Source organism: Cryptomeria japonica, chromosome 1 (genome assembly GCF_030272615.1).
Source record: "Cryptomeria japonica chromosome 1, Sugi_1.0, whole genome shotgun sequence".
Taxonomy (NCBI): Eukaryota; Viridiplantae; Streptophyta; class Pinopsida; order Cupressales; family Cupressaceae; genus Cryptomeria; species Cryptomeria japonica.
In genome coordinates, this window is record NC_081405.1 from 424,746,484 (window position 1) to 424,818,572 (window position 72,089).

A 72,089-nucleotide genomic window follows, 5' to 3' on the forward strand; every position below is an offset into this window, starting at 1 on the left:
ATTCTCACCAATGAAATGGTGACAATTGTCAACATAAGATTGCTTGAGAGGAGATATAAAAAGCATTAAATTCTTGAGAAGACCTCATGGTTACCTTAGGAGGTAAGGGTTGAGGTTAGGTTAGGGTTATCCATTGAATAAAGTTTTTACCCAAAGGATAAACTCTTGTGCAAGGGTTAAAGGAATAACCATGGTCAAAGCAATGAATGCTCGATGAGACCCATGGGTTAGATGAAGGTTGAGTTAGAGAGAAAGTCTATAATCATGTAAGAGGGTTGAGTTAACCAGTAATGGTTTGGAAGACTTTCAAGGTTAACTTGTTGAAGACATAAAACCTTTAATGGTTTTCAAAGACTTTGAGGGTTTGAGAAGTGAATTCCCTTTGTTTAGGGATGTGACAATATTTAGGAAATGGATTAGGCTAAATTAAAAGTGTTTAGAATAAACTAGAAGGGGGTTTAGAGAGGTAAGTGGGAGATGTAGGCTAATGAAAGTGGATGGAGGGTAATTTTAATTAAAATAAATTACTTTATTTCAACAAAATAGAAGCAACTTGCATAAATACAAGTGGGGGATAAATAAATTAGATTTATTTACTTGCAATGATCAATTTAATTAAATGTAAATTTAATTCAAAAGGGAGAACGGAGAATTAATTAAATAAAGTAATTTATTTAATTAAAGGTTAGGAAAGGATTAGGTGAACTTAATTAAATAAATTGAGTAACTTATTTAATCAAATAGATGAATGCTGAGAAATTAATTAAATAGAATTTAATTAATAAGGGGAATGAGGTTTAAAATGAATATTAAATATTCACTTAGGAAAGTGGTCATTTTATATGTCTATATTTTGCCCCTCTTTGAAGTGATGTGTGTGCACATGTTGATTGAAAGAAAATTTTGTCGGATATAATTTTTGTGTCGAGATGTCGATATGACGATATCGTGCCCCAGATTCGATAGACGATATTGATGATGCCCTCTCGGGAGATGAATCAAGGATTTTGAAAATTTTGATGATTTGATGAGTGTTTTTAAATTGATTGCATTTTTAATTGTTGACTGTGTTGAATGCATTGGAATTGATTCATCTCCTGAAAATGATGTTTGATAGGGTTAAAAGTGAGAAAACGAGCAAAATACATGCCTCGCCTACTAACCCTAGTTGACTTTTACCCTATAAAAAGGTAAGAAGTGATTTTATTTGTATCATTTGCACCTTTTGACTTTTTGTGAGAGTGACACGTGGAGAGTGACAAAATGTCGATTCCCTATGCTTCTCACCATTTCGAGCGCATTCGTCGATACCGGAGGCCTACCGTGTATGGTCCATCGGTAAGTCATCTTAATTTTGCCCTGTGTGTTTTTTATTTTGTCGATTTTAGTCACATTTTTTATTTTTTGTTTCCAATTTTTTTAGTTTAGCGCGTTGGGTTCCTTTACTAGCGCACATGATAGGAACAGTAGCGCGTAGGGTTTTTTAGATAGGTTAGTGTCTTGGAGTCAATTTACAGCACGTCACAAGTTTAGGATAGCGCGTAGGGTGTTTTGGTGCATAGGGCTAACAAGGAAGCACACAAAATATGTAGGATAGCGCGTAGGGTTAACCTAGCGCATAGGGTTCTTAGGGTAGCGCAGTGGAAACCCCAGTTAACGCGTAGGTTTAGTTTAGCGTGTTTAGTAAAGATTTTGGTGCGTAGCAAGGTTTGGGTAGCGCATGGTTAGCAGCTTAGCGCATAGGAGGGATGCTTTGGTGCATGGGCAAGAAAAATGGGTATTTAGGACTTGGAAGAATGCGTCGCTTGGGGAAATAAATGAGGGAGATGGCTTAGGGATGGATAGGTGTCTGTCAAGTGTTTTCAAGGTCGTGCCTGCTGTCTTAGTGTCAGATTTTGGCATCTGATATGGATTGCCAGATTGAGTGTTTTTTTTTTATGAGGATCCTGATTTTCTTTCGATATGGATCTATGATAGTGTGCCTTGCAATAGATTTTGATGTCCGAGTCTTGATATGATGATTGAGAGTCCACTGAAATTGCTTTCGTTTATGAAGCACCAAGCTGATTGTTTGTTTTGAATGAGGATCTTGATTTTCTATTGATGTGGATCTTTGATTTTTTTTGCCTTGCAATTGAATTGATGTCCAATATGAGTTTCGATTCCTAATTTTTGATATGGTTCTTGATATGATTCTTGCGATATGGATTTTTGAGTTGCTTGTGTTATGGATCTTTGATGTGATTTATCGATACAAGTCTTGTGTTATGGGTCTTTAATATAATTTCTTGATATGGGTCTTTGATTTTATTTCTCGATATGGTGCTTGTGTTATGAGTCTTTGAGTGTCGATATGGATCTTGATTGATTTCGATATGGGGTTTGATTTTCAATATGGAACTTGATTTGATGCTTCGTTGTTTCAAGTTGATTTTGTTTTGATTGGATATATCGGATAGATGTGGGAACTGATGTTGGACATTTGTTGTTTTGCAGGCACAACTTGGAGTACTCCAGTCACGAGAGTGATTTCTGAGACCATGGTCCTTGATTCCGCATTTGACACAGGCCGATAGAGATATTATTGAGAGGTGTGGTTTATCCTCTTTGTTGGACATGCCTCGGTATATTATTAATCGGGGTTTGCTGACAACTTTGACAAAGATGTGGCACAGTGATATAAACACCTTTCATTTGGCGATTGGTGAGATGACAGTCACTCTAAAGGCCTGTTATCAGATTCTGCGGATTCTAGTGTTTGGGGCATTATTGCCATATGAGCAGACTGAGGAGGGTGGGACAGAGGCTCTTTGCTGGATATTCCATGATGATCAGATTAGCGGATATGAGATCCCTTGGCACGAGTTTTTGGATTTTGATTATGCTCCACTACCCTTTGTTTTGGCAGGTTTCATAGGTGAATTCTTATGTCCCGACCGTAGGTCGAAGGGACTGGCAGTGGGCTGGGGATTGGTTTTGGAGGATATGGTGATGCAGGGACGCATGTTCGCTTGGGGATCCCATATGTTACTGCACTTATATAAGGAGCTACACCAGGTAGTGTATCTAGGATACGCGAGTTTATCAGCCAGGGTTACATTATTATAGGTGTGGGCTTGGGAACACATTCCTGTAGCGAGGCCACTTGCAAAAAGGGATAGGCCAGTTGGTCGAGCTTATGTGTATGGGTATACAGGTATGGTTGTCCAGTATAAGCTGGGCAAGCTAGAGCATTGGAGGAGGGTGCTGGATGATATTGATACGATTATTTGGAGATCGTATATGGATTGCGAGGTATGGGTTGAGGACGAGCTAGAGATGCCCTATGTATACATGTCAAGATACCTAATTGGGAGGATGCCTTTTATCATTGAGAGATTTTTGCATAGCTGTGTTCAGCAAAAATTTGGTCGACAATAGGGTATACCACAGGGAGCATGCTTATATGTTCATCGGAGACAGGATGTGCCAGAGTGGGGTCTGACTGTTGATAGTGTAACAACTATGGAGGAGTACATGCTCTTGGCCAGACAAATATGGGATTACGGGGCTGGAGTGGTGGATGTTAGGATGACGGAGGAGTTCTCCACATACTTTGTGGCACATATCATGGCATGGATATTAGATCCGATAGAGATGCTTCTTGCCTTTGACGATGATGAGGATGAGCAGCCAGAGAGGCTAGTGAGATGAAGAGAGGAGGGAGAGGAGATGGAGGAGGGATATGGAGATGATGGCGGAGATGACTAGGGAGATGGGAGGGGAGGTGGTAGAGGGAGACGGGGAGATAGAGGAGGGGATGGAGGGAGATAGGGAGATAGAGGAGGGGATGGAGGGAGACAGGGAGATAAAGGAGGGGATAGAGGGAGGAAGGAGATGAGATAGAGGGGGAGATGGAGGTATGAGAGGAGATAGAGGAGGTGATGGGAGGGGAGGTGGAGGAGACAGAGGGAGGATCGAATTAGTCAGATGACCAGGTGGTGATGGAGGTAGAGGAGGTTTGGTTCTTGGAGCTTGTGGGATTGGTAGACCGGGTGAGGTGTTGGCGGCTGTGGGTGAGGTAGAGGAGTTCAGGCGGCCATCTCAGCGGAGGAGATCAAATGTGTTACCTCCACTGACGCTTAGGACAGGGACAGGTTGTGTCACCACCCAGATACCGATGCAGATCAGGGTACCTATGCATTGATAGGATTCACAGATCTGAGCGTTGTATGTTACAGTGCAGGAGTTGCAGGCACAGGTATTAGCTCAGCAACGCCAGATTGCGCAGATTACCGCAGAGCAAGATATAGTGATAGAGCGCCTAGGTCGAGCAGAGAATCTTGCAGAGAGATTACTGAGAGCGACGATCGATGCCCCTATGAGACACACACTGAGGGAGATACAATACACGACCAAGGAGGCTGAGTACTACAGGCATTTATATGAGGAGCTATTCCCTAGAGAGCATAGAGCTCCTAGCTATGCAGCCAGTCGATCAGCTCAGAGTCAGATGGGGACAAAGCGCAAAGGTGTTACAGGGCATTCTCAATGTGATCCACCCGGAGATCCAGGAGCTGCGACATCTACTGCAAGACCGTCAACCTCAAGAGATAGTCATACCTAAGAGACTTGTCTCTATTGTATTTTGATCATTTTGTTGCATTTTTGACAAACATGACATCCCTTGTATATTTTGACCATTTTTGAGATATATACGACACTGATTTTATGATCCACATGTGATGTGTTTATGGATGATGATTTATGCATTGATATGATGTTTCTATGATGATGATGCTTAGAAAAATGCTCTCGATTTGATATTGATTGATATGATTTATGATGAAGATGTGATGATATAATGATAGGTTGTATTGATTTGATTTGTGAGATGTATCTTGAAAATGAGATGTATGATAATGATATTATGTGAGATGTATCTTGAAAATGAGATGTATGATAATGATATGATGCTAATGCAAGATTAAAATGATATGCAACCTAATGCAAGATTAAGATGACAATTATGTGCATCTAAATGCAAGATTAAAATGATATGAAACCTAATTGCAAGTGTAAAACGATATGCAGCTAATTGATCACCCTCTTTTCCTCGTTGTCATTCCTATGTAGTCACATGTTTTTGCTTTGTTTTTGTTTATCATCATTCAACTTTTGATATGCTAGGTGTTTATACAAGCATAATGGTATAATTGAACCATAATGACCTAAGTAAAACGTACATGGATTTTGATATTGCAAGACGACACAAGTGTTGAGGTATAATTAAACCAAGACAACCTGAGTGTTGCTTGTGTATAAACAGACAAGATTTAACCCTTTGTATGCGCAAAGTGGAACAATGTCTTCAATGATATGTTTCCAATCATGTCTCAAGACAAAATTTGCATAGTACAAGTGATTGCCTCACAGATAGAAAACCAAAAAAAGTATTAGACTCCGCAATTTTCTCTGGCTCGATGCATTGTCGAGAAATTTAGGAGATCTAATGTTTCAACAATTTGAAGTGCAAAATAGTCAAAAATTCATGCGAGATATAAAAAAATTATAATTTAGAAAATCATCCATCATGTGTGTGTTGAAGTTGTTAATTGGATCAGGGTTTTGTTTTCTCGGCTGCTGAGCTATTGTTGACAAGGTTTGCTTAGCGTTTTGTGATTCTTGTTTGCTTGTTGTTGGAATGTTTGGAGTTAGAGGAACGCTACCTCTAGCTATAGATACTGATCAATGTGGATATTTACAGTGATTACCAAGCCATGGTGGGATATAATGAACTGATCTTCAGATAAGAAAGGACAATGACTATGCTAAGTGTGTCCAGGATAATGCTACGTATAAAGTGTTGGGTGATGGCCATTATCTTTGACTTCGAATGCAAAAAGATATGAGTAAGGATAGATAGAGGAGTTGTTCCCTCACAAATAGCGCCTGTTGCCAGGTTTTCACCACTTGTTTTTATTGCACTTTTTTGTTGTTTTTCTGAATTTTTTGTATTTTTCTGATTTTTCAATTTTTTTGTATTTTTCACTTTTTCTGTGCATTAGACCACTCAAGTATAGAATTTCTTCAGATGGATGCTTTTGGTTGGTTCATCGAGCACATCGCCCTATGAAGTTGTTAGTTGATATGCGCTTGATCCATAGGCCGATATGATAACATAGGGACCTAACTAGTTAGGTTCAAACTTCCCCTTCTTTTCTCGATCTCGTTGATTTTTGGGATTTTCTTTGAGTACAAGATCACGGACTTTAAAAATCCTAGGGATGACTCTATGATTGTAACTTCTGCACATATGTTGTTGGTATGCTTTGAGATGATCATAGGCATGTTTTCATTTTTCATCCAGAAGTTCTAGTTCTTGTAATCTGTTTACCCGATACTCCTCATCTGGTATGAGGCCTTTTAAAGATACTCTGAGTGATGAAATTTCTACCTCAAGAGGTAAAATTGCTTTTGATCCATACACCAATGAATATGGAATAACTCCTGAAGGTGTCCTGATGCTAGTCTTGTATGCCCAGAGTGTTGGATTGAGTTGCACATGCCAATCCTTACCTGCATTATTTACTGTCTTCTTTAGGATTTTCAATATTGTTTTATTTGATGCCTCTGCTTGACCATTCCCCTGTGGGTAGTAAGGTGTAGAGAAATGATGTTGGATTTTGAATTGTTCACATAGTTCTCGCACATCCTGATTTTTGAAGGGATGCCCGTTGGTTGTGATAATAGAACTGGGAATGCCATATCTGCAAATTAGATAATTGAGATTAAAAGAGACAATTTACTTTCCAGTTACTATGGTCATTGGGATTGCTTAAATCTATTTTGTGAAATACTCCATTGCAGTGATAATGAACTTGTGTCCATTTGAAGATGAAGGATGGATTTTCCCTACTAAATCAAGTCCCCATTGACAGAAAGGCCATGATGTTGTAAATGGCTGCAACTCCTGTGCTGGTTCATGGATAAAATTTCCATGGATTTGGTACTTAGGACATTTCTTTTAAAATTGATAAGAGTCTTTCTCCATTGTCGGCCAGTAATATCCCATTCTTAGAAGTTTTTTAGCGAGAGTAGGACCACTTGAATGCGTGCCACATATACCCTCATGAAGCTCGTGCAAAGTATAGTCATATTCATTACAATCAAGACAATAAAGAAGAGTATCATCTAGACCTTGACGATAAAGGGTATTAGCGGCTAAAGTATAACAAGCGGCTTGCTGGATAAAATTGTGTTTTGATTACGAGTTAAGTCAATGGGTAGGGTATTGGTTCTAAGATATTCATAGATTGTCCCGTATAAAGGAGAGTCTGAGCCAGTTAAGGCATAGATAACATGGGATGCAGAATTGTCATAGGCTGGGGAAAACAGTTGCTCTACCAGGAACTCATAACGACTCTGTTACTCTAGAATTTGTAGCAGTGAAGTGATAGTAGCCATTGCATCGGCCACTCTGTTGTCCAACCTTGGTATTTTCTCGAAGGTGATATGTACAAAATACCGTTTGAAGTCATCTACCATTCTTTTGTATGGCAGCAACTTGTCATCTTTTATCTGATATTCATTGTTGATCTGATTTATAACTAGTTCGGAATCTCCATAGACTTTTAGTTCCGTAATTCTCCATTCCACAACCATTTTGATTCATGTGACCAAGGCTTCATACTCGGTGATGTTATTGGTGCATGGAAACATGAGTCTATATGATCTTGGAATGGTGTGTCCTTCAGGGGTGATGAACAAGATGCCGACACCTGAGCCATGTTGAGTATAGGAACCGTCAAAGTACAGGGTCCATTGCTTGAGTGTAACAGTAAGGACATCCCTGTCTGGGAATTTTGCATTCATTGGTTGCTTATCCAGTAGTGGTGCTTCAGCTAATTGATCTACAATTACTTGTCCCTTGATAGATCGATACTCTGTGTATTGGATATCAAACTCACTGAGAATCATGACCCATTTAGCCAGTCGACCTGTGAGAGCTGCTTTGCTGAGTAAATACTTGAGTGGATCAATTTTTGCTACTAGCTTGATTGCGTGAGCTAGCATGTAATGTCAAAACTTTTGAGAGGCGAAGACTACAGCTAAACAAGGCTTCTCAACGAATATGTAATTTAGCTCATTATCCATTTAATGTTTTGCTGATGTAATATATAGCTTGTTCCTTGCCTTCTTGATCTTCTTGTGCTAATAGTGCCCCCAATGATATGTTCATTTTTGATATGTAGAGAATGAGTGGCTTTCCTGTTATTGGTGGTACCAGAACTGGTGGGTTCATTAGATATTGCTTGATTTGATAGAATGATTCTGCACACTTGGTTTCCCATCTGAATGGTATGTTCTTATGTAGCAGATGATTGAATGGTAAACTTTTATCTGCTAGTTGGGCTATGAATCGCCTGATTGACTATATCTGCCCTTTTAGAGATCTTAGTTGACTAATGTTCTTAGGAGGTGGCATCTCCATGATGGCATGTACCTTTGCTAGATCTACTTCAATGCCCTTTGCTGACACAATGTAGCCTAATAATTTGCCTGATGTCACCCCGAAGACACACTTCCTAGGGTTTAGCGTGACTTGTAATTTCTCCAATCTTTGAAAGATTTTATCTAATATGCCCAGATGTTCTGCCCGGGTGAATGACTCAGCCAGTAAATCATCCACATAGTCCTCCATGAATGTATGCATCATATCATGAAAGATTGTCGTCATTGCTCTTTGATAAGTTGCCCCAACATTCTTCAAGCCAAAAGGAATGACATTCCAACAATACGTTCCCCAAGTACAGGTGAACGCTATTTTATCTAGATCCTCTGGAGCTATCTTGATTTGATTATAGCCAAAGAAACCATCCATTAATGATAGCATTGCATGGCCTGCTATGTTGTCTATAATTATGTCTATGCTGGGCAAAGAAAAGTCATCCTTTGGATAGGCTTTGTTAACATCTCTAAAATCTGTGCATATTCTAATGCTTCCATCTGGTTTTGAAATTGGTACAATGTTTGAAATCCATTCAGCATAGTCTATAGGTCGAATGAATCCGACGTCTAATAACTTCTTTAGTTCAACCTTGACCATTAATGCTACATACAGATTCATCTTTCTTAACTTTTGTTTTACTGGCTTAGCTCCTGGAGCAATAGATAAATGATGCATGATTAAGTTTGGATCTATTCCTGGCATATCAGCATAGGACCAAGAAAAATTGATTTGCTTTTCTTTGAAGAATCTAATAAGCTCTAGTTTTTCTTCTTCTGTCAGAGATTCTGCTAGGTGTATGTTTTTAGCTACTTCTTTTGTACCAATGTTGATTGATTGAGTGACCTCAATCAATATGGGTGATCCCTCTTAATAGTGTTTAGGAAGAGTGTCAAGTCTCCCATCCTTAGGTGCCTTAAAAAGGTTTTCACCCTCAGATACATCCTTTATTTTGACTTTTTTGTGATCTAGTTCTGCCATTGACTGGTTTTCAGCATTAGATTCTTTATTTCTTTTATTTTTGCGATTGAGAGACTTGGCACCCTCCTGATTGCAGATATCATTATTTTGTTCGCTGGTAGAGTCCATTTCCGGGTTGATAGTACATAGGTAATGGACAATGGAACATCATCTGGGAAAATAGATATGTCATGGTGTTCAGTCTCATCCCAGTTTATTAGATCAGGAAATACAAGCGGTAAAGAGTCATTTGGTGGGTCGAGGTCAGCTGCGGTAAGTGTCATGATAGAGGTATCATTAAGGTTGTTTGGGATATTGCTTAAGTTAATGATATTGTCAAGGTCTTCGATGGTATCATCTTATGTGTAGACTTGCTCGTAGTGCCGGTGCTTGTTTTCCTTAGCTTTGTAGATATATCATGGACCAAATTCAAGTAATCTAGCCTATCTACCTTGTCCTTCCTAAGAAAGGGGTGTATGTATATCATCTTCAGGGACATCTTCAATAACATTTGAACAACTGCCCCATTCATAGTCATTAGAATCAGTTTCAGAAGGATTATCCTAGAGTCTTTCAGTGCTACTGACAGGTATGTTGTAGGGTGAAAAGAGCTCCCTGATAATTGATACCAGTCTAGTAGTTTTCTCTCATTCCAAATCAGAACCTGCTTGTACTATTTGTATTTGTTCATACATTGTTTGTCCTTGGGGAGTAGTGATTTCTTCATGAGGTGACTTTGCCTTGTTTTGAATAGGTTCCTAAACATGGTGCACTTCCTCATAAGAGGTTTCTTCTCTTTGAATGATTATCTCCTCTTGTCGTTTCTCTTTTTCTTGGTGTTCTCGCTCTTTCCTTATTGTTTCTGCTGCTTGGTGTAGTGCCTCTTTCCATGAGTCCTCGTTGCATTTCTTCTTTGCTTTCCACTAAGTTTTTTGATATTTATTTTGTTTCTACCTTGGGGGTATGTTGTGTCCATATCCCAGTCTTGTTTTGTCTCGAGAAAATTATGAAGGAGGGTCCAATGGTTCTGTAATGCCTTCTTGTCGCTTTCGTATAGGTCCTTTGTCGTTGTATCTCATCTGTTGCATGATCATGAATCCTTTTCTATATTGTTGTGTTGGTATGGCTACCTCCATAGTAGCAACTTTGTCTCCTCCCTCATCCTTGTATAGCCAACTAAGGATGTCTTTCTCTTTTGATTCATGTGCTAGTGTACCCAATTGAATAAACTTGTCATCAAACTTGGTGATGGGTTGTGTTGCTTGATGTGTCGATGCAGAAGGTTGTCCATGAGATTTTGGTGATGTTGGCAATTTGGATAGACACATGGGTTCTAAAGAGTATTCTCCCATGCCTTGCTCTTTGATTTTCATCTTTTGTTTGAAATCCATGGATAAAGATTTGAGCTTTTCTTGATGATGATCTAATGCTGAGGAAGTTTGAGCTTCCCTATTGTATGGAACCAAGCTATCTTGAGCTGTCCCCATAACATTGCAATGTTGAAAGGGGTTATTGTCAACCGATATGGAAATCTCCTGCCTATTATATGGGAATTTTACACACTGATGGTAAGTTGATGACACTTCTTGCATTTCATGTATCCAAGGATGAACCAATAAAATATTGTATGTTAAGTCTATATCTAAGACTTGGCACATAGTGTCCCTTTGTATCGGTTTGATCTGAATAGGTAGTATCATTGTTCCCTTGGATGATCTTTCTTCATCATCATATGCCTTGATGGTGATCCTTTTGTGTGGATCAATAGACTGCTCAGAGAAGCCTAATGCATGGATAATTTTTAAGGTACAAATATTGAGACCAACTCCTCCATCTATTAATACTCTTTTAACTCGATGTTTGTAGACTAAGACTTCAATTTGAAGGGGAGTATTATGTGGATGACTCAAAGAGATATTATCATGTTCGGAAAATGTGAGATTATGAGGCCCTGTCATGTGAGCCACCATGGCTTGAAATTTGTCGATATCCAGATCTTGAGGCACATTTGTTTCAACGAGCGCTTGTTCTAAGATGTCCTTATGTTTTGGCGAGAGTTTGAGTAACTTGAGTATGGATATCTGAGCAGGAGTTCTCTGCAGTTGACTTACCAAATCATATTGAGTCTTGGGTACAGTGGTCGATGTTGATGTATGTTCTTTCAAAACATATTTTTGAGCTCTAGTTGTCATGTTGATTGATGTATGGTCTTGTTTGTCTTTGATCTTTATGACATTTATCTGATTATCCTCTGTCAATATGTGATTGATAGTGTTGTTGTATAGATGATTTATGTGAGCTCCCCGTGCATCGTTTGATGATGAAACTCCTTCCTTGTTGTAATTTGGAAGAGGATTTTTAAAGGCGTCATGATCACCATTTGTTTTGAGACCATCAACCGTTAAATCACCTCTATCGATCATATCTTGAACAATGTTTTTAAGCCTCATGCAATCATTTGTGTGATGTCCTTTGTTGGGATGAAAATCAAACAAATGCGAGTCATTCCACCAAGGTGGTTTGATCTGGGGTTTGAAATTGTTTATGGCTGGCAATGTGATAATCTTGTTTGCCAGGAGTTCCCGAAATGCTGATTCTAAGGATTGCCCCAATGGTGTGTAGATGCGTCTATTTGGGAAATTGTTTGTATTACCTCTTTGATTTGTATTATTCCCTCGATTGGTGTTGTTGCCCTAGGTATTGTTGTTATATGGGTATTGTTGTTGGTGTTTACATTTGAAGGTCCCTAATTGGTACTTTGCGGATAAGTGTTAGTGCCTTGGTTAACACCCTTTTGATTCTTGTTAGCTTGTGGATTACCTGATAAAGCCAATACTGGTTTTTTGGACTTCATATCATTAGCATCAGTTCCTCCCTCATTAACAATGTTTTTGTTTCTGGTCCAGAACTTGGATTTGTCTAAAGTGTTGTTGTTGTTTTGGTTGTTAAAGTGAGTGTTGGATGGATTAGTTCCTTCTTTAAAGAACTTCAATGTCCCTTTTTTGATGCATGCTTCCTCTACTTGGATTTCATTTTTGATCAACTTGGCAAAAGATGGTATGCACTAGAGCTTGAGTAGATAACTCATCTCATTATTTAGATTGTCAATAAAGATTTCCATCTTTTCCTTTTCAGGCACATCTCGAGGATATCTCGAAACCATATGTCTCCAACGTTGAAGAAACACCATGAATGTTTCATTGTTTTTTTGTTTGGTATTACATACATCCAACATGGTGATCGCATGTTGAATATTATAGGAGTATTACGTGATAAATTTATTTACCAACTCATCAAAGGATCTGATGGGAGGTGTAAGTTTAGACAACCACTCCATTGTTTTCCCTCCCAAACTTCTTGGGAATAGTCTCATCAAATAACTATCATCGTGAGAAAATTCAAGGCTTATGGTACGAAATTCCCGAACATGATCATGGGGATCACTCTTACCATCATATTTATCGTATTTGGGTATATCTGAATTCGAGAGAAAAAGTATCATGTTTAATATCCTGTCAAAAGGGTAAGGACAAATTTCGTCCAAGGAGTATCATATGGTGGTTCCATGTTACATGTCTTGCATTTGTCTTTGCAGCATTTGAATTTGTTGCGTAAGAGCGACCATAGGTGCATTTGTTCACTGAGGGAAAGGTTCTTCCCTTTCATTATCCCTAGTTCAGACATGGTTGTGTTCAGGTATGTTATGTTGTTCAGGTTTGTTTTTTTGTTCAGGGTCATGTGTTTCCTCTTCTCTCCGTTGTTCTTGATAAGCATAATTTCAAGACCTTGTCCTAAAGATTTCAGTATCGAAGTCTTAAGGAAGTCTAACTCCTTTGCTTGTTAACATGAGCATATATTCTTCTTTATCGGCTTCTATGAGTCTCTCCATAACTTTTTGGAATGAGGGGTTTTCTTGACATTCTTGGAGAAGTTCCTCAGTGATCTCTGTTTCTCCCAGATCAGTATAATCGAAAGGGTTTGATAATCTACGACCCATACTTGACTCTGGTTGCGGTTCTCTTTGCTTGTTTCGTTGAGAGCGAGTGACAACGGGCATCTAGTAGAAGATTTCTTTGACAAAAGGGACAAACTCTTCTTCTACTTGTTCAGGGGTTGGTGGTTTGGGTCGAGCTACATTATAAGTGATGCAAACTTGTGGGAAGAAAGCGGGGTTGATTCTTCCTCCTCAATTTAGATGTTGAATGAATGCCACTTTCTGAATGTAAGCTCTGCTTCTTAAGGGTTCTTTGTCAAATTCGTTTGATTTGCCTTGAAGATACAACCACATATGACAGAGAAAGGCACGATGTGATTTGAAGAGTTGAGGATTTATGTAGAGAAATTTGTTCCGTTTTGCAAGTGCCTTAGAACTAGGTTGTCGCTTCTTCAACTTAGTTTTGTGATGAAGACTTTTTCTTCTCAAAATATGAGGAGTGGTCATACATGAGTGATCAATGGTTTCCTTCGATTGTTTGAATTAGGATACTTCGTTTGAAAATTTAAGCCTACTTTATCGAATAGAGGTTTAGTTAGATTTGCCTCCACGACAAAGTGCGTCAAATGATATGGATAAGAGTCTCCCAATATGGAGACTCGATTTGACGACTTAAGTTTAAACTAGGTATATTTGTTTGATAGAATCCGTTTAGATGGCGGACCTTTTGATCAATGTGATGGTACTGCCTGATTTTGATAGGATAAAGTCTTATCCCTAGCTAGTTTTGGATTTGAAAAATTGTTGTTCTAAGACTGACTTGTTTGATTTGGAAATGATTTCTCTGATGTTTGGCTTTGATTTCTGATAACTGAGTTCGATACTGGACCTGAAAGGGTACTCAAGAAGTTTGACAATTTTTTTCCAAAAGGTTTGATTTGCTTTCTGTTATTTCCTAGTTTTAACCATGCGCTAAGCCAGAGACCGGATGTGCTAAGATGTGATCTATATGCGCTATAGAAAGATCCTGATGCGCTAAGCTACCTCTGCCATGCGCTAGCTTAGACTGTTTAAATTTGTTTTTGACAGAATGATTAAGTGCTATTATGTTTTGAATACGCACTATTGCTTGGACTCAAAGTGCTAAGGTTTTCCCCCAATGCGCTAGGCTGATGTTTAAAAGTGCTAATAGGGTATCAAAAAGTGCTAATGAAATGTTTATTAATTTTCTGATTGTTATGCACTATTTTGATGGTGAGAGCACTAAGTTTTGGCTTGCATGCGCTAAAAAATGCTCCAGATGCGCTAGGAAGTTGTTCTTACACGCTAAACTGCCCTGTTTGTTCTACTTTTGGCTTTTTCAGAAAATTTTAACACTTGTTTGAGGGATGATTTTTTGAAAATATAACTTGAAAACATAGCATGAAAGAGATAACCGATTTTGTCTATGCTAAACAGATAGTGTATGTTCTGCGAGGATGTGTTCAAATCCCCAATGTTTTCATAGGTTTGGATACAAAGAAAACAAATCAAATAGACTTTTTATTCAAGGGTCATCAACAATACCATAGCCCACTAGTCTCGATACTCCGTCAGCTCAAACAGTCGTGTCACCCCTTAGGGGGCGCCCGTTTTTTGCCTTTTGCCAGAAATTAACTCAAAGTGAATTGCTTCACAAGTGGGTAGTTATCTTGGGAGATATATGGTGAGTAATCTTGGGGGTGGATTCTTCCCCACCCTTGCACTATGATATTGAAGATGTCTAGATACTGACTCAGCTCAAGGTTTCTATTTGTTAAAGTTTGTAATCAGACTTCCTGTTCAGTCTTCAGTGATAAACTCCCTTGGGAGGCTTCCCAACCTTTAGAACAAAGGCTTTACGTATCGTAAAGATACTGGGGGAAGACTAATTGCCGAGCAAAACCGTTGAAGGGACTTTCATCAACCTCCACTTTTGATTATAGTGGGTTGGAACACTTGGCGATAAAGTTGTTTCCCACTTAGGTCGTTCCCCTCTCACCGACCATTTAAATGGCGCTCTAAGAGCAACTCAGGAGGGCAGACCTGATAAATGAATTAAGTGCTTGAAATAAAGAAATCATAAGAGTGGTTTGGCTTTTTGATCACCTAGTTAAGGGGACATCATATATCTTCCACTTTCGAGGCAAAGCAAATAAGATTCTTTTTATCCTTTGAGGAAATGATTTACTAGCTTCTACTTGGAGATTTTTCTCCAAAAAGCATGGTGTTCTTTTTAAATCCTCATAGCAAAGTGTGTATTTCCAACATAAACTCTTGAATCAAACCTGGTCAACAAAGCAAATTGTGATTGGGTCAACAAAATGTAAAGTCAATACGGGAAGGTTTTCCTTCTTTGCTTTGCGTAAAATTAAAAATGAAGTTCTTTTACCTTTGCAAAATAAAGTGGATCCTTTTAGACACCAAAGGATGGCGAGGTTCATTTTAAGCTTTGCAAGAAAGTAAATTTGTCTGTTCTTTTTAGAGCTTTCAAAATGAAGTTTGTTCTCTCTAAGAAAACAAAAAGTGATTTTTGTTCTTTTTTTTAAATTTGCAAATTTTGATTCTTTTTAAACCCAATGAAGAAAAATGTGGTTAGTTTTTAAGCCCAAAAGAAAGATGATGTTCTTTTAGTCCAAAAGAAAAATTAGTTCTTTTTATCCAACCTTTTGAAAAGCTTAAAAAGAAATCATAACTCCTCATTTTAACTCTTATAACCTGCAAGAAACTGTTAAAACCTGCAAGGAAAGAAGTTAGTGAAAAATTAAATTCTTAGGTAGGCTTCCACAAGCCTAAAATAATCTTTCTCGGTTACAATTTTTTTCTTTTTCTCTACTAACCTTATGCGCTAAGTTGTTGCACCAATGCACTACAGAAAGGAACTGATGCACTATAGAACATACCCTATATGCCAAGCTGCTTCCTGGATGCGCTAGACTGATTTCCTAAAGTGCTGTGATTTTACAGTTGCTAGAAGAAGTATTATGCGCTAGACTAACTACTAAATGTGCTAAGGTTTGGGTCCTATGCGCTAAATAGTAGGTCAAATGCGCTAACAAACGACCCTGATGCGCTAAAAGAAGGTACCAACGTGCTAACTCAGCTTTCCCGCGACTTGCAATATCAGTCCTACATTAAAAATGATGTTATTTATGGGGTCGAGCCCCACAATGGGCGCCAAAAATGTGTGTGGGAAAAGTGGTGCAATGAAACGAAAATTACGGTTTCTAGACAAGTCCACACACCAATGGGACTCTTGGTGCAAGTTATGAAGCTATATTGAAATAACTCAACTCCCCAAGGGATGTTCCATTGTTCTCTATCTCACGAGATCCCTCAAGCCAATGCCTTTTCTCTCAGATCACTGAGCAAAGTGACTTAGGAATGACAACTATTAGAACGAGGGATATTGATCAATTTATCATGAGTGCATTCCTAGTTATGCATGATATTGAAACTAGAATGATTTAAATTAGCATGGATATGATGATAAGATGAAAGATTAGTAAAATCTATCCTAACATGATATATTAGTCTAATATAAGAATGCTATGATAATAGAAATGCTTCTAAAAAATGTTTATTTAGATGATTTATAATCAAAGAGAGGCTAAATGCTTGATTAAAATGATTTATATTAGATGCTTAGTAAAATGTCTATAAGTTTGATACTAAAGACTTAGATATGAAAAATGAGAGAAGGAGGGCTCTATTTATAGGAAAAACAGGGCAATGAATGTTCAAGATTGGATAATCATAATAAAGGTCAGGATTGAAAGTTATCAATCCATGTTTACAATTCTCACCAATGAAATGGTGACAATTGTCAGCATAAGATTGCTTGAGAGGAGATGTAAGAAGCATTAAATCGCTTGAGAAGACCTCATGGTTACCTTAGGAGGTAAGGGTTGAGGTTAGGTTAGACTTATCCATTGAATAAAGTTTTTACCCAAATGATAAACTCTTGTGTAAGGGTTAAAGGAATAACCATGGTCAAAACAATGAATGCTTGATGAGACCCTTGGGTTAGATGAAGGTTGAGTTAGAGAGAAAGTCTATAATCATGTAAGAGGTTTGAGTTAACCATTAATGGTTTGGAAGACTTTCAAGGTTAACTTGTTGAAGACATAAAGCCTTTAATGGTTTTCAAAGACTTTGAGGGTTTGATAAGTGACTTCCTTTTGTTTAGGGATGTGACAATATTTAGGAAATGGATTAAGCTAAATTAGAAGTGTTTAGAAGAATCTAGAAGAGGGTTTAGAGAGGTAAGTTGGAGATGTAGGAGAATGCAAGTGGATGGAGGATAATTTTAATTAAAATAAATTACTTTATTTCAACAAAATAGAAGCAACTTGCATAAATACAAGTGGGGGATAAATAAATTAGATTTATTTACTTGCAATGATCAATTTAATTAAATGTAAATTTAATTAAAAATGAAGAAAGGGGAATTAATTAAATAAAGTAATTTATTTAATTAAAGGTTAGAAAAGGCTTAGGTGAACTTAATTAAATAAATTGAGTAACTTATTTAATCAAATAGATGAATGCTGAGAAATTAATTAAATAGAATTTAATTAATAAGGGGAATGAGGTTTAAAATTAATATTAAATATTCACTTAAAAAAGTGGTCATTTTTATACATCTACAAAACCCATGAATGCTTGATGAGACCCTTGGGTTAGATGAGGGTTGAGTTAGAGAGAAAGTCTTTAATCATGCAAGGAGGTTGAGTTAACCATTAATGGTTATTTAAGAGCCTTAAATGGTTTAGAAGACTTTGAGGGTTAACTTGTTGAGGACATAAAGCCTTTAATGGTTTCCAAAGACTTTGGAGGCTTTTGAGAAGTGACTTCTCTTTGCTTAGGATTGTGACAATATTTAGGAGATAGATTAGGCTAAATTGGAAGTGACTAGAAGAATCTAGAAGGGCTTTAGAAGGCAAATGAGAGATGTAGGAAAATGCAAGTGGAGGGAAAATGATTTTAATTAAAATAAAATTTCTTTATTTTAATCAAATAGATGCAACTTGCATAAATATAGGTGGGGGATTTAAATAAATAAATTAGATTTATTTATTTGCAAGAATTAATTTAATTAAATCCAAATTTAATTAAAAAGGGGGAAAAGAGAATTAATGAAATAAAATGATTTATTTAATCAAAGGCTAAAAAAAAGCTTAGGTGAACTTAATTAAATAAATTGAGTAATTCATTTAATCAAATAGATGAATATGGATAAATTAATGAAATAAAATTTAATTAATAAGGAGAATGAGGTTTAAAATGAATATTAAATATTCACTTAGGAAAGTGGTCAGATTAATACGTCTACACTGAGTTTTTAAAATTAGAAGTGCACAAACCATTGTAAGACATGGAACCCAAATTTCCCACTAGAATGTGTGGTCATTCATTTTGGCACCCCAAGAGACACCCTTTCCCTCCTTTACAAGAACCCAACTAAAAGTAGCTTACAATCATATATACGTATACACAAAGTCAATTTTCCCAGCTTTCCCCCCTTTACAAGAACCCAACTAAGAGTAGCTCACAATCATCTTTACGTATATGAAGTCAATTTTCCCATCTTTCCAAGCACCCAACTTGAGGAGATAATTCACTAGCAATTAATTAATGTTGTTGATGGACCCTTCCCATCTTTACAAGCACCCAACTCGAGGAGATGATTAATTTTGTTACAGCATTTAATTATTGTTGTTGATGACCCCTTCACACTTTATTACTGATTTACAAAATATAATTTGAACATAAATACAAATTATTTTCCAGCAACACCCTAAGTACCTAATGATTCCTTGATAAGGATGTTGCAACAAATTGAATACCTTGACAAGGATGTTGCAACAAATTGAATAACATATGATTATAACAGATTGATGAAACCATAGTCCTAACACTTCTTGCACTAGATAACATGGGAGGTGACTATTGGACTAGTCCACCTCCTCAGAGAGTCTCTTGGCTTGGCTTGGAAGATTTTCATTTGTTAATAAGTTTCATTAAAACCTAAATAATTTCTTCTTTATCATTATCTAGTTGGTTTTATTCTAATGTCTCCAAGTTTTCCATAGTAATTTCAATGCTTTTGTTCGTATTTCTTATCGCTTCCACTCTCTAGCCAAGAGAGAAACCAATAAAAGACATATAGCATTTAGCCTATGCCAAAACATTTTCGAATTGAGAAGTTTTATATGCCTTTAGCCCATCTCAAAACATTATTGAATTAAAAATTACTATTTTAGTTCTATCAATCGTTCACCATTAAACCCAAAAATCTCTGATTATAAACCTCCTCAGTTTCGTACATTCTTGTTAAACAAAACAAATGAAACACAAAAATTATTAAATAAAACAAATGAAGCACTATAAAATTAGTTAACCAACATTATCATGACATTGCAATTAATTCAAAAATATTTTCTAAGTAATCGATTCAATCAAACACTGAATAAAAATTCATAATCAATTAAAGATAATTTCTACATTTCAATTTACATTATATCCAATCACATAATATAGAAGTTAGAAATGGTCAAATAGTTGTATTAATCTTTAAGCATGGTGTATTGACTAGCATAAACTTCATTTCGTTAACTGCCCTTAACTAGTATTTTGGCATTCCAGTCAATCATTCTTATCACCTAAATAACTAGGTAAGCTTGGCTGGAAAATTGGAAAAAATAATTCTGAGGCTGCATGAACACTCCACTGAAAGCCCCTTGCAATTCAACTAAAGAAATACCAGCCCCGCTGAAACTATTCCATGCATTCCTTCAGTCTTCTGATAATATATAATCATTTATATCACCTAAATATCAAAGTTAGATTGGTTGGAAAGTTGAACAAATTGATTCCGAGGCCTTAATACAGACCGTTCAGCAAGCATTCAAAGCATCATTGAGCTGGTTTTTATCTTCTAATAAAATACAATATACTCAGTATTAAAAAAGAAGGCATACACCAGATCTATATGCTCCTAAAAAAAATTTCAATGAAAACAAAGCTTGTTCAAAAGCATCATTACAATAATAGCTTGTAAAAAGCATAAATAAATTTGATGTCTCCACATCCTCCTTTCCTTACTTTCAAGCATACATGAAGATGTGAAAACATCACATTCGTTGGAAATTTCAGACCTTGCAACAGTGAAGTCATTGAGCCCAAACATGTGATTTACCTAGGTTATATTATCCTCACATTACCTTTCAACTTTCCAAATACTAGAATCCTTTGCAGTACTTAATGAAATGTCAGCATGCCATTGCAGATACATAGCAAAATAGAAAGCATCATTTGCAGTGTTTAACTCAAAAAAACCTAAAATCATGAAATATGACACCAGTGATTAGAAGTAACTTGTACATGATTGATGTTTTTCAGAGAACCAAAAAAGTCAAAACAACTTGTCACATGGAAGAAGCATTCATCATGGACACCAACCAAAGGATTGTGCACGTTCTAGGAGTATATAGAGTATGCTATTCCAATTTCCTTATTGAAGCAAGATTACTAAGCATTATGTCAATCTTTTCATCATGCAATCCACGCCCCTTATGCTGCAGCATTAAATAAAAAAGGTTGTCAGTATAAAATAAAATAGCTATCATTCAGGGTGCTAGAACCCTGATTTAGACACAACATTTTCTCGATTATTTAGAACACATTAACTATAAAAACGGGCAACTTTTGAACTTACTTTAAGTGATGGAACCATAGCTTTAGCCTCCTCTGCAGTGTCTGGGCAAAGATTGCCAATTAGGCAAAGCTGAGCAAATGACAGGATTTAGCTTCACCTTTAAATGTAAGAAAAGTAAAATAAAACTAAAGGAAAAGAAAATAATACCTCAAATTCGCTCAATGAATTTCTGCTCAGAACGCTGCATTAGGCTGAGTAAAGGGTTCCAGAATCCACAATGCTTTCAAAAACACCAAGACTCAAGTAGCTATTTATCTACTTCTAAATGCCAAAACTATCAAGTATGCAATTCTAAATAATTGTCAGTCATCTAAAAAGACATGGAAAAAGGATACTCTCGAACTTGCTTCACCGCACCTGGATTTTTGTAACGACTGGATTGTGTCGCATACTGCAAAGATCTCTCAAACACTCTGCATTGAGAGGAAACAAGATGCAGCATTCATAACCAAAATAATATATGGCCAAATGCAAAAAAACTTCCCCACATCCAAAGATGAATACCTCTTTCTAAAGCTTCCTGTCGGTCCCATCTCACAAATGGAACCATTATTTAAATAAGAAAAGGCCATCAGAAAGAAAATTAAAATGTTCTTACTGAGACACTTGACATGAAGCATCTTCAGATACTTGCTGAAGCTGATCATATTTTTTCTCCAAAATTAGGGCAACCTCCGCATTCATGAGACATTTAGCTTTCAAGAATTCTGCAAATTAAAAATAATAAAATATGGGCAAGTCTTACAGGATAAAAGCAAATGAAAAATGAATGTTGAGATATTATGTCTAAATTAATTTACAAACAACAGAGTATTTTTAAGAACTTGGCATTTAAATTTGTTTTGATAAGTAAATAATATATCCTTGGTAACCAGACATTGAAATATCCTTTGCCTACAACACAATGTTTGCAAAAACAACAGAATAGTTTTCTCAATGCAGCTAACAATAGGGTAATATTTTACTACTCCTTTTACTGTCCTGTTGAAATTGGAAATATATTTAAGGATACAAAAATCTAGATTTGCACTAACATACATAGTTCTGTGAGGACGTTGGATCATTGGAAAGCTGCTGTTTCAGCATTTGCATGGCCAGAGAGAATCGCAAGATCAACAACTTACTTCAACAGAATTCAGCTCATAAGCAAGGTTCGTACTTCTAAAGTTGATAAGCATTTTGGAGTCAAAAGATGCTTGCCAACCTAAAAAGATATGTCTATTATATTGGCCTCAAATTCATAAGAGGCTGCATGCTTTGTGGTACCAATCAAAACAAGATAAAAGAAAGCTCTGCACTTAATTGCTGATTCCTACTTTACCAAATGTGTGGGAAGATTATGATATAGACCAATATTCTGAGTGTTTACAGACTGAGAATTATTGCAGGAAAAATAACTTCAAATTCATACACAAATAACAAAACACCATTAACTTGAAGGTTTATCAAATTTATTGGAAATTTAGCCTGGAGTTAATACAACACAAATTCAATTTATTGATGCTCTCTGCCTATGCTCTGTGAATCTCCTTCAGTCACTAGTTTTTTACTCCTTGCCAACTCTGGTGCTTTCTTTGGCAACTTCTTAACACTGTGCCCTTTCTCCTCTCTTATAGTCTTTATTTCCTTGTAACTGTGCACTGGAATGTTCTCCATCTCCATTCTCTGTTTTCCACGCCCCATTCTACTCTTCCACATTTTATTCTGGCACAGCAAACTTTCTTTTCTCTTTTTCAAGTTTCCACACTGTATTTTACCTCTTTCTTCTTCGCAAAGTTATCTCTCTCTATGCTCTTTATTTTTTAGCCCAAGGTCTTCCTCTATTCACCAGGCAGCTGTTCTTTTCTCTTTCTCTTCACGGCAGCTTTCCACAGTTTCCTTTTTCTTAAGTGCTTCCTTTCCTTGATAATATCTTTGCAGATTTTTATATTCTTTTATTCCTGCGATCACATAGACTATCTGGCACCCAAGTCATGCGTTCTCATACATTTTCCAACACTTTTCTTTTTTTCTCCACCATGCGTTAGATTTTAGCTCTCCTTGGCTCTTTCTTTCTACGCTATGGAAAATCTCCGTTTTCCCTATCTACCTTGCTGTTGGCGTGTTCCTTTCACTGTGCAGCAAATTCTTTGTTTGGTGGTGGAATTTTTACCTTCCACTCACACACGCCTTCCTCTCCCACACTAAAAATTCCTAGCCAAACTCTCTTGCACAGCAAAATGCTCTCATCTTGTTTATTTTTCAATGCCCTCTTCTGTACTGGCGCCTCTCAGACTTCCATGCAGTGCTGTGTTATTTTAAAAAATATGATTTTAATTTCTTGAAACTCCCTTGATCACTACACCCTTTCTTCTTCAAACAACAAGATTCTTCCTCTTCATAAGGTTTGGCAATTTCATAGGCACCCTAGGAAGTTTTTCTTTTAGTTGTTTTAAAATGGATTTGTCTCATTCACCAATTCACAGCTGTGTAGCCTTTCCTTCTACGGGCTTTGGCTTAGATATAAACTTAGACTTCACATAGACAACATAGATTAATATTGAAAAAGAATCATTCACTAGACACAAAACAGGCTGAGGTATTTTGTCACTGAAATTGATAATAATGCCAATCCATTTCCTCAAAACCAAACTAAAACCAAAATTGAAACCACACAATCCAACAAAAATACTAGAACAAATGAACAAACTTGTTTTTAGTTATACCAATCACTCATTTGCCTAGATTCTCTTGCATTGGACACACCGAATAAGAATTTTGTGAGCATAGCTTACAAAACGGAGTTGAAGCCAATCTTCCAGGTTAAAGACAACCTGCAACGAACTCCACCACTGAAGTAAGTACCCCACAACACTTGTTCCTCTTCTTCCAACACTTAGCCAGAACAACTCCTCTATTCTTCTACCATATTTGCTCCTCAACAATTTCTTTTCTACAAAACACTATCTATCTTCTTTTCCTTTTTCTTGGGGAATTTGATCCACTACAAACCAACCAACTCCACCACATTCCACCTTCATCTTCCTCTGCTGTGAGAATCAACTTACAATAATCCATCCTCCTTTGCCTAAAATAATTTCCTTCCTTTCCCCTCTCTATGGGATTTAACCCACTACAGTCCATCCACCTCCACCAATTTGCATCTGCACTAACCCATACAATTCTTTCTCTCTTGCAAAATACCAATTTGCATACAAATCATTATCACAAATATTTTCCATTTCCTCTCTTGTACTCATTACATCGTGTTCTTCAGTATCTCTATGTCCTTCAAAGGACCAATCACTGCTGAAATTTTTCCCTCTTTAGTGCCATCTACATGACACTTTGTGTAATGCCACGCCAGGAACCCCGAAGGAAAACCCACAACAAGGGTGAAACAATTTTAAAAAAAAAAGTATAAACATAATAAGTGCATAACACACAACATGCACGATAACACAAGCGGAAGACTTACACCAGAATTCCTTAAGGGTTACCAATGAAGAATTAGAACCAGAAGATAAATTCCACGATAAGGTTAATCCAATAATACATCATTAGCTCAAAGATCACAAGAAGCCATAAGCATTATCAGTTTACACCAATGAAAGATTGAAAGGATACAATATAATTCCACTTCAATAAGCATGCACACATAACATAAAGGAAACTGATAAAAACATCCCATACATACAATTACATTGCACTTCCAATACATAGCTTCTCAATATACATATAAAGATACAACTTAACCAATTACAAGGTTACAAAAGATCATGATACAATGACCACATAGGTCTCCAAATAACAATAATCTCCAATACGTGAGATAAGCATGAGCCACGATCCACATAAAACACCTGTGAAGCCAATCCTCGCATGAAGGTATGAACGAGAACATTTGATGGGAAGTGGCACTACCACTCGACCATGTAATTCCCCAAAAATGGAATCACCCCACTGTGCTAGGAGATAGCTGAGGACCCTCAAGCAAGCAAAGGCATGACATGGTCGACAAAACAGTACGACTCCATGACAACACAAAGAGACTCCACAATAATCCAGGTGACTCAACATCACAATTACACCAACGACTCGATATCACAAAACACAAGTCAACCGACATCACACACACAAGTGAACCTAAAGAGAGAGTGTCATCGCATAGCTTGATGGTTACCTTGGTAGGCCCTCATAGGTCCCAGCACCCTTCCTGGGATTTCCTTAGTAACCTTTCCCGAACCTCCGGCTCCAACTAAGTCTCATGCGGACCCTTCTAGCCTTCGTGAGGACAAGATGGTCGGTTTGCCATTCCAGGCCTTCTCACAACATTATGAGCCCTGTACAAGCACTCACCTATGCGCGGGGTACAATTATCTTCTTAATGTTATGAACTACCCACCTAATCAATTCATTAGATTTTCACTTATTATCTGACTTTCGATGGGTTATCCTGCCATCCACTTAGGGTGCGGCCCCCACTCGAAAGCCACTCTCTCAAAGGACACTCAACATAACATGATCACTCCACGAGGACCCTATGGCGAAGCAAAAAGCCATAACTACCACTTTCAGAAACAAGTGGGCAAACAAGGACATATTGACTCTTGGCTAACCATAAGGCGAAGACACTACATAGTTAAGACAACAAAGCCAACATACATCACTTGGTCAAAGGTACCAAATACACCACCACAGGACAACTGAACCACAGACCAAAAATAACACAATATACACTTGCAAGGACAGCTAATTCACAAGTCCGCACTCAGACAATCTTTAAGAAAATTAGCATCATAAGTACTTGCAACATCATTGATTGAAAATTAAATAAAACACTCTTTTACCATTCACATCTATTCAATTTCCAAATCAATATTCCATCAAGGATAAAATTCACATCAAATACTCAACCGAATAAAAACATGAATTCTCAACAGGCATTTAATTCATTTCCAGAATATATCCAAATTAACCAATTTAAATTCCTAATTCATGCTTTGATTTCCATTGATAAATTTATTAAACTACATAATAAAAATCATATGAAAAATCATCATTTCATTTAACACTCAAAACCACTTAAAAATATGTTCCATTTAATAAAAATTAACTTCATTGCATAAACCGGTTTGTACCGGTGAGGGTACAAGGTTACGCAAGGGTCGAAACCAACCTGCAATAGTGTCGCTGCCTAAGCCCCAAGCACTACTTGCCGGTAGTATTGTTGCCGACCGGTAGTGCTGCTGCTGATTGGTAGCAGACGCTACCGTCCGGTAGCACTGGTAGCAGTCCTACTGCCCAGTAGTGTTGCTACCGCCGGTAGCAGCCGCTACCGACCAGTAGCACTGCTACCAACCAGTAGCAATCCTACCGACCGGTAGCACTGCTACCGCATAGCAGTACTGCTGACCGGTAGCATTGCTACCTGCGGGCAGCAGGCACTACCAACCCACGTGGTGGGACTAGCCCGCCACGGGGGTTAGGTAAAGTCCAAATTAAATAAAATTCTTACTCCTTAAGCAATTAAAATAAAAAACCACAAAATTGTTTAGCACCAGAAACAATTCATTCCCAAGTTATTTCACGGGTACACACACACACAGTGCCAAATCCAAAAATCCAAAGTAATATTTACCAGCAAGGTAAATGGTGAAATAAACACACTGGAAGCAATAGCTAACCAATTCTTGGCAAGTTAGATACTAGGATGCACCCAGTGTCATGTCCCCTCCTGTATTGTTATATATATATATATATATATATATATATATATATATATATATATATATATATATACGGAGAGAAAAAGAGAGATCCTAAATGAAGAAATTATTATTATTAATTAATATAATAATTACCAATGAATGATTATTTAAAATTCATTAATTAAATATTATTTATGAACATGACTTGAATATTATATATTATCAACATAGTTTATATATTCAATAATAAATAAGAATACAATTAAAGACTAGTCTAAAGATGGCCAATGACCATTAAGTATGGAAAGATGAGCATAGTCTTTGATGACCACACCGTAATTGACAACAATAACTAAAAGACACAATAGGCAATTAAAAAAAAGTAATTATACAAGGGAAAAGTGACCAATTTATTGAAGTCAAGAAATAGTAATACAATCGTCCAAAGCCAAAGTAATTACAACAACTCATACATCAATGATCATTAGCGGTAGCATTTGATAATTAGGTTGTAACACATTTATTAGCATTCGTATTCAAGACAATCCATGACCAGCAAGTGCGTGGATCAGTCAAAATAAAGATTTATTAAAAGATCAATTATGTTGAAGAACAGAGAATCATTCCTAATACAGAGACTTTGTTTATACAAGAAGACTCTATTATACAGCAAGTCGACTTTAATATTATTAGTGACTAAAGACTAATATACACATACGTATCACTAAGAGATGCGAATTATCATCTATACGTATTACTAAGAGGTGCAACTCTATTTATACGTATTATGATAAAGTTATACGATTTGTTTATACGTATTACGAAGTCAGTGATTTATCAAGGAGAAGATGCAAATTAATTTAAGAGCAATTAGATTATGACGTGGTGCTATTTCTTAAGGAAATGTTTAATCTTTAAAACAAATAATTGTTTAATGAAGAGTCATATCATTTGTAAAAAGCTATACCTTTCTAGGTTAAATGCAAGATATTAGAGTGAGAAAAATCTAGAATGTGGAGGGGGGGGGGGAGAATAATAATACGGAAATTATTTCAGACTGAGAAAATATTAGAGTGAAGTGAGATGTTAGATGCTGAAGAATAATCAGAGAAGAAGGTAATACTATTTCGTGGTGTGCATCAGACTGAACACATACAGATCAGCCACAAGAAGAGTTTATATGGAAATGAACAGCAGATTGGACTGAAAATTGTGAGAAGATTATCTACAAGGGTGTATGGTGTACGGAGTTTGAAAAGAAAGACAGATCAAAGATATACACCAAGTGTGTGTATAATAAAAGAAGATCTTTGTGTGAGAGTGGTGTATGTGTAGAGTGAATAAAGAGATCTTTATTAGAATATCTTTCAGTTTTAGCGAAGAGGATAAGGAGGACTGCTACGTGGTTAGAGAGAAAGGTTTGAAAGCTACGACAGTAGGTCACGCATAGGTAAGTCATGAATGAATATTTTATTATATATGTTAATAAATATAAATAATGAACATGTTATTACATATGTTAATGAATATAAATAATGAATACTTTATTACATATGTTAATGAATATAAATAATGAATACTTTAATACATATGTTAATGAATATAAGTAATGAACAGTTTAACACATATGTTAATGAATGATTTTCAGATGTTAATGAATATGTATAGACATATGTTAATGAATACACATCAATGAATAGTTAGGAATATAAGTTAATAAATGTGAATATTTGATAATGGACATTTTCTGAATATATGTTATTGAATACATGTTAAGTTAGGAATATGTAAATGTGAATGGAAAGTAGTAATCAATTATAAAATGTAATATAAATGTGATTATATGATGGAGGCTATAGGGAGGAAACTCCCTTAGCCTAATGGAGGGATTATGACAATCCCTGGTAGGCAGTATATACTGAATATCTATATGCATATATATGGCTTGGTTGACTAAATTCATCCAAGAAGAGACGGATCTGGCCGGTCCCCTCTGGTAGAGTTGGATGATGAGATTGCAAGGCAAGGAATGGATCATATAGGATGGTCTTCCTTGGTATGGCTTGGGTGTAAGAAATTACATCCAAGACAGGAATCGAGTTAACCTTCGATTTCTTGGATGGCTTGGGTGTAAAAAATTACATCCAAGACAGGAATCGAATTAACCTTCGATTTCCTGGATGGCTTGGAACCAAGATGGGTTCCAAGAAGGCGAGTTTCACAGCTGCCTAAGGATATGTCCCAGTACTGCACTTGTATCCTTTTTATTAAATAAGAATTGAGATTAGCATTAATTAAGTAATTTAAGTTTAATTGCAAATTAGATTAGCTATATATGTATATTTGTTGTATTTCTAACAATCTGTTTTGCAGGACAATGGTCTCTAACTAGTGGGGACATTACACCCAGCAAACCCAATCTAATTCATTCTTCTCCAAAGTAAGAGGTAAAACAGAAATTGATTTTCAAGAACACAACATACAACAATTTAGAGAAATGAACCATTTCTTTCCTATAAGCAACCATATGATTTAGGATTCACAAAACCAACAACCACAGGCATTCTTTCTTTCATTCCTATCATTCCACAAGAATTTACAAGGAATCTTGCATATTTTCAACACACAGGGAGCAACTGAAAGATTCAAATTTAAATTGAAAACAAGAAGAGATTATGCAACCTTGAAGCAAACTGGCAACCAAAATGAAGGAATGATCCCAAACCTTGCAAACCAATTCGAATTCCAGCTCCTCCTTCCAGAATAGTTTTCCAAATTTCTCTCCAGAAATTGTGCCTCCTCATTCTCGTGAATTTCAAGCATATATGGAAAAATAATTTTTAACCTAAACTTTCTAAGTTGAAAGTTATTCCATCCAATCAGATTTAAATATTTTAAAAAGTGAAAAAAGCAATCAGATTTAAATATTTTAAAAAGTGAAAAAAGCAATCAGATTTACCTTTATCCAAAAACAATTCTTTTTCAACAATTAAAATGAAAAAGTGAAATGGAAAGGTAAAAAGAAAAGCTTTTTATTTCATTTCCTATTTTCCAAAATACTTTATTTCAACTTAAGCATATATCATTTAAATGGCTAGGCAATTATTTACCTCCTTCCACAAAATATATAAATGCAACTTTACACGATGAAATAAGCCATTTAACCCAATTAAATTAAATCAATAATCATAGAGCATAATAATCAACTAATTACGCCAACATGAGATAGCATCATCCATTTAATTAAATAACCATTTAAATAAATGGAAGCATGCGAAACAAAGGGATGATCAAATGACGACTCACAAATGACCAAACCAAAGCACTATGACTCGCATACCAACCAGACAGGAAAGACAACCGACTGACAACACTCACAAGAGTAACTGCGGGTCAAGTTAAGGTACAACAACTATCTCCTCCACTCCCATCAGACATATAAGGCATGCTTAGACCTGTGAAACTAGGTGGAGTCGATAACCCGTACCTACCCGATACTAGTACTTGCAATGTTCTGCACCAAAAGAATCCATACGTACATATAGACAAATATTCATATATATACAGACACGACACACACACCAATGAAGGAGAATCGTGATGTTCCCTGTCTCATCGGAGTGAGTGAAGGAAAATCATCCCCTCGCATCCCAATACACTTGCAAACATGCAACATATAAATAACGCATTGCAATGTAAGGTAAAAGTGTCAGTCCATGATAATGATCCATAAAATAACATTAAACATAAGTACTGAGATACTGCATAAAAACATACACCATACATCCAGATAAAGCATGAAATAACATCGCATATAATCTGAATCAATATACAAAAATGTTCCATTGAACAGTCACTGGAGTAAATCAAAACATACAAAAAGAGGCTGATCGAGGAGGGGTACTACACTTTGTTGTCTCCTCAGATTGCTTTTCGAAGAAGCTTTCTATGCTTCTCATCTCCTCTTTCATTAGGAGATCATCTTCTACCTCATCCTATGAGGTACTTTCACCTCCTTCATCTTCACTCTCAGCTACACTTCCATTTTCAAACACCTTCGTGTCCTTCAAAAGACACTCATCTACGGCTGCAACATCATTTCCCTCTTAAATTGCTGCATGTTCTTTTTGACTTTCAACATCTTTTGCAATCTCTTCTTTTTCCTCTTGCACAAGGATTTCTACATCTTCATTTTCATCCTTCTTATCTGCTGCAACTTCTTTTGCCACTTCCACTTGTTTATCCTACAATGGATTCAAAACATATTCTTTCCCATTTTTCATTACGCTATGTGTTTTCAATGCCATTATGTACAACTTCTCTATCACAGAGCCATGGTCGACCCAATAAAACATGACACGTATCCATAAGTACTACATCACATACAATCTTATTCTTGTATCTACGAATTTGAAAATCAACACATTGCTCACTTACCAAAATCTAACGATCTCCACACAACAAAGAGATGTAATACAGACTAGGATGCTTCCTTGTCTTCAATTTCAATTTCTCGACCATTTCCAATGACATCAAATATCTGTGCTACTGTTGTCCACAACCACTCTGCAACACTATCCACCTGACTTGCAAATATCTGAAACACATTGCTCCTTTGAATGGGATCTTGTTTCTCTTTTTGTGGCTTCAAAAACATTTTCTTCATCAAACATTCTCCTTGCCTCCAAGACATTCTATTAAACACTTGTCCAATACTCTCATTGTCCTTGTCACCTCTCACCCCACAGGTCCTGGTGTAAATTCCACACTCTCAAGCTGTTTTGTGCTCTAATTCCATTTGAGACAAACCAATATTTTGAGTCATTACAAACTATAAATAATTGCAGCCATAATAACATCAAAACTCAAACACAAAAAACACAAACACAATTAACTTGAAGGTTTATCAAATTTATTGGAAATTTAGCCTAAAGTTAATACAACACAAATGTAATTTGTTGATGCGCTCTATCTATTATCTGTGAATCTCCTTCAGTCACTAGTATTTTACTCCATGCCAACTCTGGTGCTTTCTTTGGCAACTTCTTAACATTGTGCCCTTTCTCCTCTCTTATAGTCATTATTTCCTTGTCACTACCACTGAAATGTTTCTCCATCTCCATTCTTTGTTTTCCATGCCCCATTCTACTCTTCACATTCTATTTTGGCCCAGCATACTTTCTTTTCTCTTTTTCAAGTTTCTATGTTGTGTTTTACTTGTCTCTTCTCCTTTGAGTGGCTATTTCTCTCTATGCTATGTTTTTTTTTGACCCAAGGTCTTCCTCTACTCACCAGGCAACTGTTCTTTTCTCTTTCCCTTCACAGTAGCTTTCCACAGTTTCCTTTTTCTTATGTGCTTCCTTTTCTCACTCTTTCTTATCAGATTTTAAAATTCTTTATTCCTAAGCTCACATGGACTATCTGGAACCCAAGTCATGCACTCCCCTTCATTTTCCCACGCCTCTCTCTTTTTCTCCACCATCCGTTGGATTTTATCTCTCCTTGGCTCTTTCTTCCATGCTATGGAAAACCTTTGTTTTCCCTTTCTACCTTGCTGTTGGGATGTTCCTTTCACCGTGCAGCAAAATCTTTGTTTGGTGGTGGAATTTTTACCTTCCACTCACCCACGCCTTCCTCTCCCAGACTAAAACTTCCTAGTCAAACTCTCTTGCATAGAAAAATGCTCTCCTCTTGTCCATTTTCCAATGCCCTCTTCTATTCTAGTGCCTCTCAAACTTCCATGCAACAGTATTATTTAAAAAAAAAATGAGACGTTTTTCTTAAAATTCCCTTGATTACTACACCCTTTCCTCTTCAAACAAAAAGACTCTTTCTCTTTATAAGGTTTGGCGCTTTCATAGGTGTTAGGAATGTCAAAATTTTCTTTTGAATGTTAGTAGAATTGCAAAATTTGTTTTTGTGTAAAACCCCTAGGCCCTAACTGGCTTCCCATACCTTTTGTTCTGTTTTTTTGATGACCAGTTTGATAAGTCACCATTGCCTTTTAGTCATAAACTGAGTTCATTGAAACGTTTGGTAACTGACCTATTTGAGTTAGGTCTTAATTCATTTAACAGCAAGTCATGTTTATATCGTCTAATGTATCGAATGATTTAACATTTGCTAAGTCCTAGCGTCACAACCCTATCCCCCCTTCGTTAAGTCAATTTATTTTCCACGTGCTGCATAGGGTCAATTAAGTGGTTTCTTCCCCACACCCCTACGGGTTGAATGACTTTGAGTTAGGAGCAACCGCAGTTACGCAAGGTAACAGTGTGTGTGTGCTTTCTCTCACCCCACACCCCCATGTAGATGAAAATTAAGACAAGGTAATGCCCGTGGGAATGCGGGGTAACATGCAATGAAGAGCAACAATACTAAGGTTCTACACCACACCCTTGCAGGGATAAAAATAAAGACAACTCGAGACCTGTAGGTACGTAGGGTAACATAAAGCAAATGAATAAAAGCATTAGCTTTACCCCGTGCCCCTATGAGAGGCATGAGGTGGTACAGAGATGAGCCACGGGGACACAGGGTGGTCTTTGTGCAAGTATGTGGGCCCGAATGCTGGTGATGTAGCACTGCCATGGTGGTCTAGGTGTAACCAAATGGGCCCGGATACGGATGATGTCGGATTGCCACATGGGAAGGTGATTGCAAACTTGACCAAAGTCAAACAAATGTAACTAATCTGAGCCATCCACAATGTACATGTTGCATCATCTATGACTCAAAATCAAAGGCGCACACGGCTATCTACTTCGAACTATTGGCATGAGTTTAATAAATGAAGACAAGATCTGAATTGAAGTGCAATTTGGCCAAAATAAATTGAAGACTGAGGCGTTTCTCACTTTGCATTCAAGAATTTCAAAAAGAAGAGGAGCTCTGTAGATTTCATGTGAACAAGCTGCTAGTGTTTTCAAAAAAGCGATCTAATCAGTAAGTGCATTACTCCTTTCTGTGTTGTAATTGTGATAAAACTATTGCTGCTTTCCTCGCTTAGTGCCCTATAATTCTTGAGAAGAATAAAATTAAAGTGAAACCCTAGTTCATTCAAACTTCCAAAATGCCCAAGAAAGGAGAGTCTTCTTGTAAAAAGAAAGAAGTCGTGCCCAAGGAAACTAAAATCCCATAGGAACCTAGTGCAAGTCAAGTTGAAGCCAAACCAAAAAAGCCTAGGGTTTCCCATAAGAGAAAAGACCTTGCTTCAACTCACAAGAACAAACACCTAAAAAACCCAAGGCCCCTTGCGAAAAGAAAGAACCAACTCCCACAGAGGAAAAACCCACAACCGGTACAGTGGAGGTTGTTTGCCCTCTCGGGTAAACGGTTAAATGCAGAAAGTAAATGCACAGAACATAATGGAAATATATTAAATAACCAGCCTCTGTATTAATTCCACAGTCCATGTACAATAAGTGCTTATAACATTACATTTGACACGACTAACATGATCCTACTTCGAAGAAAAGGTACACAATATATAATACCCGAAGGGGTGCGACACAACCATCGCGACTCCAACTACCTACCCGTCGGCTAACTAACTGACCGCTGTAACTCATTATTACCGATGACAACATAAACATAATATAACAACATAACATAATGATTATTCCCGTCAACATCATCCCCCCCAAGAAAAGAAGTCGACTTCGACGACTTAATACTAAATAGAGATGAACGGCAGGAACTACTGACGCTAGTCGGGCCCGGATCTTATACACTTGCTGCGTCCTCGCCTGAAAACCCTTTTCTGCTACCATCCGATGCTCAAGTGCGGAATTCACCAATATTGCTTCCTTTGCCATCACAGTCCTCCTGTGCTTAACCCAAACTTGTCTGCAAAACACGTTTTTCAGTCTCAGCTTCCACCAACTGTTACTCAAATGATACTATCTCCCTAGCCAATTTGTCCTCGATAGCCACCCGTGCTGCTCTCCCGGCATCCAACTCCTGGGTACGCTAAACTAAGTCTCGCGCGACTATTGCCTCCAACCTGGTGGTCATCTCCTCCCGAGCCCTCTGTGCATCCACCAAGGCAACCTCACGTCCAACCGAGACATACTCCGAGTTCCTCAAAGTGTACCAGTCATGCCTGGAGGTGGCCACAATCCATTGGCACAAATGCTAGGAGACACCTCAAATCCTCCATCACACTCCCCAAAGGCCAAAAACTGAACTGAATAACTCCCTGGTGTCATACAACTGCGCGGACCTGCAATGCCTTCCCTCAAACTCTGTTTGTTCCCAACCTCCAAATCCGTCTCCCTCTACGGCTTATGGCTTCCCCACCAATGCTTAGCTGCAGGCTTCTTTCTCACAATACGGAAAACCACAACACTTCCCGTGGTCTTCTGTAGCTCAAAATAAACTGGGGGTCTGGGGGCAACGCCCCCAGCGGGGTCGAGGGGCAGCGCCCTTCGCGGGGTCTGGGTCAGCGCCCCAGCGGGGTCGAGGGGCAGCGCCCCCGCCGCCAACACCAATTTACAACCCTCAGAACCATACGAAAGTCCATGGCGCACTGCATTTCTGTGATATTTTAAGATGCCAAAAACCCTTCTTTTCCACTCTGAATTTCCAGTGTCCTGGCTTCAAACTCTAGCGAATCATTTTAAATCTGGTCGTCGTCGTTTTTTTTTTATCTTTTGGCACTGTAATGTCCCCGATGGCACCCCGGCCATACAACCTCCCTGTACAGTCAACAACAGCATTGGCACCTCCGATCGTGCGGCCACCTTCCCATGCCGTCAACACCCCTCCACCGTACGGCGGACCACTGACGATGGAGCGGCTGCGTGGTTGTGCATCTTAATCTTTGTGGCTATGGGCTGTTCTACGCGTGAGTGTGCGGGCGGATGAGTTGTGCGGCTGCGGGCGCCACCGCCGGTGTCCACCGTACGGTGTTACCACTGCCGGTGGCCCACCGCATGGTGTCGGTGTTACCACCGCACGACAGTGGTTACCACCGCCGGTGTCCACCGTACGGTGTTACCATCGCCGGTGGCCCACCGCACGGTGGTACGTTCCTCTTTTTTTTTTTTTTTAAATTTTTTTTTAAAAAAATTTTGACCGTACGGTTTTTTCATTTTTATATTTTGACCGTACGGTCGCCTGTCATACGATCGGGTCCCCTGTCTCTGGGATTGCCCTTCATCCTTCTCGGTTTTCCTCGCCCGAGAGTCGCCTGCTGTGGTCCTGTGCCTCTTGAGTCGCCTGCCTGGCCTCTCGAGTCCCCCTCCATCCTCTCGGGTCCCCCTCCGGGCTCTCAAGTGTCTATCCGGCCTCTTGGGTCCCCTGCGCGCTTTGCGTGGTAAGGTTTCAATTTGTGCCCGTTGGTGGCCAATCTATTTTCAATGGCTATCGGAAGACCTGGAACCACAAATTCTATAGGGACCACGGTCTCCTTCCCGTACATAAGAAGAAGAAGGATAATAAAGATTTTGAAGACTGCGGTCTTCCATACAGGGTTCCAATCGTGGCCAACACTCTTCGGATTATCTACGTCGCCAGGGTTTGGGGCGTCTCCCTTCCAATATTCTTTGTATTCCGGCACGTACACCTCTGTTGGTTGCTCTGGTTCCTCTACTTCAAGCCTTTAGCTTTGGAACATTTCATAATCCTCCATTTGCCAGTGGAAGAGCCCGTTAAGTGAGCATACCTCCTCTTCAAAACATCCCTCCAATTCGAGCACCCCTTCACTGTTCGGCTCCATCGCGTTCTTGCCCTTGCTTTCATCGGGACCCCCTTCCCCTTTATTAGAGTCCTCTGAGTCCGAGTCTGAAGAGGCGAGCTCTTTGCTGACATCTTGGGTGTGTAGGTCAATGGTATATTTCCGCCCTCCCTTCTCCATGGAAAGTGTATTTTTCTTCCAGTTGTGGTTTACCCTCGCGTTGATCAACCACGCTCTCCCCAGGATGGCGTCATAGCCTTTCTTCTTCGAGGGAATAACCACGAAATCTAACAAGAATGGTTGCGTACCAATTGTCACTTGTTGGGCCATCAACAGGCAGAGTGGCTTAATGCCGTGTTGGTCCGCTCCCACCAGGTTGAATGTGGGTGGCCATAGGGTGGGCTTCCCCAGCCGCTTCCATGTTTCTTCTGGTAGTACATTCACCCCAGATCCCCCGTCCACAATGGTGTCCTTCAGAATGGTCCCACGGATACCCATTTCTACCACAACTGGGTGTCTACCACTGCTCAAGGCTAGTAACATCGGGTCAGTCGAAGGGCTAATGGAAACCTCCACCTGTGGTGCACTCTTTGAAGCGGTGGCGGGAACCCTTACCTGTGGTGCACTCGACGATGCGGTGGCGGGAACCCATACCTGTGGTGCACTCGACAACATAAACATAATATAACAACATAACATAATGATTATTCCCGTCAACAGAGGTTACTACAGAAAAGGAAGATAGAAGATCATATTACCAAGATATACTAGATATTCTTCCCGAGTCAAGCATAGATTGAAAGGATAGGAGAGAGTTTAAAGACAATTGTGCACAATGTGGAAACACTAATCTTCCTATCTCTGGATGGGATCTCTTGTCTTATTTCTATAGGAGAAGAAATGAACCCATTCCTCTATCCAATCCATGGTCCCTTGACTTGGCTAAACTAATTGTGCTTAATGTATTCATGGAAGCAGACCTGATTAGATTTATGGCCTAGGAACTATGATTATGCTACCAAAACTGTTAGAAATCAGGATGGCACAATTTTGGTTGATGTAAATAGGATGGCAATTGTTGAGTGCTTTGGTTTGAGTAAGCAAGCTCTAATAGAAATAGACTTGGATAAGTTTAAAGGGGATTATGAAAGGCGAAGGAGGACTCTCAGAGCAGATAAAGTGAATCTCTTAAAAAAGAAAGATCGGGACAACAAAAGAGCAATTATATTTGATTCGGAAAAGGAATCTTTCTTTCTCACAAAGTTCAAAAATTATTTAGTTAAAACATACTATGCCCTGTGCCAAGTCTTGGGAAAGGATCCTGAAAACATCGTGTTTGTTGGAATGATGATGATGGCCATGAGAATTCAGCATAAGTATGTCAACCTTGAATATGATTTTGCTTCTCATCAAGGATTGATTAAGGTGAGAGAGGATGGTAGAATAATTGTTTTCAAATATTACTCTCTCTCGTGTCATTTAATCTTGTATCAGCATAAGTATGAGTGGAGGGATAAGATGAAGTTGAAGTTCTATGATAATAAGGGAAAGGCATTGCCTGTGCAAAGATGGTGCTACATGTGGAACAGTCAATGTGAAACAGGTGAGTATTTAACTTTTCATGAATGTTTTGTTGTCAAGGTGGTCAGATGGTGTGGTTATCTGCCTAAAAGATTCATGCAATTGATGAGGCCTAAAGCAGAAAGGATTGATGAAGCTGGTGAATATAATCATGGTGATTGGTTCTTTTTCTCTGATTATACTATTATTAGGTATATGGGTGCCCTCAAGCACCACATCAATTGCCTGTATATGTTTCTCCCAGATTGGCTTTTCTAGAGTTTATGTGGCAGTTCATGTGGAGAGAAAAGGTGTATATGGAGAAACAGAGGAAAGGTACTTTTCTTCCTCGGTGTGTAAGTTAATTTGATTTCTCTATTGGCATTGACACCCTGGAAGAAGTGCAGAATCATCTATATAGAAGATACTCTTTGAAGCTTGGACAAAGGAGAAATTATGACCCCGAGGGATTTATGAATTGGTTAAAAGAAGTACATTTGAACAGGGGATCTTATTTGCATGAGTTGTGTTATTCAGAGGATGTAATAAGAAATTGTTATGATTCAAGAGAAGTTGTACAAAGAAGGAAGACATGGGTCATTTTATTAAATATAGAAACAGAAAGGAAGAAATGGGATCCAAGCTTCTTAGGCTTTTTATCCTGAGGCAAAGAATGAAGTCAAAAGGATTGAACTTATGATTAGAAATTTTGAGAGAATTTACACTAGAAGTGCTGCATCAAGAGGAAGAGACCAATGGTGGAAGACAAGCTTTTGGAAAAAGCACCAATGCTTGAAAGAATACCAAAAGATGTGCCACATGGGACTGAGGAAGAACCTCCTAATGTACCTTCCCACGAAGAAGAGACTTCAGCATATGTGCCCTTGAGGTTAGAAGAGTTAATGGCTAGAAGAAGAGAGTGTGTTGCTTGATGAGCCAGCAGCACAAGAATTACCACAACAAAGATTGGCTGCACCAATTGTATCATATTAAGTGTCAGAGCAGACAGGTGAAACTGAAGGAGTTGCTCATGTTCTATATGGATTAGCTACTGATGAATAGGTAGATCAACCTCTAAAGACTCCTCCAAGGGGAAATTCTTTCAGATAAGGAGCCACAGGACAAAATAAATGTAGGTGCACCTATTCCATTTGATCAAATAGATGATGAATGGGTAACAACCTCTGCTAAATTCTTGTCAGATGATGAGTTTATTAAAACTTCGGAGTTCAAGGGTCTGTGGTTGAGAATGAAAGGACAGTTAGGCATAGAGCAGAATGAATTGGCAACCCTTGATAAGTTGAACCTTGACCATGTAACACCTGAAGAGGCAAGAAAGATGATCAAGGAAAGTGACATGTTATTGATTCCCTCTTGGAATCTGGAAGAATTTTTTTTGTTAGATCAAATAAAATAACAATAAGATCTTTATTTGTTGCAGAATTTAATAATGGAAGGGGAGTATCCAACTCTTAAAGTGTTTGTCTCAATGGGCCACAGCTCCTAGGACCAAGAAACCACAATTGTTGATTGGAGTTGAAGAGACAACAGGTGATGGTGGTGTAATCAGAACTTTGAAGGATACTACTACTCTAGAAGCAGCAACAATCACCATGCACTCTGCTATGTTTGTTAGGGATGCAGCAGAGCAGCAACAAAAAATGTTGGAGAGATTGGTAGCAGAAAGAGTTGAGATTAATGAAGCATATAATAAATTGTTCAAGGAAAATGCTAGAATGAAACGTGCCTTGGGAATCAAAGCACATCCCCCTCTACCAAAAGACAATAATTGAGGATCAACCTTCTTCTTCAACAAGAGATGTTGTTTCTTCTTCTTCATAAGAACTTGAACAGATAAAATAGCAATTGAGAGTTGTTGAGCAAGATCTGAAAAGGAAAGATGAGCTATTATTAGAGGCCAAGACAATGGCAAAAGATGTAATGAAGAGCACCATTCTACATTTGTTGAGAGCGATTTTGAATAAGATGGATGAGGTCTATAATTCTCATTAGTCTTTCACAGGCTGTGCAGCAATGTAGATGCAATATGAAAATTTTGAAACCATTGTGTGACACATGGTAACCACAAGCCAATATTCTCAAAGATTTAAGTATGGTCACACAAAATCTACCAACAGCTCCTGCCATAATTATGGCAACCAGCAAAATGTTCAATATGTTGGTGAAGGAAATCAATATCTAGAAGAGAAAGAGCAAGCGATCAAGGACAAAGTTGAATTATTGCATGTGCTTCAACACTGGACTATTCCAGAACTGTTAGACAAGGATGGAGAGATCAAACCTCTTGAGAAATGGAAGGAGTTTGATAAGATGATTCATATAGCTATCCAAAAGATTGATGATGGTAATCAGTTGCAGGTGTCAACATATCATACTGTAATTGATAAAATTATTGCAACTAACATTATGTATGGGAAATTCATTGCAAAGGTAAAAAATGTTATAGATAATAAGTGCAGAGAAACTCCTGCCAAAATGCAAGAAATGCAGAGATTCAAATGGCCATCTAATTTTCAGATAGCACAATCACACTGAAAGTATTGCACCATTGAAGAGGAGTGAAAGAAAGACACCATGGAAGGAGGGATAGACTACATTTCAGGTACAACTCAGCTATATATATGAGGACCTCGCCAGATCAACAGATCACGGGTGCCTCATGCAGATTCAGGGGAGGTAGTTGTTCATTCAAATGTAGATCCATCGATCCACCAGATTTCAGTGCCTTGGTCATCACATAAGACCAGTTATCATGTGTCACTTGTTTTCTCTTTGTTTCAGTTTTATGCAATTTCCACTTCAACACAATCCACGTCTGTAGCAACAATTTTGTCATTGGCATTATAATCAGGGATGCAACACCTCAGCATGCTACTACAACAAGCCAAATCAACAACATTTTGAACAAGAATTTGATTATATTTGCATTTCCCTCTTAAGAGTGCAAATATCTTTTGTCCTATATGCAATGTAAAGATGCCTTGGGTATATTAACATTGTAATTAAATCAAATTTTGGAGTGTACAAGTGATCTGAAGCTTGTTTGTTTCCTTCATTTTCTATAAAAGGGAATTCAAGATCACGTGTAAGGGGTTTTGAAATATTGTAATCGGGCAGGTAAAGTAGAGGTTTGAGTTTGAAATAATAGAAGATCATTTTTGCAAGAATTTAGCATTTCATGGATTGTGTTCACCATTTATGAAAGAATTAATGAAAATACATTTCAAATTGTCTCCCATTTGTGTTTTCTAATTCATATGAGTTATTTCTATCAAGGATAGGATAATTTGTCTTTGCAAGTTATTGTGAATGTGGAATATATTTTGCAGGTTCTTTTCAAGGAGAAGATTAAATTCTGTAAGTGTATTTTAGTGAACTAGGAGTGCAATGGTGATCATTAAGTAGAATTTGAAGTGAGATGTAGGCATACATTGTTGGAATCGTTTGCCATTATGCCAAACGCTTAAATTGTCAATGCCCAATACAAACACCAGATTTAACCCGACCCACGAGAGGCAATAAGCCATGTCACGAGTCCCCAAGGAGGTGCTAACCACCAAGTCAACAATCTCCCCCTCAACACTGACTAAGCCTTCAAAAACCACTGAAGGGAGACTCAAACCCGTGACCCAAGGCTCTTATACCAATTGTTTGAATCGTTTGCCGTTGTGCCAAAAGCTTGAACTGTCAACGCTCGATACAAACGCCAGATTTAACCCAACCCACGAGGGGCGGTTAAGCCATGTCACGAGTCCCCAAGGAGGTGCTGACCACCAAGTCAACATACATTTCTGTAATGCATAAATGTTCAAGTCTAGTGGTCGAATCTTTAAATGTCCATAAAAGTTTTAAAGGTTTTGTGTTTTGACTCTGTTACCCAGGATTAGGCATCGATCTTTGATAGTTTGGTTGAATTTTAGATACCAATTCATTCATATCAAATTTATTTTTCCTTTTTTGTTCATAAGAGTAGGATTAGAGTACAAAGCACTCCCAATTGTGCATAACAGTGTTAAATAACCATGGATAGAGCCAATTTAGGGTTAAATATGTGCATTCTAGTTAAGATCTATTAAGACTTATCTACACAATAACAATATTTGTTCATATTTGCACAAAGTCTTTCAATATTGCAAGGTACACCCACCTACATCCTACAGAGCCTGAAGAGCTAGAGATCTTTCAACCTTTTGGTTGAAATCTCATTCGTTGGCCACTGATCTAAGGATCTACAAATTGAAATTGGCTATTTCATAGGAAATCCTTAGGCAATCAGTTGGAAACACCAACAAGAGGCAGCCTGGGAAGTTTTTCTTTTAATTATTTTAAAATGGATTTGTCTTCTTCGCCAATTCACGTTTGCGTAGCCTTTCCTTCTACGGGCTTTGGCTTAGATATAAACTTAGCCTTCACATAGACAACATAGATTAATATTGAAAAACAATTATTCACTAAACACAAAACAGGCTAAGGCATTTTGTCACTGAAATTGACAATAATGCCAATCAATTTCGTCAAAAGCAAAATCGGAACCACACAATCCAACTTAAACTACTAGAACAAACGAACAAACTTGTTTTTGGTGATGCAGATTACTCATTCACCCAGATGCTCCTGGCCCAAATTATAATCAAAGGGGAAGAAATAGCAAATTTATTCCTTCCAAATGTATGGATCTATTTTGATTTGCTGAGAAATTATTTCCAAAATGATGACTACAACATTGAAACGGCTCTTAAAAGAGTTTAACCAAACACATCTTAGACTTGGAATGAGATGTCCCCAAATTTTTATAAAGTGGCTTAATAAATTTAATTGATTAAGTTGTCCAAAAATTAATGTAATTTGAAATTTCTAAAGGATGAGTTTAATTACAAAATAAAGTGAAAATAATAAAATAAGTCACATTATTAAATAAACTTCTCCAACTATGTCGACCTAATCTTCTAGATGTTTCCTAGAGATCTTTATAAGGAGGTTCCCCAGGTTGTAGCAAAGCATTCTTATGGATTTTGTGATTATTTTTGAGAAGCTGAGGACAGAAACCTTTAGTGGATTAGGAAGGGTTGGATGAATGCTTGGCTCTTCCTGAGGAGTGGATTCAGGACAGAGCCCACAGTTGAGCCAAATTTGTATTACAAAGCACATAGAATATGTTAATATGTTAATATTGACATTGTGAATGGTGGGTGGATTAATAATCTTGGCCGCACAGTAGTAATAAAGTTACATCGGCAGTTATATAATATTGACAGTTATTGTGAAATTGTGATTTGTCTAATATTTGCCGGAAATTTTTAAAAGAGCTTACTCAATCAGGTGTTCAATTCTTCTATAGAAAGCCAATATATTAAAGCTAAATATTTATGTGGCTTTTCATTGTTGGGGGTGGTTGATTTCAAGGTGCAATTTATCTATCTTCCGCCAGGATGAAAGATTGTTGCAGGTGCAGTTACCTTGGACAGCTTGATTGTCATTTGGAACGCATTAGTTTGTAGCACAAGAGTTTGGTCTATTCTTAACTTACCATTTCAAGCAGCAAGAGTTCATAGTTTGAGTCGCATTTTCCCACTCCCAGCATGATTTCCTTCATTCCCATTGGGCAAGTGCGATTGATATTCCTTTGCCAGAAGAAAGGATTTGGTGTTGCTATGAAGACAGCTTCTTCTGTTATTGATTTTCTGAGATCGTGGGCACTGGCTGTATTGCATCTTCACATTACCATTGTTGAATTGGAATCTACAGCTGTTCGTGGCATTTAATCTTTCCTGTGAGTGATCTCTATTATTACTGAATATTATATATTTCAATGTTAGCACAATCCCAAACGCTGAACATTAATAACATGTTATAACAATCATATCAGCTGTCATAAATATTTCGGAACATTATTGTTGCTGCTAATAAGAAGGTTGTCTATCTCTGAACATTAATTTCTGCTATTCGTTCATTATTATATCATTGCTATATCTGTGTTTTAGCATTAAACTAAGCAAGTATATCAGACCTGAGACAAACACTAGTGGTGAAAAATACTCATTAAGTTCAGAAATAAGCACTTCATGTTGAGAAAAGTGTAGTTCCAGATTTGGGGTCATCACAGAATGAGAATTCAATAATCATTTATCATCCTAAACAGACATGTCCATTCATCTAAAATTAGATGTCAAACAGAAAATTGTTTTGGGTATTCGCCAGCTTCACCTTTGGATGCTGGCTATGGGTAGCAAAAAATGATTTAAGGGAAAGAATATCAAATGAAACCAGGAGCATTAAAAAGATGATCAACGAGATACAGTGAATTCATCTGCAAGTCCAGTAAAGGTACAGGCTTCCCAAACCAAGTACAAAGCAAGCCATGACCAGCATCATAAGAGTAGTTTCACATTGAAGATAAAGAATTGTTACACCTCAGAAAGTTAAAGGCATTGAGGCATGGACACCCTGTTGTGCTGGTCAAAGTAGGCAACAACGCCTACAAGCTAATCTGCCCTCTTATACACAAAATTACTCAGCCATCAATGCAGAGAACCTCGAACTCCATATGTCATCCATGCTTGATGAAGAAGAAGGGCAAGTATTTACCTTCATATATAATTTATCATTTGGCACTAAAAGCACAGTAAAAAATTGAGGAAGATGTGACTCCGCAACAGAAAACTAAAGTAGAACGCAGGGAGAAAATCTCAAACCCAAACCCAAAGCATGCATTATATTTAATGAAGACAGTGTAGCAAGTGTTACCAGCTGAACAAGCCTAAAAGACAGAATACAGCCACAACATTGTCAATAGGAAGACAAGGCAAGATATTTTTTATGCGATAGTTTTTCCCTTGATTAGCTAACTCTTCACTAAATTTCTCAAAATTAGATTCTCCAACTAGTGACAGCCAGTTTTCCTTCTAAAATGAGCATTGCATTGTTAGATTTTCCTAACCACACACCGACTAGCAGCCAACACTTAACCTTTTCCTTATAATCATCTGCAATACATATATTTTTTATGTTTTAGATGGAAAATATGTGCCTGCCATATGATTTATGTAAAAAAATTCACTCCTTAAATTTTCCAAGGCAGGATAAGTGCCCATAGCCCAAAAATCACTCCGGAGGCACAAAAGCGGGAAAAAACACATACAACACAACAACAACAACAACAACAACAACAAAAAATTGTTCGACGTGGCTCAATATTCTACAATGGCAATGGCATTTATTGGATATAAAAAATCTCCATGCAAATAAAAAAATGGGATCTTGGAGGGCTGCCCAATTTTAAATTCGAAGATTTCATAGCTAGCTTACCAGGTTCGCCTCCACACCCCCCTGGTTCGGGTCCGGGTCCCTGGTTCTGGTCCAGTCCGGCCTTGGTTTGACCAGGGTTCGAATTTCCCAGAGGGAGTTCGACTTGGTTTGAACTTGGGTGGACCAAGATCGAACCAGGTCGAACCCGGGCAGACCCAGGTCGAACCCGAACGGCTGGGCGGCCCAAAATGGATTTTTTTATGCAAAATTTAATTTTTTTAAAAAATCTGCCATGTAAAAAGTCAATTTTATACCCTAAAAGTGACTTCTAAAACATAATCTTGGCTCATTTCTCCTCATTTGTGTTGCAAACAAAAGTTTTTTGACAGCAGGTTGAAGAAAGGGTGAACAAAGTTTGGCTTCCAAAATCAAATAGGAGGAGTTGAAAACTGATTTTTGAAGCTTCAACAAGTGTTGCAGCATCATTTCCATACATTTGCAAGCTCCCATTGGCTACAAGAGGTAAGTTTTTTAACATTTTTTCCAACTATTTTTGTTTCACAAATTGTCAAACATGAAACATTAATTGTTTTTCATTATTTTTTTACTTTTTTTGAATATGTTTATGTTATTTCTTGCCATAGGAACTAGAATGGCATCTACCTCTTCCTCCGTTGGCAATGAACAAACAATTACAAAACAAAGAAATGATCCGAATTCTCCCTTATGGAAGTATAGTGACATTTTAAACCCACTTCCAGGAGGTGGGGGATTCTGTTGGAGATGCCAAGGATGTGGTATTGAATGTAATAGTTCATATTATCAGGTGGTAGGCCATTTGTGTGGAATAAAAGAAAGAGGCATCAAAAAATGCCCTGGAAAAGATGGTAAACCTATACCAGATGAGACAGTGATGAAATATTTTAAGGAGCATGAGGAGGCAGAAGAGAGAGAAGCTCGTAGATTGAATCAAACCGCAGCAAAGAAAACAAGGGGAATGCAAGCCCCATCTAATCCTGATGTTGGAGTACAAGACCACCCCTTCTTTTCCACAAATGAACCTAAAAATGAACCACCCTTGACACGCAAAAAAACAATTAGAAACCGCATTTCAAAATGAGAGTAGAGACATTGCTGACCAAGATATAGAAAGGTGCATTTGTGCAAATGGGTTGGCTTTCAATGTTGTTCGCTTCCCATATTGGAAGTAAATGATAAAAAGTGTTAATGAAGCTCCATGAGGGTATAAGGGCCCAGGTTATGAGAAGGTATGTGGAACATTATTGGACAAAAAGGTGAAAAGGGTTGAAGATGCATTGAAACCCATAAGGGATTCATGGGCTGAGACAGGTGTAACAATTGTTTCAAATGGGTGGAAAGATGCTAAAAATCGCCCATTGATCAATGTCATAGCAGTGTCCCCTAAAGGGGCAATATTTTTGAAAGCTGTGGATTGTGAGGGCCAAGTAAAAGATGACCAATTTATTGCAGAAATTCTTATCTCCGCCATTGAGTCAGTGGGACCCCGCAATGTTGTCCAAGTCATAACGGACAATGCAAGAAATTGTAAAGCTGCTGGTTTGTTGGTTGAGGAGCGCTATGATCACATCTTTTGGACACCTTGTGTGGTCCATTCACTCAATCTTATGCTACAAAGGATTGGGACTAAAATAAAATGGATCAGAGATGTTTATGCAAAGGCTGAGGACATCCAGATGTTCATCACAAACCACCACATGTCTCAAGGGATTTTTAGATCCTTTTTGAATTTGGAGCTATTGAAGGTAAGTGAAATAGTAATTTAATTTTACATTTTCGGATTTTTTTAATTTCAATGTTCATAATATCATTGTGTAAGCTATATTGTGTATTCTTCTTTAAAGTTTGGCTTTATTTTTTAATCATTTTGGCATTAATTTTTGTTATAGGTTGTTGAGACCCGTTTCGCATCAAACATAATCGTCTTAAGACGACTTGTGAAAGTTAGAGTGGCACTATGCAATATGGTGATCAGCAACAATTGGATTGTATGGAAGCAAAGTAGCAGTGAGAGGGCCGAAAAAATTAGGGAGAGAATATTGAATGAGAAATGGTGGGATCTTGTTACATATCTCCTAAGTATCACTGAGCCCATTATGAGTATGATTCGCTATACTGACATGGATAGGCCTTGCATTGGTGAGATTTATGATGGCATTGACTCAATGCTTGAAAATATAAAGTTCACTATAAATGCAAAAGAGAATGACCCCGAGGAGAAATTATTCAAAGAAGTGAAAGCAATTATTGTAGAAAGGTGGAATAAGATGACCACTCCTTTGCATCTTCTTGCCTATGCCTTGACATCAAAGTACTATAACAATCAGTTTCTTGATAAACCAGGAAGGATTCCACCATGGAGAGATCTAGAAGTATCTGATGGGTACAAGGCAACATTTCTTAGACTATATCCTGATGACGATTTGCGAGATATTGTTACAAATGAGTTCATAGAATTCGCAAATGGGAATGGTCTAAGTGTTGAGGCACTTCGTCATAGATCCAAGAAGGATGTTCATAGCTGGTGGTACTTCCATGGTGCATGCTTCCAACACCTACAACCCCTCGCTGTAAAAGTTTTATCACAAGTAAGTTTAAATAATTAAAATTTATCACAATTTTATTTATAGTTTACTTTGTCTTCATAGGTTGCTAGTAATTTTTAATTTTAATTTTATTAATGTATAACTTTAATTGTTTACTTTGTCTTCATAGGTTGCTAAATCATCTGCTTCAGAAAGAAATTGGAGCACATACTCTTTCATCCACTCAATAAAGCGCAATAGGTTGCTATCAAAAAGAGTGAAGAATTTAGTATATGTGCATTCCAACCTATGTCTTCTTTCACACAAACAACATGACTACACATGAGGGGAAATGAAGATGTGGGATATAGAGCCAGAGCATACTAATTTGGACGCTCCCGCTTCTTAGCTTCTTGCATTGACACTTGATGACTTGGAGGGCGAGCAACCTTATAGTACAAGTACAAGTGGCATTAGCTCATCTAATGTCAATGTCAATGATGAGGAGGATGAGGAGGAGGAGGATGAATTAGCTAATCCATTTGATGATTAAACTTTATATTGTTGAAAGTTGAAACAATGATACTTGAATATTTTGTCATTTTGATATTAAACTTGATGTATATGATGCTATTATGGTATGATCATGATGCTATGATTAAAAGTTTATGTTTGTTTCGTTGTTTATATGATGCTATGTGGCATGCTAATCATAGTTGAAAAACTCGGACTTGCCACGGACTCGGCAAACCAAAAATTTGGACTCGGACTCGGACTTGTGAAAGACTCGTGAAAGACCCGGCAAAAAAAAAAACCGTAGTTTTACAAAAAAACATAAAGAAATTAATGCATTTAGAGAACATAAGAGCCATAATTGAAACATTACACATGTCACATACTCATAGTTTCAAACTTTCAACTCTAAAATGTATAATACCAAGATTTCTTCAATGCTAATTATGCTTTTATATGGAGCCTAATCAGACTCGGAGGTTAAATTTTCCCTACTTCCATCGGCGCAATTTCCCCTTGTATTTTTCGACGGGGGTTTGGGGGCAGCGCCCCTAAGTTGGGGTCAAGGGGCATCGCCGAAGGATCCTGAAATTTGACTAAGTTTGGAAAATTGAAGAATCCTCCAAAAACTAGATTTTGCATTATAACTCTTGGAGGTCCGAAACCACTCTCAAACATCCTGACGGTATATATGGAATATAACTTAAAGTATAAGAAATGTTATATTCCATATATGAATCCTAACGGAAAGACCAAATTTTTTCAAATGTTAAACTCAATTTTAAAGCTTGCATGACTTTTTTTCTGGGTCGCACGAGTCCATCTGAAAGACTCGCGAGTCCATGCAAAAGACTCGTGCGAGTCCTTGCAAAAGACTCGCCAGGACTTGCAAGTCCTTGGCGAGTCGACTCGTGACTCCCATGGACTCGCGAGTCCATGGCGAGTCCACGAGTTTTAAAACTATGATGCTAATCTTAATTCATGCTTATAGGCTGCACAAATATTAAAATATATATATATATATATATATATATTAAAAAAAAAAATTACATGTTTTTGTACTAATGAACCCAAACCCCTCTTCAAAATTTTGCCGTACCGGCATACCAGAGTACCAGTTCTTCAAACCCGAACCGGTGCCTGAACCCAAACCGGCAAGCTAGTTTCATAGTAAAGACAGTAGAACCTATCAATCAAAATCAAAATAAAAGATTGTGTACTGCAATACTCAAAATATCCATTTACAGGGAAAAATAATACAATGTAAAGGGTAACTAAACATAAATTCTAGAGTTTCATTCTAAATTTGAAGAACCCAGAATTTGAATTTCTCTGTTGGGTAGCACTAGAATCAATGGGGAATGATTTCGTCACTGTTGAAAAAAATCAAATGGGTATACATAATTGAAGGTAGTGAACATAAGGCCTAACAATAAAAATCAAAATGATTTATGTGTGTTGAAACATTTAAATTTTTTCAGTAATAAGATACTTACACCATAACATTAAAAATCAAAATGATTCCGAGTTCCAATTCAAAGTTCTGCGTTGGAATTTGCATTTCATGACAGATGAGTTTTGAGAAAACGGAAAAAGAAAAGGCCAATCGAAGATTGGAGATTTCATTCAAAGTTTACAGCATCCAGAGCCTAAATAGGAATGGAACATTGTGGAAGTTAAAAAAGATTTAATGGGTATGTAAAATTAGAGATGGTGAAGTGAAAACCAACGTACCTTCACCTATCTTGACCTCTGCAGCATTTTCTTCTGCTTCTCCTGAAGCTGACGCCATTGTCGCTGATAACTAACTTCAGAAGAAGAAAATACTCTGTAGTCTGTACCGCTTTGCCTAGGACCATGAACGAATGTAAGAAATATATAATGCTGTTGTCGGAGCTGGGCAGCGTCTATTCACTTTTAGACTGTATGGATTGACACTTGTTACACCGAAGGTGTTTCTTTATTTGAGATGAACAAGCTGAATTTGCAAATCAACGGTTCATAATATCCCATAGACATGCAAGACGATCCAAGCTTTTGTCACTGTTAGATTCTGTAATTTTTTCTTTCATTCTGACGCTGAGTTTTGAACGACAATCCACTTGCAACTTGCGACCCTGACAGTACTATCAATAGCAGATTCTCTCGTGTCCACCCAGCATTTTACCATTCACAAGCAACCAGGAGCATCCCAATTTTGGAATTCGAGAAATAAATAAATAAAGTGGCCAATTTGTTGTTTGTCCCGCGGACACTTTCATCATCAAATGGACAAATGGTCATCGTTATTAAATCTGTACAGCAAAGAAAAACATGAATACTGATAAAACAAGAAAACTGTGCCACGTATATTAATCATCCACTATGCGTAATAATTGTAACCATCTCAAAAAATGGCACATACACGTTAATTATGACTACCTACAACTATTGTCTAATTCGTGAGACTGCCTTGCTGACCAAATTATTAGTTCCTGCCTCCGCATGGAACTATTGGGGAGGGTTTGCATTAAACAGCTATTATTCATATTTTCCAATGATCAATAGTATTGTCCTAATTTTCTGTTGCTATAGTTTAATTCAATGCTTGCTAGTGAAATGTAATCAGACTTTAATGGTTCGTGTAAAGAATGAGTCGTGGCAGGCTCTCGTTGGCTCATGTAGAGGCATTCGAGACTCCGATGCAAGAGAAGGCATATATTTCAAAACACAAATTTGCAGACTTTGGCATTTGTAAAAAGGTTTTTTATTGTTTTTCTGGCTCAAATTCAAGGTGGTAGTCTACAGAATGGACTTTGGTTTTTGCAGACAGATGGCTATTAGAGTTCCCATATATAGAGCCTAAAAAACTTGAATTCCTCTTAGAGTTCCCATATATTTTCGTTGATTTCTAGAATGTGTTTATATGGAGATTTCTAATTTAATGCAGATATCATGGAATTGACATTCTTTTCACTATGATTATTTAGATGGCTTCTATCCTTGAAAGCAAATAATTTCACAAAGGGAATTAAATCAAGTTCTTCTTTTCTAGAACTAATTGGTGTCATATTTTTTCATTAAATTTAGAGCTATCATAACATTTATGTGCATTACTTTGCCTGTAACTTAATTGTTTTCTGTAAATTGCAGTGTATGAAAGGAGCTTACCATCTGCAAGAAGATTTTGCCTAATCAAATGCTTTCTTAAAGGTAATGCCAACTGTATATGGTGAAAATGGATAACAATAATAACAACATTGAAAGTCTAAATGAATTCAACCACCAAACCCTAGCCTAACAACAACAAAGATCCACCATAACATATGAAGATTACTTAAGACAATGCAAATCAAATGAAATCACAAAGATTATACCATCATATGTCCAATAGGGTTTTGATCTCTATTCTTCCTATCTCCATTGATCTTGCTTGATATATTTGCTCTCAGATTTTAGGTGCACAAGAGCTCAACAAATAACGGAATGTGGTTGCAAGTAGGATCGTAGTGTAGTCAAAATGATCATTAGGACATTAAGTCATTAGAATGCTTGATTATGGTCTGATAATGAAGGAAGCATCTCCTTATATAGAAGACACAATATGAAATGGAGGGATAAAATTGAGAGGTGTAAAAAGGAGGTCGGCTAGGATTAGAGGGTAGGTAAAAGAAATACCAAAATAATGAAAGGGGTAGGTAGTGTATGAATTAAGAGATGAATGACATGTGTCATGTGTAGAAAAAGATAATGAATTAATTAAATAAATAAAGATTTATTTAATTAATAGAAGAAATGGGATAATTAAATAAATAAGAATATTTATTTAATTTAGGAAAAGGATAATTTAAATAAATAAATGTATTTATTTAAATGAGAAATAAGGCTAGAAGAGGATAAATGAATTAATTAAATAAATAAGGATTTATTTAATTAATAGAAGAATTAGGCTTAGATAGTTAAATAAATAAAATATTTATTTAATTAGACTGGACAATTTTAGGTGTTTACATTTTGCCCCTCTTTGAGACAATGCAGCTTGTCGCGTTATTTCAAAGAAGATAAGATGAACTGATACAGAGTTGCCCCAGAATGGGAATAATATGCCCCCTCGAGAGATTGGATGAAAATACCTGGAAAGATTGCAGACAATCTCTCGATAAGAAAGAAAGGCTAGAATGGAATGGGCGAATAAAGTGACAAAGTCACGGGATGAGGAAGACAGACTCGGGAAATGAAGGCTAAGGCTAGGGTAGGCTATAAGATAGACCACGGGCAAAAGACATCCTCATTGTCATCTACACCCTCACGAGATCAAAGTGTAGAGCAAGAAAAAGAGCAGCAGCAGTCAGCAGCGATGGCTTCCGTGCACAGATTCGACCGCGTTCGACGATTTCAGAGGCCAGCAGAGGCAGGAGAGCCGGTAAGTACCACCAAGCCTCCTTGTTCTTTGACGCATTTATTTTGGTCATTAATGCATGCTAGTTAGAGCAATAAATGCGCTTAGGAATAGGGTACAAAAAAAGTCTAAAAACGTGTAACCGCGTCTGCGTCGGTGCCAGGCGTGTTTGTGGCCGACAGGCGCGTCTATGTCGGTGCCAGGCACGTTTGTGTCTGGAACCGCGTCTATGTCAAATGCGGGCGCGTTTGGGATGTGCAGGGGCGTCTGCGATGTGCAGGGGCACCTGCATTTTTCAAGCGCGCTTGTGCAGTCTGTAGGCGCGTTTGTGTCAGTCAAGCGTGTTTGCGTTGAAAAAATGCAAGTTTGGTCTTCGAGGTCAAATCGGCAGTTCTGTGATGAACATACGCTGTTGATTGGATAAGCTGCTGAAAGGATATACTCAAGCAGGTCCTCTAGGAAGACTAGGATAGATCAAGGCACTTTGTGATGAACAGTGAGTACCAAGATAGAGTACTTTGTGATGAATAGTGAGTACCCAAAGTATGAGCAGCACTTTGTGATGAACAGGGAGTGCAAATGTGAGTAACACTTTGTGATGAACAGTGAGTGTCACACACATAGTACTTTGTGATGAACAGGGAGTACCACTAGGATAAATAGCAACACTTTGTGATGAACAGTGAGTGTCACTAGGATAGATAACCATATGCATTTAGATAAAAAAGTAGCATTTTGTGATGAACAATGAATGCCATCTTGACTGACATGATTAATTTGCTTGACTGCAGGAGTACTTGCCTATGTTGGAGTCACGGGAGAGATTCTCGTCGACACAGAGATTGCGACCTGAGTTGTCGTTTCAGGATAGAGCTGCCATCGAGGAGATGGGGTTGAGACATATATTGTATGTGCCTGAGTTTCGGGCAAACATGGGTTTGCTGATTGTGCTTGCTGAGAGATGACATTCGGAGACGTGCACCTTCCATTTGCTGATGGGTGAGATGACAGTCACCCTTGAGGATGTCTACAAGATTCTGCGGATACCGATTGATGGAGAGTTGATTCCATATGATCGTGACGGAGACAGGGAGGCATTGAGACGGGTGTTCCAAGATCCCGGACTGGAGATGAGGGCAAGACACGTGGCATGGGACACCATGACCGCCACAGGGTTAGCATTGCCGGCCGTGATCGGAGGAGCGATCAGTGGATTTCTATGCCCAGATAGGGTGACACGGGGATTGGCTGTGGGCTAGGGGGGAGCACTGGAGACACTGGTGACACATCACACCAGATATGTCTGGGGACCATGTGTATTGGCCCACCTGTACTATGAGCTTCACCAGTTTGTCTATCATGGGTCAGTGGGATTGGGCTGCGGGGTGACACTATTGCAGGTATGGGCCTATGAGCATCTGCCAGTGACGAGGCCAATACACTTCCGAGGCAGGGGACATGGACGTAGTTTTGTGCATTTATATGACATGATCACCTCGCAGCCGCGGATTGGCAGGTTAGAGCATTGGCGACGAGTGCTGGATGATATTGATGTAGTCATCTGGAGACCGTATCTAGGATGCGAGGAGTGGGAGGATGACGCAGTGGAGCTGCCATACACCTTCTGGAGCAGGTACCTGATTGGGCGAATGCCCTATGTATTAGAGAGGCAGCTTGTGGACAGGGTATGTAGGCAGTATGGCAGGATCCAGAGGATGCCACGAGGCTCAGGTATGTATGCCCGTACAGTTAGGGATTAGGCGCAGTTTGGGCCTTTATTGTCATATGATCAGGCGGTCACACAGTTGGCAGAGATGGTACCCCTACCCTGGGACATGTGGTCAGAGGTCGACGATGCTGGGATGGATGCTGAGTATTCAGCATATTGGGCGGAGCATCCATTCCCATGACTGACAGATCCAGGGGAGCTGTTGGAGGGAGATGGAGGAGGAGATGATGATGATGATGGCGGAGGTGATGGGGGTAGAGGCCGACAGAGGCGGAGGGGAGTAGTTGGGGAGAGGAGGGTTGCACCTTGGAGAGAGGGTGGAGAGGAGCGGCAGGCTTGGGTGGAGAGGGGTCGCGGTGGATTACCCCTATGGGTACCAGCAGCACAGGGTCCCAGGCAGAGACAGGGACAGGGACAGGGATAGGTGTAGGGACAGAGGCATGTACAGAGATCGGTACCCGTACAGGCACCAGTACAAGTATCGATACAGGGGCAGGCACCTGCAGAGGGAGAGCCACAGGCAGAGGCAGAGGGTGGGGATCTAGAGGAGGATGAGCTGATTGAGCTCAGGGAGATCTGCCAGGGCCAGGCAGATGAGATATAGGAGTTGGAGAGGGAGAGAGACCGACTCAGGATGAGGCTCAAGGATACTGAGCGGGAGAGAGATCAGGCGATTCAGCGCTACACAGAGGCTGAGACAGCGCTGAGGGCAGGGAGACAGGTGGCGGAGGACACAGGGGCAGGATATGCATATGTCCTGCGGGCTGGAGAGGAGATAGGATACTGGAGGGACCTCTACTACAGTGCAGTGCCGGCAGATCAGCAGGCGATGAGCTTCCATAGACCGTCGCGTACAACGACAGCTACGAGAGGGAGTCGGAGGAGGCAGGCATCGAGTGGTGGGGTCATGGGTCCTCCACCACCACCAGATAGAGGGGGTAGGCAGGATGATCCTGGGCGCGGGTCCTTCGGGGGCTCAGATTCCGTCGAGGCCAGGCGGCTCCGAGGGAGGGAGTTCATCATAGCCTTAGAGGGCTCCCATTGTATCAGTTTTGTACCATTGTTTTGTATTGTAGACACCTGCAGGTGCTTTTGTAGCCATATGTATTTTTGACATCATTGTATCATGACACTTATGATTATATATATGAGATGATTCATTTTTGCGGCAGCTATATGCATGTGTACCTATGTGATGAGATGTTTAATGATGTATGTTTCTATGTGATGCTTATGATGTGGATGCAAATATGTATATGATGCAATGCAATATATTTTATTCTTTTATGTTTTATATGTGTATGCATGATGCAAATGTGAATGTATGTAATGCAGATGAATATGATAATGCAAATGTAAATTGTGCTAACAAGTGTTGTGTGCAGGATGTGATGCAGTTGTGGTATCTATATGTGTGTATGAAATGCTTATATGTGGTAATGCAGGTGCAACTATATGAGATGCAAATGTTTTTGGTGTGTCATTATACTTAGTCATGTGATAGCGGGCTACGCGGACTCGAGAAGGACGATGGAAGTCAATCAAGAAAGGGGGATGGAAGACAAAAGATATGAAAGTGAAAGAGCTTCTTGTGCGTTATCATCATTGAGCTTTATTATGGCAAGTAGGTTATGACAATCGAGGCATATGTTCGACCCAGAAAGTCATTGTACCTGTTTGCATGGAGATAAGACAGTCACAAACAAGGAATGCCCCAGTTCACACTAGACGCACAGTGTCCTCATATCCTTGGACAAGTCATAGCATTACTAAGAGACAATCCACAGACAGCAAATACAAATAGGTGACGATACCCCATCCTCGCCTTTCTAGTCAAAGACATCCTGGAGATAGAATCTCTAGTCAGAGACATCCCGGAAAAGCTAAAAGACATGTCACCAAAAAAGATGAAATCAAAAGAAAACCAAGACTCGACACCAACATCCACTGTATTCCTCAAGTTTAGTGTCTCTTGTCACTTGTATAAGTCTTATTTGATTGTGGTCACAGAAAGGATAGATAGCACTGAACCATAATGTTGTCTGAGTCTGTTGAAAGATTTGATTTGTTGAAGCCCATTGTTGCTGCTGTGTCTCATCTGAAACTGACTGAATCCATGAAACTGATACTTTATTGCGAAGAAGATGAAACTTTATTGTGGATCTGTGATGCAAATGTTGCTTTATTGCAGATTGTGTGCGGATAGACTGAAGGAAGCTGGAAGAAACTGTACTCCTTGAAACATGTGATGTTCTCAGTTCCACACCCATCACTAGACGTAGGATTTGCCTTAGCCACAGATAGGATCTGATTTATTATGGATGGAAAGGGATGTGAAAAGGGAGATTTATTATGAATGGCTAACCAATCTTGGGTAGATCAATAACAAGCCATGATGGGACTGGGTAAATTTATTATGGATGAATAGGTTGTGAGTGTGTGCAAAGTGAAAGGATGAAAGTGAATCCTGAAGGAGGGAGGAGCAATGTCTCTACGCATGGCGCTGGTAATCCAGTTTTCACCATGGTACTTGCCCAAGGTGCCACCGAAGTGGTTTTCACCATTGGACGAAATTATTTCTCTTTACTTTTTTCGATTTTTCAATGTTTTTTGTGTCACAAGGCGCCTATTTGCCAGGTTTTCACCAAGTAACGATTTTTTTTTGCTTTATAAATTTTTTTTTTGTATTTTTGAATTAGAATATTCCGAAGAGCTATGTGTAGAACTTGCGAAGGTGCGTGCTATTGATAGGATCATCCAAAGGTTCACCTTCTGTAGTTGAGAGCTGATATGCCCTAGATCCATAGGCTGCTGTAACGATGTAAGGACCAAGCCAGTTTGGTTCGAACTTGCCCTTCTTCTCTCTGTCTTGTTGATTCTTGGGGTTTTCTCTGAGAACCAAGTCACCTACCTCAAATGTGCGAGGCTTGACCTTGTGGTTGTAACTGCAACTCATTCGTTGTTGGTAAGCCTTGAGATGATTAAAAGCAGTTTGTCTTCGTTCATCCAGTAGTTCTAGTTCTTGTAAGCAAGAGACCCTGTAATCTTCATCAGTGATGATGTTTTGCAAAGAGACCCGTAAAAAGGGTAGCTTGACCTCAATAGGCAAGATGGCTTCAGAACCATAGACTAGTGAATAGGGTGTAGCTTCTGTAGGTGTGCGGACACTTGTGCGGTAGGCCCAAAGTGCAGGATTGAGTTGGATATGCCAATTACAGCCAGCGTCGTCGACTGTCTTCTTGAGGATTTTAAGAATTGTTTTATTAGACGCCTCAGCTTGACCATTACCTTGGGGGTAATACGGTGTGGAGAAACGATGGGAAATATGGAAGCGGTCACAGAGTTCACGAACATCCTGATTTTTGAAGGGACGCCCGTTATCAGTAATAATGGAAACAGGAATACCATATCGGCATATGATATAGTTTAGGATGAAGGTAGCAATTTGTTTTCCAGTGACTTGTGTGAGAGGCACGACTTCAATCCATTTTGTGAAATACTCTCTGTGGTTGTGATAATGAATTTATGACCATTAGAGGAAGGAGGGTGAATCTTGCCTATGAGATCGAGTCCCCACTAACAAAAGGGCCAAGGAGACGCAAGTGGTTGTAATTCTTGTGCTGGCGCATGTATGAGGTCCCCATGAATTTGACATTGCTTACATTTCTTGACAAACTGATATGAGTCTTTTTCCATATTGGGCCAGTAATATCCAGTCCTAATGAGTTTCTTGGCCAAGGTAGGACCACTAGCATGTGGACCACATATCCCTTCATGCACTTCACGTAACGCAATCTGAGCTTCGTCGCTTTCTAAACATCTAAGAAGAGTGCCATCTAGACCTCGTCGGTATAGGATATCAGCTAAAATGACATATCGAGAGGATTGGTGAATGAAGGTGCGACGTTGGTTATTTGATAGATCAGGAGGTAAAGTATTGTCATGTAGGTATGTGAAAATGGAACCATATATCTGGGATTCGGGACCAACAATGCATATCATTTCAGTAGGAGTGATCTCATATGAAGGAACCAAAAGGTTATCCACCAAGAACTCATAGCAGGTCTCATTTTGAGGTAGATCAATCAATGAAGCAATTGTAGCCATGACATCTACGGCACGATTCTGCTCTCTTGGTATCTGCTCAAAATCTATCTTTGTGAAATGTTGTTTCAAATCATCCACCATTTGCTTGTAAGGTAGTAATTTTTCATCTTTTGTTTGGTAATCATCAGTTGCTTGACGGATGACAAGTTGAGAATCCCCAAAAACACGAAGTTCCTGAATCTTCCACTGAACTGCAATTCGTAATCCAGTTGTTAATGCTTCATATTCCGCTATATTGTTAGTGCAAGGAAATGATAAGCTGTATGATTTTGGTATAGAATCGCCTTGAGGAGTTATAAAGAGAATACCAGCTCCTGCCCCATGTTGTGTGTATGAGCCGTCAAAATACAGTTGCCATGGCTTTGCATGTGATATTGTTAAAATGGATTCATCTGGAAATTCTGAATTTAGAGGGGCATCATCAATCATGGGGGCATCTGCTAATTGATTCGTGATGGCTTGTCCTTTTATTGCTTTTTTGTCCACATACTCGATGTCGAATTCACTAAGTATCATTACCCATTTGGCCAGCTGCCCAGTAAGTGTTGCTTTATTGAGGAGGTATTTCAATGGATCTATCCTTGCAACTAACTTAGTCTTATGAGTAAGCATGTAATGTCGTAATTTTTGTGAAGCAAAGACCACGGCGAGACATGCACGCTCGATTGGTTTGTAGTTTAGCTCATATCCCACCAATGTGCGACTGATATAGTATACAGCTTTTTCCTTGCCGTCAGCAATTTGTTGTGCTAGGAGTGCCCCCAGTGCTGTTGGAGTAGCTGATATGTATAGTAGCAAAGGCTGATCTGGAACTGGTGGCATCAAAACTGGCGGATTCAAAAGATAATCTTTGAGCGTCTGAAAAGCTTGTTGACAGTTATCATCCCATTTGAATTTGATATTTTTATGTAGCAGGTGTTGAAAAGGATTACACTTATCTGCCAGTTGTGCTATGAATCTTCGAATGGACTGGAGTCTTCCTTGTAAGGATCGAAGTTGACTGATATTTCTGGGTGGTTGCATGTCCAAGATAGCCTTGACTTTTGCTGGATCGGCTTTGATTCCTCTTTTGGACACAATGAATCTTAGGAGCTTCCCGGAGGTTACTCCAAAGACACATTTCTTAGGGTTTAACCTTACTTTGTATTTTTCCAACCAATCAAAGATGACTGAAAGTATGTCCAAATGTGTATCTCTATCTATGGATTTACCCAAGAGATCATCAACATAATCTTCCACAGTTATGTGCATGAGATCATGAAAGATAGTGGTCGTTGCTCTTTGATATGTAGCACCTGCATTTTTTAGCCCAAAAGGCATGACATTCCAGCAGAAAGTTCCCCACGGACAAGTAAATGTTGTTTTATGTTGATCCTCAAGTGCGATTCTTATCTGATTATAGCCAGAGAATCCATCCATTAATGATAGCATTTCATGACCTACTGTGAGATCAACAATCAAGTCAATGTTTGGTAATGGGAAGTCATCCTTTGGACAAGCTTTGTTGATGTCTCTGAAATCTGCGCAAATTTTGATGTTGCGATCTGGTTTACTGACAGGTACCAAGTTAGAGATCCATTCCGGATAATCAATTGGGCGTATGAATCTGACATCGAGTAATTTCTCAAGTTCTGCTTTGACTAGTAATGCCACTTGTGGATGCATTTTTCTTAATTTCTGTTTCACTGGCTTTGCCCCCGGTTTGACTGTCAAATGATGCATTACCAAATCCGGATCTAGTCCAGGCATATCAGCATATGACCATGCAAAGTTGATTTGTCATTCCTTGAAGAAACTTATGAATTGTGACCTTTCGGACTCTGTCAATGATTTAGCCAGGAATATGTTGTGTGGAACCTCTTCCATACCAATGTTTGTTTCGATAGTCTCCTCTACCAGCATGGATGACTTTTCTTCATACGAGGTTGGGAGAATGTCGAGCCTTCCATCTTCGGGTGCCTCAAAGAGGTTTTCGCCCTCAGATACATCCTTTCTTTTTACTTTTTTGGGATCAGATAGCGCCATAGTGTGGTTTTCGCCATAAGATCCTTGATTTTCTCTTATTTTCACATTTTTGCGACTGGAAGGTCCGACAACCTCACCAAAATATGCCATGTTGTTGAGTTCTATAGTGTATCCTGCTTTATGGTCTCCAAGGGGAAGATCATCTCATACACCGAGATAGTCAATAATAGCTTCATCACTTTGGAATGTGTCAAACTGTGCTGGTCCTTTATAATCCCAGTCAATGAGTTGGTGGTGAACAAGGGGAAGGCCTTTAATGTTTTCGGAGCTTGCGGGTTCAAGAGTGAAGATGTGGTTATATTCGGGTATGTCGAGGTAATTATCGAGGTCATCGATGGCACTCTCCTCATTAGTTTCGATCATGAGCGAATCCAAATTGTCGTCACTAGTAGCGCATTCTGGGATAGGTTTTCTCATCCTACGTGATTTCAACCTAGAACCTTGAGACAAGGACTGTGTAGACTCCTCATGGGTTATTTCTTGACCAACTTTGAATTTGTCATAAAACTCCTCCTCTTCTGTGGGTTCATCTGGTTCTCTGAATGTCTCGGTGAGCTTGTAGTCACTGGAAGACTTGTCGGAACCCCATTCCCATTCGTTGGAATCTGTGGAATAGCAATTCTCTTGTTGAATTTTGGCAGCTTTGATTTGTAAGGCTTCTTCTGTCCTTTTAGTATGGATCTTGGAAGTCAAAAAACCAAGTCCCTTCTAGAGTTCCCTTTTTACAGTCAATTCAGGTTGTAAGGGCTCCATAACACCTTCTTTGCGTAACCCAAGAGGGCTTTTTCCATCATACTCGAATTTTTGTAGAATCTTGAAGCCTTTGCCATATTTCTCACAGGGTATATTGATCTGATCTTGTGTGTCATCTTCAATGTCTTTGTAGAGTATTTTGTATAAACCTTCTTCTTCCAGTTCACCCCATCTTTGAAAGGTAGTAGGATCTCATTTGAATACCATGATGGATATTTGCTTGTTAGGATGTGGCCTTCCATATTCTTTTGGAGAGCTCGTGACTTGTCGTAAATACATGGTCTGATTTAAAGTGTATTCTCCCATGCCTTTGTCCTGAAATTTGCCTTTAAGTTCACCTTGTTTTGATGTCGAAGGTTTCAATGACTCAGGATCAATGTATGCCGAAGAAGGAACAGCTTCACGATTACTGGGAATGATGGTCTCAGTATGTGATCTCAAGTTATTGCAATATATGAACGGATTAGGATCACCATTAACTGTTACCTCGACTCCGTTGTGAGGAAACTTAATGCATTGATGATATGTCGATGGGACTGCCCTCATTTCATGAATCCAAGGATGTCCTAACAATATATTATAAGTGAGATCCAGATCTAGGACCTGACAAACCATATCCTTTGTGACTGGCCCAATTCTTAGAGGTAAGGTGACTGTGCCCTTGGATGAGCGTTCTTCATCATCATATGCCTTGATGGTGATTTGATTTGTTGAATTCAAAGCTTTATCAGAATATCCCAATTGTTTAATGGTGCTCAATGTACAAATGTTTAGACCAGCTCCTCCATCTATCAGGACTCGCTTTATTCGATGTTTGTGTATGAAGGCTTCAATATGTAATGGTGCATTATGTGGCTGACTTACGGAGGTGTCATCAGCTTCTGTGAATGTGAGGGAATGTGGAATGGAAAGGTATTCCACCATGGCTTGAAACTGGTCCATGTTCAGATCGGTAGGAACAGCGGTGTCTCTCAAGATTTTGTCAAGAATAGCTTTATGAGCGGGGGATATGCGTAAAAGCTCAAGGATGGAGATGAGCGCGGGTGTCTTCCCTAACTATTCTACAAGGTCATACTTAGGCTTGGTTGATGAAGAAGAAGTATTTTTAGTGGAGGCACCTGGCAACATAATTTTACCTCGACGAGTTGTAACATGACATTCAGAGGTAGGTCTGGAAGAAGATCCAACACCTCTTAGGACAATCTTGGGTCTCTGAGGAGGATTCTCAGGGTTTTTGTTCTTGATGGTAATAGTAGAGATATGATTGTCCATCGAGATATGATTGATAGTTGAATCATAGTTGTAAGGTGCTCTAGTATAGTTGGCTTGATCATCTGTGACTTGGGCTTTTCCTTTGTCATGCTTTGGGAATGGTTCCTTAAACATCTCATGTTCCTGATTGGATGAGTGTCCCTCAATCTCAATATCACCTCTATCAATGAGATCTTGTACGATGTTCTTCAGTCGATGACAATTTCCTGTCTTATGACCCTTGCTCTTATGAAATTCACAATACTCATCATCATTCCACCAATTCGGCTTAACCTTTGGTTCATATGGAGGAAAATCTGGAACTATGATTACCTTGTTTGCCACAAGCTTCTTGAAAACTGACTCAAGTGGTTTTCCCAGTGGGGTGTACTTCCTTCGTGATCTAGAAGTTGTTTGAGTATTCACTTGATTGTTTGTAGAACTTGATCCCGAAAAGATGAATTTGGGTCGCACTGTGTTGGCATCAACAACACCATCATTGACTGTGTTCTTGTTTTTATTCCAAAATCTTGGCTTGTCTTTTCCTTTAAAGTCATCTTTGTTTTCCTTGAATATCTTGATGACTCCTTGTTCAATTAGGACCTTTTCTGTCGCTAAGCCTTTTTCAATGACATCTTTGAAGGTGGACAAACAAGCTTTCCTTAAGTCATAGCCAATGTCTTTGTTAACATTTTGTGTGAACATCTCTACCATTTGTTTTTGTGGAATTTCACAAGAGCATCTGCTAGCTAGATTTCTCCATCTTTGCAAAAATGATGCAAAGGACTCTCCTTCTTTTTGCTTAGTGTTGCACAAAGTAGTGACTGATATGTCTGTCTCTATATTGTAGGAGAAATGTTGAATAAATGCTTCTGCTAGGTCACCCCATGACTTAATACCAGGTGGAAGTTGGGAGAACCATTCCATAGCTTGATCGCCTAAGCTTTGTGGGAATAATCTCATCAAATATGTCTCTTCTGCTGCTACTTCAATGCAAGCTGTGAAAAACTGTCTTATGTGCGCCTTAGGATCCCCTTTTCCTCTATACTTGTCAAATTTAGGCATCACAAAATGTGTAGGAAAAGGAGGCATTGGAATGCTCTTGTCAAATGGATAAGGACATATGTCTCTCATTGTGTATGTTGGCTTCGGTGTATTTATGTCCTCCATTTTCTTTTGTAAGTCCTTGATTTGTTGCTCCAAACTGCTCTTAGGTGGAGATCGACTTCTTGGACCATACCCCATGCTTGAGGCACCCATTGGAGGAGGTGCATGTTGCATATATGGATGATATTGATCATACACATGTTCATATGGAGGAGGTCTATAGTGATGTTGTGTATATGGACCACTTGGTATAGATTCATGTTGAGGAACCCCATATCTATTTTGCGCATGTATACCATATTCTACAGGCATGTCATGTTCCATTGTGTTGCCCCCAAATTTGACATGAGGTTTCCTTGTGTCCAAATTTTGAGCATGCCTTGGAATATCCCATTGCTTTGGTGGTTGATCCTTAGCATTGATATGTGATTGAGCATATTTTTCTCCATAAGACTTCCATAATGGTCTGCGAAGGTGCGTATCATATGTTTGACCATGTGTATGTGGGACCTCTGGTTTTTGAAGCAAAGCTAATGGTGATTCAGGTACCATGTGTGGTCCTCTATTTCCTCCACTATTAGGTCTCCTTTGATCCATATTGGAGTTAGGTTGTTGCAAAGGTCTATGTTCCATTATTTGAGACATGTCAAAATCATGAGGTATCTTAGCTCCACTTTGTGCCATCATGTGTAAGAAGTATTGTCTATCTCTCCTCATTATTTCCTCAACCAATCGATTGAAATGGGGATTCATAATGGATTCTTCCACATCTGCTGAATGTACTGAAAAGTTGTCCACATTATCATTTTGTGTAGCATTGTTGTTTATAGTGTCCATGTTCTCAACATTTGGATTGTTTCTATAGACATCCATGTCCGGCAATGTAGTGTGATCAGTATTGAAAAATAAATCATTGTCATACTCATAAGAACTCATGTTTGCGGACTCTTGAGCCTCTTTAGTTTCTCTCCTAGATTTTTGAAGACGGGTTTCAACCATGAACTAGGTATTGACCAAGATGTGTAAGACTAGATGAAAAATGGAAAGAGTATGGAAGACCAAGAGTTGAATGGAATGTAAATGAATCTGAAGTGTACTTGCAATGTCCAAAATGTAAGACCAAGTATGTATGTAGTAGAGTAGGTGTGACTTCCAAAGAGAGGATAGTTTCTCTTGATGAGGTAAGCTGACCTTGACTCTAAGTAAAACCAAATGAGACCCAAAGGTAAGAAACCTTGATGAGGGACCACTTAGCAAAGTGTTGTTGTATGTAGTATGTTGACAAAGTATGATGAGGACAAGCAAGTGACCTTTTGACTCAAGTTTAGACAAGTATGAATGTAAAATGAGATGTGAAGCAATGATGGACTATGTGAGACCCAAAGATAGGTTGAATGCTAGATGAAACCTAGAGAAACAACCTAGGAAGCTCAAGTATTCTGAAACTGATTTCTTTTGTTTGCTGGACTGTGAAATTTTCTTGCAATTTTTGAACACAGACGCGCCTGTATACTCCACAGACGTGGTTATCCGACACAGACGTGTTTCTATTCAACACAGACGCTGTTATAAACACAGACGCTATTCTGCCCTTCACAGACGTGTTTATATGTCCCAGACGCGGTTAAAACAGACACAGACGCGTTTCTGTAAAATTTGTGCAATTTTTTCCAATCTGTGAAGTTGTGACCAAATCTGACTGTTTGACTGTTTTTCGTGACAAGAGGACACAATGTTGATGAGGACTCAATGTTTGCAAGTGTTTAGACTCAAAATGACTCCAAGAAAAGTGTGTTGTTTGATGTAAAAATGTTTTGCATACACTTGAAAACACAAAAGACACAATGTTTTGCTGTTTGGTTTTGAATGTTTGAATGTTTAAAATAAGTCAAGCACAATTCTTATGGCTGGCCAAGACAATAGTTGTTGATCCCACATAGGGTTTTACCCCCGAGGCTACGCTATTCAGAGCGGATACTTAGATGCTTGACCTCACTGGCTCCACCCTCGGCACTCACTTCTCGGGTCAACCAAGCATCAGTCCCCATGAAAACTCCCCATGGCGAACTTTGTATCTCTACTAAGAACCGTATGTGTGTGTGCCACTACCAGAGGTCCGATCTCCTGCCCCAACAACTAGAAGGATTTGGGCTTCTAAAACAAAATGGTGCTAGTAAGGGCATCTGCTCGTGTGGCCATACATGCGGCACTTTCAGCTCTGTAAATACAGAAGCCTCCCAGCCGGTAGGGGTTACGCCCTACAAATGATCAAATAAATTTGATCAAACGGGTTTATGGGGAGACATAGTGTCGGTATGAACTAATCAGCACACGTTATTCATATTTTTCACCATGAATACATTTGATTATAGTGGTTCGGAAGAGGTGGGTTTTCCTCGCTACCACTTGGGTCATTCTCTTCTCACTAGTAGTCCTAATGACCACACGGGAAGACAGGCCCTCTAAAGATTAAACAAAAAAAAATGGATAACAATAATAACAACATTGAAAGGCTAAATGAATTCAACCACCAAACCCTAGCCTAACAACAACAAAGATCCACCATAACATATGAAGATTACTTAAGACAATGCAAATCAAATGAAATCACAAAGATTATACCATTATATGTCCAATAGGGTTTTGATCTCCATTCTTCCTATCTCCATTGATCTTGCTTGATATATTTGCTCTCAGATTTTAGGTGCACAAGAGCTCAACAAAGAACGAAATGTGGTTGCAAGCAGGATCGTAGTGTAGTCAAAATGATCATTAGGGCATTAAGTCATTAGAATGCTTGATTAGGGTCTGATAATGAAGGAAGCATCTCCTTATATAGAAGACACAATATGAAATGGAGGGATAAGATTGAGAGGTGTAAAAAGGAGGTCGGCTAGGATTAGAGGGTAGGTAAAAGAAATACCAAAATAATGAAAGGGGTAGGTAGTGTATGAATTAAGAGATGAATGACATGTGTCATGTGTAGAAAAAGATAATGAATTAATTAAATAAATAAAAATTTATTTAATTAATAGAAGAAATGGGATAATTAAATAAATAAGAATATTTATTTAATTTAGGAAAAGGATAATTTAAATAAATAAATGTATTTATTTAAATGAGAAATAAGGCTAGAAGAGGATAAATGAATTAATTAAATAAATAAGGATTTATTTAATTAAGAGAAGAATTAGGCTTAGATAGTTAAATAAATAAAATATTTATTTAATTAGACTGGACAATTTTAGGTGTCTACACCAACTATATCTCAAATTACTTTCTCTATATTGTCCACATTTGATAAGAGATACAAGAATAAAGCTGCAATACAAACAATGTGTAGCTACTACAACCAAAAGATGTAGGTGCATTAGAGCAAAGCCAAGGCTAATCAAGAGCAAACACAATAGTTGACAGAGAGATTTAAAGAGTGTACTAACAATCACAGAGCTATAGTTACTAATTGTGTCTACCATCATTTTCTTTTGGGCTATCAAACCAAAGTTTGCTCTTCTCCTCAAATGTGATTTGGATTATGATCTAGTGTAACATTTTCCACTTAGAGAATTTCTTTTGTTGGTTAATGCAATTTCAAGGTGTGCATTGATACATATAACTCATTTTGAATGCGATTTAGTCAAGTAGGCTAGGTTTTGTGGTGTCTATTACTTGCAAGTTTGTTATTCAAATGCAAGGTTCTATCATTTGTCCTTTGTCCATAACTGTATTCAGGTTTTCAAAAGACCTTGCAAAACATTGAAAGTATAAGTAATTTTATCAATATAAATTTTGATTTATCTTTAAAAAATGTACTTTTATCTCAATCTTTTTACTAGTTCATAAAATTTCCTAAAATAAGTAGCGTGCACAAGCCGATGATGTCTTAATTTTGTAGGGTTTTGAATGCAGAAACTCAAAACAATCAAGAAGCCCATAGTGAAGTTGATTCAGCAAAAGAAAATGCCACACTGAGCATAGTCAAATGAAACTGCAGAATTTCCTCATATTCGTTCCTTTGTCAATTCTGCTTGAATTCTCCAAAAACATTAAGTGTTTAAAAACTTTGAGAACCTTGTCTTCATTGTCACAGTTTTGTTTCATTTCAATACGAATCTGGGTTGCACTTGGCACTTACTCTTATGTATACTTCACTTTCTTTTCTTGATAGCTTTCAAACTTTATTCTCATTTCAATCTCTGACATAGGATGCTAATGAATAATGCAATTTTTTTTTTGTCAATTATAATGCATTGTGCATTCATTCTTCTCACAAATTATTGAAGTGCAAGGAATTTTTAATTTAGAAACAATCAATATCATGGTGTGGAGATTGCTTGTATTAATTAAATTGATGAGAAAGTTTCAGGCCATTTTTTAACGTTGTATGCCCAAGCCTTTACACTATCTTCTTTGTTTTATTATGACTCCAAAGCTTTGATCAAAGAGCAACTTTTCTCTTTCAAGGATTAAGTAAAGCAGAGTTTTAGGGATCTGTCTTCTTTTCAGGTATGTATAGGTCTTAGGACTAACAAACCTGAAGTTAGCACTAGTTAAACAGGAACTTTAGAAACTACTCAAGATATTGATATCTACAATATAGTTTTAGCCAAATTAATTTCAGGCTTTAACTGGAGATTGAGGTTTCTTCTAATGCTTTAAAAATTATGAAAAATAATAAATTATTCTATCCTCATGCTTTGTAACTTAGCTATCTTCAAATATTGAGGTTTCAATTAACACACCGCCTCAAAAGGAACATCTTTCCAATTTCATCAATATGTGATAGATTTAGGTAATTTACTACACTTGGTTCCAAACATTAGTCATGACAACCAATAATTAATTGTATTTTCTATTTTTTGTCTCTTGAGTAGCATTACCTTTTGTCCTTAATAATGGTTACCTATACTTCCTTTCTTTTATTAAGAAAAAGATATCCTAAATTTGCATAAAATTGATGATTCAATGCAATTCTTTTTACTCTAGTGTCTATTATTATTTCATTTTCAATCCAAATTTCCAGAATTTTCTCCACATATAGTACAGATAGAAGATGCAAATGTCTCTTACTGTATATTTCCACCCCCAAAAAAATGTTTCCAGATTCATAAAGGACACTGTGTTAGTAAAATTATTTTGTTTTACATCAGTTACAAACATAAGCACTGATGGCTCTCTCCATCCAATAGATTTTGTTGGTCAGTCAACTGGGCTGAAGGAAGTATAGGGTACTTGGGCTTGGGCTTATATTATGAGGCAAGAGTTGCCATATCCCTGCTTCGCCTGTCTTTGGAAACTTTTAAATCTAACAACGGATGGCATCTTAGGATACCTGATTCAATGGTGGAATGCTCATCTTTAAGATTCCAAAACTTCAAAAAAATCCAGCTTTAGGTCTAACATTGATTTCGTTTGTTCTTTGCATGTATACTTAGTGGTGGACATACCTAAAGCTGAAATTTTTTTGATCAATTATTGTCTATTGATATATACAAAATCAAGGTCATGTTTATTCTATTAGATTTTGTGTTTGTGTTAATAGGGATAAGCTTATTTTGTTTGATTGCTTGATTCTTTGATTTTCAAAATTTAGTGTATGGAAGTAACAAATTATGGTAAAATTTTTTAAAGCTATTTGTCTCATTTGTTGCAAATTGGATCACACTTCTACAACTTATAAACCTAATACCGATTCCCAAAAAAATTGGAGATTGAAGTCATCTTGTCCATTTTAGGAAGTTGTTCCAGATCAGACCATGACAATTGCGACCAACCATACTAAAAAAAATGGTGTGGTAAAGGTTTATCCTCCTCCCATGAGACTTGTTATGTCATATAGATACATCCCATCTTTTCATCTTAATGAATTGGAGACCCCACTTCTTTTTGTTTTTTTATTTCAAAACCTTGGTTCCTCATTAGTGTTTAATTACTAAGTTGACCCCTTTGAGGTCTTTGCTTTTATATTCTAGGTTGTTTCCTTTTGTTTAAATGTTTTTATCCATTTTGGGCTTTCAATTTTTTAATGGGCATTAGAAATATCATTGGAAAAAGGTAAAACTATTTGTCTGCTTTCAGTTTTTGACTGTGAATATGTGGAGTTGGTGAAAGAATCATTTGTAGGACCATTTATCATAAAGCTCCGTGGTAAAGAAATCGTGTGGAATCATGTTAAGTAGACCCAATGACTTAATAATTTTCTCCAACAGGTAATATTCCTTAATAATTCTCTGCAATTACTCAGTTAATTCTCTTTGCTTGATGATTAACTCAACAAAACTTCAATGCCTAACAAAACATGACAAAGACAAGAGGCAGAATATTATGTCGTGACAACTGTATAGGGAGCCCACACATTTTCAAAGCTTTTTAATTGATTACATATACTCCTTGGAATCTTGAACTTGCCTATCACTTTGTAGAAGGAAAGAAAACAGTAAAATATCTTTTAAAAGCTTGAATTTCGATTTTAGTCGAAACAACATCAAGAAAGCAATCCAAAATATTTTTACTTCCTTCAACATTAAATTATAAGACTTTTGATTTGCAAATCCAATAACTGTGTCTAATCTTTTAAACAATATTGTCTTCTACCTGTAAAGAGCAAGAGCAGTGGCCAGGCCTCCTATGCCTCCTTCTATTACAATACCTTCATACTTTGAATAGTTATGGTTATCTTCTTCAGCAACACTGCCATGTTGCCTTTGTCAAAATCATTTTCAGACTCAATTTCAAAATCATTTTCAGAATCAAAGAATCTACCTGAATTTTGTATAGGAGTGGCCCAGAAAACTTTTGAAAATTTATTTTTTAGTGTTAAGGATTCGCTAGATTCCTTTTTGTGCAGTGCTAGTAATGGAGTAGATGCTTGTATCAATATTAATACATCCCTTTGGAGATCAATCAAGTCTTCGACAAAGTCATTTGAAAATGAAACTTTTGGCCTTTTTGTCGAGCCTGATAAAACTGGAGGATTGACAATTAGTGATGGAATTGAAGTTACGAGTCCATTTTAGATAGGTACATGAGCAAAAAATGGTGTAAAATATGTTGTGCTAATTGTGGAAGATTCTGTAGGAGCTATTTTTGGAATTAAAATCAGATTTAATATACTTGATTTATCAAAAGGTGTTGGAGCTAAATCTCTTCCTTTCTTCATATTTTCTTTCCTAGGCATGTTGTCCTCACAGAAATTGCACACTGTGCATCGCAGCCCCCTCTGTATAGTCATGTCTACATTAGTAAAAATGTAAAAAATAAATCGATTCCTTATGCCATTCGAACTGTGTAGCCCTCACAATATATGCGAATTGATAAAGTTGATCTACTATCGAATGCTTGATATATATGTTTTCTTCTTTTCGGCTCCTCTTCTTTTATGACACACTACTCATTCATTGAATGTTTTTTTCCCTTGCTCTCTTTAATGTGTCTAGTTTCTTTCTTATGTTGTGTGTTCAACATATTTGATTTACAAGATTTTTGGATCGCAAAGCACATTGAGCATTGGTAGCATCTAATTACGCAACACATAAAGGGTAAGATACTTTTGCGCTTCTGTTGTGCATTGTACAGTTGAAATAATGCCCTCAAATCTGGTTAGTTGCCTGGGCTATTTGAAACTTTCTGGTTGTTTTAAAATTCTCTTTAATTTAGTTCATGTCCTTAGATTACTTTAAAAGAAACCACTTCAAGTCTCCATACCCACAACTATATATGCCAAACTACTTTGTTTTGTAGCAAAGATATTAATAAACTTTATGCAATATGCTTTGTTGATCATCAAACAACTTTATTCTTGCCTTTTTAAATCATGCCTCTCCTCCTCCTGCAATGCAGACTCCACTTTTACATCTTTATGTATGCCTCATCTTAGCTAGATGCACTTTTCATTTTCCATGACAATGATTAGAAAATTGTTTTACATGCTCCAAGATTGAGGGGCATGGCCTTTGTTGAGACGTTGGAGTTCAAATAGTGGGGTAATTGGCATGAATTTTATGATTAGGATAATATTGTTGAACTTTTATTGTTACCCATTTGGTCATTGCTCGATAATGTGCAACATGGACCATAAATTGCAATCAACAAAATCATTAAATAGTATTATAGATACAGAGAACTATAAACCTTGTAGTGTGGACTTGTCAAAACAAACAATTGACATGGCATTGGAAAAAAATAACATGCTTAGGGTGAAATCATTTGTATACAATGTAGGCGATTGTCTTTTTTATTCTTTCCAATTCTTGTTACACATGCGATACACTTCTATAGAGCTACGCATTGGAACTATTGACCATTTTATAAATTGCCTAGAAATCAATGACCACGATGCTTTATATTC

The 72,089-nt window shown here is 38.1% G+C and overlaps 1 protein-coding gene across 2 annotated transcripts; it reads right to left on the reverse strand.

Moving 5' to 3' along the window:
- Positions 1 to 20,366: 20,366 nt before the first annotated feature.
- On the reverse strand, positions 20,367 to 51,170 carry LOC131065181 (DNA-directed RNA polymerase II subunit 4). Of its 2 annotated transcripts, XM_057999629.2 has the most exons (7): positions 50,797 to 50,946; positions 50,127 to 50,686; positions 21,719 to 21,827; positions 21,456 to 21,533; positions 21,268 to 21,301; positions 21,121 to 21,189; positions 20,367 to 20,980 (listed from the first exon to the last, which is right to left on the reverse strand). In XM_057999629.2, exons 2-7 carry the CDS (start codon positions 50,182 to 50,184, stop codon positions 20,903 to 20,905), a joined length of 426 nt encoding a protein of 141 aa, XP_057855612.1. In that variant the 5' UTR covers positions 50,185 to 50,686; positions 50,797 to 50,946; the 3' UTR covers positions 20,367 to 20,902. The 2 variants fall into 2 exon arrangements, with proteins under 2 accessions (XP_057855612.1, XP_057855621.1); XM_057999638.2 differs by lacking the exon at positions 21,121 to 21,189 and having other exon boundaries at positions 50,797 to 51,170.
- Positions 51,171 to 72,089: the final 20,919 nt, after the last annotated feature.

Coding starts and splice junctions, on each gene's coding strand:
- LOC131065181 (XM_057999629.2), bottom strand. CDS start 50,184: ATGGCGTCAGCTTCAGGAGAAGCAGAAGAAAATGCTGCAGAGGTCAAG. Junction 21,534..21,718: donor GCTTCATGTCAAGTGTCTCA/GTAAGAACATTT, acceptor CTCTCAATGCAG/AGTGTTTGAGAGATCTTTGC. Junction 21,302..21,455: donor GCGGTGAAGCAAGTTCGAGA/GTATCCTTTTTC, acceptor AGCCTAATGCAG/CGTTCTGAGCAGAAATTCAT.